Here is a 72,089-nt window from a genome sequence, read left to right as displayed (position 1 = left end):
ACACTGTTGGATCCTCAAAGGCTTGTTTACTGCGATGGCAGTTGGGTATGCACTGGAAATATGCTATTGGTAAGAACTGCAATGCTTCAAAGTTTTCTGTTTTGTCTGTGTAGGCCAAGTAATTTTCTGTTATTTTCTGTTTCTTTATTGCCACTGGAATAAAAGGAATGTGAAAGAATTTATTCTGGCTGTCCCTTTTAATTCATCTCTACGTATTCATTTCTCAGAGTTTTCAGCTACTTCTTTCAGAAACTGTTTTTGTGTTTACATTTCTCTCCACTATTCTCTCCACTATTCTCTCCATTATTATCATTATAACATGATTATTTCATACTGGATTCAAGTATGCCTTAATCATTGCATAAAGGGTTACATAACATTTTTTTAATTTGTCTTTGTTTGAAGATCAACTTTTCTAGAAAATGCCCTTAGTGTTCAACTTTGGTTTAAAAATTAAAGGACCACAGTACTACGCATTAAAATGTTTTGGTAATCATTCTGTTGCAGTTTCTGAAACAAAGGTCTTAAAAAATCATTTTTCTGATCTATCTTGCAACCTCTTCCTTTTAGCTACTCAGGCAGATCTAAATATACTAACAATAAGAAAAAAGAAATACTAGTATAATTATCTTAATAAGATAAAAATAGTCAAAAATTTCATAAATGCAGGTACTGACAGACAACACTTTTGGAAACAAAAAAATAAGAAGCTGGTTTTGTTGCAATGCAACAGAATCTGAAATATCTTTTGCAATAACATATTTATAATGAAAATGCAAACAATAAATACTAGAGAAGGAGGAAAAGTCAATAACAGACAGTTATTATTAATTCAAATCATTCAACACATGCCTAATCTGATACATAATACTGCTTTCAAAGATATCGAGCACTAGCAACTCCATTTAAATTGTAGTTGTTCATTGAAATGGAAGGTCAAGTTTAGTTGATACAGATTGATTTAAATATTTAATGCAAATATACAGCTTCTAAAATTTTAGAATTTTAGAATAGAATGTCACTTTGTTATAAAAACACTAAGTAGAACAAGAAGAAAATAGAGTAAGACATATGTGTGTGAACCTGGTATATAATTAGACTGGTTTTTGGCCTAAAACCTGTTTCTTCAACAGTGAACAATCTTCTCCCACTCTTTTATGATTAAAGTTAGGAATTTTTAGAAGAGGGCTTGAAAATTTCAGGGGACACAAAAATCTCGTGTAAAAATATCATGTTCTTACAGACCATGCTATGAATGTGACGTTTTCTTTTATTTTCTGTGTGAAAAGAGTAGGTTTCAGGATGCCACATGGCTGCAGGAAGTATCTGGATATTAAGTACATGGTATTTATGGAGTTTCTTCTGTGTGAATCTCTCTTGATGATAAAACATTCTACAGTCAACAAAAAATTAACTTTGTCCATAAGGTGGGGAAGGAATCAAAGTTACTAATTAAAATAAAGACCCAGTCATGTTACCAAAACTGTTATGTATTTCGTAATCAGAAAGCAGATGATAGATTCTGTTAAGAATCTAATTCTTGTCCCAGAGGAGATGCTCTGATGGACAGTAGTAAGGAACAAGGAAACAACAGCACTTTAGGGAACATCACAGAAATGCCTGTTAATCTTCCCAAAGGAATTAGATAGCATGCTTCCCAAAAGTGAAGAGGCCAACAGCCCAGCTGAAGTGCCACTACACCAGTGCACACAGATAGCTAATGAACAGGTGGTGGGGAACCATGGTGAAATTAGAAGAACCATGGTGAAATTAGAAAACTCTGATTTATTTCCTATCACAGGAACATGGTGTAATGAATTACATGATGGGAGCACTGCAATTTAGTGCCACAAGATTTTCAGAAGAGATAGGCTGGGAAGGAGGGGTGGAGGTGTTGATGTCTATGTTAAGGAAAGGATAGATTGTGAAGAGCTGCCTCTGAGTAACAGCCATGAATGGATGGAGAGACTGGGTAAAAATCAAGCAGATTACCTATAAAGGACAAATTCATACCTTAGTTACAAGCTGTCTTGCAACTAAACAGACGGTAAATGATGGCAAGGGTAAAGGGGCAGCAGGTTAGTGTCACTCTGTGGAGCCCAAGATGAACTCAAAATTGATTTTCTCTTCCTTTTAAAATGGTGTCGTAACAAAGAAACTATATGGAGATAATGTGAGACAAGTAGACATATAGACATATGCGCCATATTATCTTGTTTCTGAGAAAAAGTATAAGCACTAATACCAGTTTGTAATATTATTAGTAATTTGTTGGTTATCCTGGGTTTGCTTCAGTTTCATTTCTAATGAGCTATCCATGTAGGACATTTATTTATAAAAGAATTCAGAAGACCAAATTTCATTTTTTTAGAAACAGAAGAGTTTTTCCATAATTTATAGCTAAATACTTATATAAATGGTTCTGAGTTTTCTGACACTTAATGAGTTTCCAGTCAAAAATGTTAACAATATTGTTATTCTTAGTTCAGGAAAGCTGGAAAAGTGGAGGTTGAGGGTTGATTATTATTTTTTTTTTAATGCTTGAATGATGACATTCTTAATAGAAGAAAAAAAAAAAAACAAATAGAAGAAAACAGAAAAAGACAAATCACATAGTTCTGGGAAAACATAACTTTCCAAAAAAAGTTTAGTCACATGTTTATAGAATAATTTACCTAAAACATAAACTAAATTGTTAAAAGAAAAAGCAGATGTGTATTTGAAAGAGTGTTTTCTGCATAGATTAGGAGAGAAACTTTTCTACACACAGAGTTGAATTGCTTCTCTGAACAACTTGTAATAAATTCTGCAATATAAACTGTGAATAGTGTAGTAATTTCAAATCTTTTTTCATTCTAGTGTTACTAGATAATGGCATTTGACAATCTTCAAAATACGACTTCATTTTGAAAATAATGTGAGCTTCTGATGCAACACACTTTTGGAGGCTGGTCACATCATAAGTGATAGAAACTGTAACACAATAGGGAAGCTGCCCAGCAGCTGTCCATAACTACAATGATGATTTATTCAAGAAATGATAAAAATTAACGGTCTGCAGCCTGTTGTTCTTTTTCACTTGTATGTTATTCAATTTCCTGTTTATTTGAACAAACTTGATTTGAGAGGCTTTAATTTAGCTCAGAATTGAGAAACAAAATTAAGAGGCAGCAAATTTAAAAACTTGATGTTTTTAACCAAGTGTTAAAAAAAAGGTAATTTATGGCCTCTGACAAGTAAATTACTTGAGTCTCTTGTAATCCTCACCATTTGCCTGTGTTATTAATTTTGAAGTAAGTTTCTCTTACTGTGTGCAATAGAATACTACAACATGGTGGGCATCACATTTTTTTAATCCAGAAAATAGTTTAAAAAAAAAAGAAAAAAACAAAGACATAAAATAGAAAGAAGAATTAAATATGAGACATAAAATCACCTAGCACCCTCAATCTATCTACATTCTGATAAACAGAGTAGATTAAAATTTGGCTGAAGATTGGCTGTAAAGGCCACATCATTTAATAGATGTCTTAATTATAATTTTCTTTTTTAAAGGAAAACAGAGAAAAACAAAGTAGTTGTAACCATAATGTGTGGCAAACGTTTGCCAGAACTGAATGATATCAGTATACAAAGAGAAAGGACAAGTAGAGTGGGAAATCAAGTTTGTAAAAAACCTAAAACCCCCAAAACATTCTGTAGGTCATCTAGGTTGTAATGACCCTGCCTGAGCAGAAGAGAGTACTTTAAATGATTATCTGTAACTGTCCAACTCTGTATTTCTTATTTATGAGCAACTGTCCTGGTTTCACCTGGGCTAGAGTCAGTTTTCTTCTTAGTAGTTGGTACAGTGCTGTGTTTTGGATTTAGTATGAGAATAATGTTGATAACACAATGATTCAGTTGTTTTTAAGCAGTGTTTACCCTAAATCAAGGACGTTTCAGTGTCTCATGCTCTGCTGGTCTGGAGATGCACAGGAAGCTGGGTGGTAGCATAGTTGGAACAGCTGAACCAAACAAGCCAAAGGGATGTTCTGCACCATGGACTTGGTACCCAGTATATAAAACGGGGGTAGTTGGCTGGGAGGAGCCAATCACTGCTTGAGGATGGGTTAGGCATCTGCCAGTGAGTGGTGAGCAATAACTTTGGGCATCATTAGTTTCTCTTGGGTTTTGTCCCTTGCTCTGTCTCTTTCAGAATTTTTAATATTTATTATTCTTAGTTGTAGTATTCTTGTATTTTATTTTCTTTGAATTACTAAACTGTTCTCATCTCAACCCATGAGCTTTACTTTCTTTTCCAATTCTTTGCCTCATCCCACTTGGGGTATGGAGGGCAGTGAGTGGGCAGTTGCATGGTACTGAGTTGCTGACTAGGATTAAACTACAACTGGAACAAAATATTGAGAAATATTAAAACTGTAATGGCACAAGAAAATACCAGTATTACCATTGATGTATTTGGTAGACTGACAGTATTATTATAGTTGGTTGAGATATGAGCTTAAAGAAGGTATTAAAAGAGATTTAATAACCCATGATATATTTTATTTTAAAACAAACTTTTAAATGAGTTCAAATAACTAAGAAGTGTTTCAATAGAAAGAAACAGAATACAAGTATATATATTCTTAAAGGTTATCAGCTATTTTAAAGAGAAATTGAAAGATTATTATTACCCCTTTATTACAAAGAGAGATGAAGGTTATACAAGTGAAAGCTAAAATAATTTTCCTCTCTATTTCAGTATTACTTTGAAAATCTATCTGAATTCAGAAATATGCATATTCTTTGCCTAAATGACATAACTGATACATTTTGGAAATAATAACGAGGTTAGGATAAAAAAAGTAGAACGGGAGAAACCCCAGAAATTTATTGTCTGGCCATCAAATGCTCTCTTTATATTTTGTCAAAACAAACTTATGTGTCTATGATCATCAAACAGAACTGTTTGCTTTCTTTGGACCTGCAATGCAGTGCTTTGGTACAGTAGTCTCTTTGGTGTCAGAAATGTGACTTTGAAAATCCTGCCTCCACAGCTCGTACTTTTCCAGGCAGTTTATCATTTCCCACAGTTAATCAATCTTCTAGAAATGATGTGGAGCTATGAACTCCACAGGAACTTTATAGGTATGATTCTCACATGTTGAACTTGTTTGCCATTGTTCCTCCTGCCCACTGTGCCTGCTGTGCTGAAGTTATTTCAGTCTTGTCCCTGGGAGTCAACAGATGATCAGAAACAACTGAGTAAACCGAAGAGCTCAAAAAATTTTATTTCTTGAAGTTTCAGGAATTCTTGGTAGTAGTTTGAAAAAGTACCAGGAGAAAAACATGCTTGCTCTTGATTTTATGGCAACTTCAACAATTGAACTCAATTCCTTATTTCCAGGCAACACTCTAATTTATTTTTTTAACTTACAATAAAATGGAGTCTTGGTGTTTTACATAAAATAACCTCCCTATTATATTTGGTTTTACCAGTTATCTTGGAGGCATGTCTATAGAATCCCAGAAAAAAAGGGGCTAATTTGTTTGTTTCAATAGCCAGATGGCTGTAAATCCAACCCAGAACAGTTATAACAGATAAGAATTGTTGTTAATAGAGCTGATGATTGTTGGAATTAATATGCCGTAAGAAAAAAACAGAGTTTTGATTGGAGGTGGGGGCCATGTGGACATACGGCAGAACTTTTCTGGGACAAGCATCCTTGTTATAGTCCACAGCGACACAGCAAAAAGAAGACAACACAAGAGCAGGAATGAGGCCAAGAAGCAGGCATGGACCGCAAAGAGAGATCAAGACTGCCAAAGGCTCCTGAAACCTTTTGACCTATTTCCAGAACGGCCTGCGCACAATAACTAATCTGCATAGAAAGTGAGGAACATATCTTCAGGGTGGAGAAACCTATTCATAAGAAAGTATCCATCCCCAAGTCCAGGTGGTGCTGGGGTGCTGGACATCCCATCAGCAGGATCAGTGCTGGAACCAGTACTGGTGATTCCTTCCTTCCCTCCTTCCCTCCTTCCCTCCTTCCTTCCTTCCTTCCTTCCTTCCTTCCTTCCTTCCTTCCTTCCTTCCTTCCTTCCTTCCTTCCTTCCTTCCTTCCTTCCTCCCTCCCTCCCTCCCTCCCTCCCTCCCTCCCTCCCTCCCTCCCCTCCCTCCCCTCACGCCCTCACGCCCTCACGCCCTCCCTCACTCGCTCCCTCACTCCCTCACTCACTCGCTCCCTCACTCCCTCACTCCCTCCCTTCCTCTGTTCACTCACTTGAAAATGACTCAATCCCTCTTTTCTTAGACAATCTTCACCTGAAGTTCATCTTCCTATGAACTGAAAGAATCCAGCACACAAAGTAAATTCATACTATCAACAGGAAAGAAACTATTCTGAGGACTGAACAGGAGGCTGCAATGTTAATGTCCAGTTGCACTGACTTCACTCATGATTCTTTCTTCATACTAAGAACTAGACTGGGCAGCACAGAAAGAACACAAATGTTTCTTTCAGATCAGTTGACAAAGCTTTAGTTATAAAGCAAGCAGGCCTGATATATATTTAATAAGCTGAATTTAATTCTTTCAATCAGGAGTCAGTGATATGGCTGGAGGTTTTAAATAAGCTTATGCTTCTTAAATAAAACTAAAGGATGCTAGATATTGGTTGCCCATAAGTATACCAAGTTTGAGTCATGCACAGGAGTATTTATTATCAATTATAGTGGATGAGAGTCAATGCAAGTTTGGCATATTTAGTCATCTAAATTTCGGATTTGAGCAATTCAGATCAGTTTCCTTGGTAAAAATTATTCTTGTTTGAGATTATATCTGACAGGATCTACAGAAGACTGATGCTGTCCTGGGTTGCCAGCTGAAGTCCAGTACTTTCAAATAGATGCCTACCTTTTATTAACAAGGTCTGAATCTAAATAGGAATCAGAGCCTTGAATAAGTGAGTTCACGTCAGTTGCTTAAATACAAACATAAATTGCCATTGTAACAGCAGCAGAGTATTCAACCCACCTAGATAGATATATGAAGATATATGTCAAATACGGTACAAGAAAGAGATGCACACCAGGGAGACACCTATAATTTTTGACCTGCAGTTATAGACCAGGTAAGAACAACTTGTGAACATTTAAATAATGTCACAAGTCTGTGTTTGATAAACTGAACTATCCCATGCAAAGCCATTGAGCCATTTTAAAATACACATTATCACTTCAAATTCCACACTTAATTAGCTACACTGAGAAATACTGTGTATGCCAACAGGATCAACTAGCTGAGGAAATGCTTTCAGAGCCTTCACCAGTTGGTTCTTCAAGGAGATGAGAAAGGCATTCCTACGCAAAGGGCAAATGACCTATTTTAACTAACAATTCCACTTCAAAGCCTCCTATGAGTGACATACAACATCACTTAAGGTGAGACTTGTAACAGCAGAATTTGTCCAGATGTATGTCTATTATAGATAAGCTAAGCAAGGTTTAAGTGAAATGTGATCAGCTGTTATAGGTGTTAATTGGGAGTCTGAATTCTCAAGTTGTTTTTCAGGCCATTATGGTGTTCCTTAGTGCTGCAATATTGCTTGTTGATGTTAAATTTGAATTATCCTTTCCACTGCTTTCTTCTCCCCATACTTCTATGTAGTCATTCTACACAGTCCTTCTTAATAAGATCTTAGGTGTTATACAGAACTCATTTCTACCGGGTCTGGAGCTGTATCACACACACCAAATGCAGGTGACGCTGAATTCTGTCTTAATTACAGTGGCTTTCAATTGTACTTTAATCTAGTTAATATTCTCCCTGTTTTAATACGATGAGTGACAAAAAAATGTAACAACAGAGAAGACAATCAGCATTCAGAAGAACTAGTTGCTAATTCAGGAAAGTGAATGGGACTTAATAGAATTATGGCAAAGGATTTATGTCCCTGATATTAATACAGCATGATCTTAAGAACTGTGAATAAAAGCAAATCCCAGGATATCAGGGGTGAAAACATATAATTCTTAGGTTTCTCTTCTAAGTTATTTAAAAATTCTACTTTCTTTTGTAGTGTTACATGTAAATTGCTCAAGAAGAACAACTGATATTCAGTCTTTCAAAAGATGCTTAGGAACTGTAAAGAACATTTATTTTCAACTATGATCTCTCTATTGGCTCTGTAGTTTTCATTCAGAGCTATTCTCTTTTTAATCTCTGATAAGATGATATCAGCAAGACTGGGCCCATAGAGATGGTGAGTTTCACAATCTGTTAGTCCATAACAGCTAGTATTGGGGCACTTGGTTTTACGTCCAGGCACTGGTGCAAAATAACAGAAGTAAGCACAAATTCTTCACAGTCTTTTCTTTTGAACTGTGTAGGAAGCCTGCTCAATAACCTACACTGTACAAACCACAACTCAGTCTTCTATTCTAATTAAAAAACACAGGAAAATCAGGTAGACAAAAGCAGGGATTAGACCGAAACATATGCTAATATTCAAGTCTCTTTTTAAAACCTCTTGCCAGCTTTCTTCTCCCTACTCATTTTCTAATTAGGCATCTGTCACAAAGCATAACATTTGTAAATTTCCATGGTGCCAGGAAAGCTGCAGTGAAGAAGACACAGAAAAACATATTGTCAAACTATGCAAAAAGTCAATAATCTCAGAAAATATCTTGGGAGAAAGCAAATTCAAAGAGACACAAGTTAATATTATCTCTCTCTGTGACCTGGACACTGTAGGAGCAGTAGAACAAAGAAGTCTGGGAAACAATGAACACAGGACCTCATTTTAGTAGAAACCCTTTATGATTAAACTTTAAAAATACTAATTCTAAAGAGTCTTGACTATTTACAAGAGTGGTAGTTTAAGTAACAGAAATTTTTGATAACAGTACATGCTATATCACCTAATAAGAATCCCACAAGTACTCTTACTTCATTCTAAAATATTATTTTGTACCTAACTGTCTTGGTTTGAAAGACAGGTGTCTGCCAAGGAAGGCAGGAGCCTCCCTTGAAATGAAAAATGCCACCCTCTTCCCTCCGAATTATTATAACTTTGAAATTAAGGGGCTTTCAGGCAAAGATATGAGGAATAGGAATAACAGTTCTTTACTAATATATATATATATATAATAACAAGGTAAACAACAATAACTATGACAGTAACAGCAAACAGAACCACAAACCCGGTGCCAGCCTTCTTGGCTGTCAGGCCCTTTCCCCTCGGGTGCAGTTCCGCTCGCAGCCGGCAGGGGCGCTGGCGGCTCCCGGTGAGCAGGGCAGGTGCGATGGTTCCCCCGAGGCTGCAGGGGGCGCTGCGGAGTGAGCTTGGGGAGCATGCGGCAATGGTGGCTTGGCCAAGCCAGGGAGGGATGGGAGAAAAGCTTCACAAACCCCCCTGGGCAGCTGATCCCAGTGCCTGGCCGGACCCTCAGGAAGAGCAATCTGGAACAGCAGGGACAAGCACAAATCCTGGGTGGCAGACAAGATGTATTGAACTCCGGAGCAGCAGTGGGAACCCCGGGACATCTCGGCAGGCAGTGTAGCGAAGGCTCAAAGCAACAACAGGGGCAGAGTGGCCATGGCCCGGCTTCCAGCGGGGCAGGGAAAGGCAGGCTTGGGAATCCCAGGGTTTTTCCCTGAGGCACCGGAGCAGACAGTGAACAGGTCCCTCTTTCAGGAAGGTGGGGTGTTAGGGTCCCAGTGCAACAGCTGCTCCAGTGAGCAAGCTCCACTCATGGCAGAAGGAAGGCAGCTGAAAGCAGAAGCCTGCAGCCCTGACGAGTTCCCTCCACAACGATGGCAGCCTCTCCTCCCTCCGAATGCCAAGAACACAAGGCAGCCCGGGGTGTACCCAACCCCAGGTGAAAGAGAGTAGCCAGTTGGACCCCTCCCTCTGTTGCCAGGTCTTTTTTTTTTCTTAAGCACCCAGTAATTTGTTGCCCTGGAAACATATATGGGAAAAATTATTTAAGAAAAAAAGAAAACAGGAGAACTCCTAAAACCCCAACACTAGCCTATTACCGCAGGCCTGGTTCCTACGGTATATCACTGTGTCCCGCAACCATAGGGAGGACGAGGAGAGAAGATCCAGCAGGCAGGAATTGTGCAGCAAGATTGATCTATTCAATTATTTTACAAACTCTTTTATAGACTTTTTTCTTTATAGTCTAATTGGACAAAGGTCAGCCACCCCTTGGGGGTGATTGGTTAAAATCCTAAAACATTCATTGTCAAAATATTTTTCTACTGTACCATAAACAAGACTTTTCAAGGTTGCAGGTGGATTGGTTGTTTACATAACTGCTACCTCTTCTGTGAGAGAGAAAAGTCTCTCACGGACTTAGAAAGTAGCAAGAAAATCCTTGCTAGCAGCATTTTTGTATCTACACTAGCCTAATGATTATTTTTCCTTTTTGGATGTTTCATGTTTTTATTTGGTCCTTATGTGCTAAATTCCGGAAGTCAAATGTGGATAACTTGTTTCTTTGATGTTTTTACCCAGCTATGGAGAACAAGCTGACATTTCCAGTACCCAACAATCTGTATTTTCTAATCTAATACATACAGTCAGAATACTGTGTCTGTGTGACTCAGTAAAGAGATCAGCATTTCATTTTTTAACAAGTGTTGACTTATATTGATTCAATTGATTGATCTGTACCCCTGCAATGAAAGTAGTATGAATGTCCTGCTACTTTGTTATAGTCATTAAAGTTTTAATTTTGACAGTGAAGAGTAATGAGATAGTTCAACTCTATGTGTTGTCTAATGCACTTTGGAAACTTCAAACTGCAGGGTTGAGGAGCAGAATCACGAGTGTGGGAGACAGAGGAGTAGAAACTCCTGCAATTAAAGGACGCTTTGATTTACAACCCTGGAAGAGACTGGGTCTGGCTTAATTGACAGAGATTTGTGGACTTTAAGCAAAAGGATTACAAACTTGTGTTCCTATCATTATAAGTAAAATTGTACACTGGGTGTTTTGGTGAAGGGTTTTAAAATATAATAGTGTGGTTTTATATAGTTTAAGTTAAGAATGTAGATGGTATAAGAGAGACATCTGTGTGTACGTGACATGAGAAGTTATTGGTCAAGACATAGCTGCATTGCATATGAAGTGCCACAGGTGATAGGTCATTAATCTAAAACAAAGTGTCATTTTAAGTATCTAGTGGATTAGAAAATTATAAATTATGATGTAACCCTAAATCTTGTGACTAGTCACCATTACTCGGAGGTGTTGTAAAATCGCACGCCTCAACTGATGCGTTTGTTATTTTAAACAATAAATTCGTGTAGTTGCATAGTCCCATCCCTTAAAGTTATTTTCCTCCGACACGTGAAAGCGTGAGAAACGGACACACGAGAAGAGAGACAAAGATTGGGGGTGTTTCTATTATTTATGAGGTTTCTTGCCATCTGAATTTTAGAGGCTTTTGGGGATTTTTATTATTCATGAGTTTATATCCCAATCAAGTACATGCTTCATATTTTAATATACTCTTTTATCTGTGTTTCATAGTATGTTTGAACTATGTTAGTTTGCAAAGATATAGACTGTTCATTTCATCTAATCTATTTGGAATAAGTCAATTTTAATTTGTATTAAACACATCTTTGATAATGAGATTTTCTTCGACATGTCTTTCCTTTTCCCTATAGTCCTGTAGAGCCTGACAAGGATAATTTTGGCAATTATGATTTAATTAAATATTCCCTGAAGAGTTGCTATATAAAGCAAAGTCATATAAACAACTGACAGCCATTTGAAATCAATACTTTTAGAAGACATAATTCCCACCACTCTCATCAACGTCTTGAAAGAAGGCTTTGATTTAGCATGGATTAAATGTGGGATGGAAAGCTAACCTTCATTGTTGTTTTCACAGTCTCCAGAAATGTCATTTATAAAACATACCAGAAGGTTACTTGTATCAATAAATATAAGCGTAAAGAAAGTTGATTTTACAACTGTATTTGTATTCAGCCCTACATTCTTATAGGATAGGAACTATAATATCTGCTTGTTGCTCATACTTACTTACTGAAAATATTCTTAGTTGAAAATTGTCACTTTTTTTTCACTGAAAATACATTTTTGGAGGATGAAAGTGAAGGTAGAAAAGAATGAGTATGAAGTATCAGTCTTGTGTAAGAGCGCAATAATCTAAAAGTTAAAAACACACCTCCAAATTAAAAAAAAATAATAAAATTAACACTAATGCTTTTTTTTTTGATATGCTGTATTCTAAGGAGTAGTCCCAAATGATGACTAGTCTTCACTTTTTCTTTAATTCCAGTGAATGTTGTCCTTTTACCTCTTCCTATATCCCTATCCATTTTGCAACTTCAGTTTCCTTGTACTGATACATTTACTTTTCAAAAAATAGACAAAAATAGTCTGAAATTCCAAAATTCAGAATACTTTATACATTTGTTTTTAGTATATAAATGTAAACAATATCAGCAAAAATAAATGGGGAAAAAAACCTAACTGAAAAGAAAAAGGAAATTTATTGTCTTAAATCATGGGTGTATTTTGATATTACGTTAGGACTTTATGCTAAGGAAAATTCTGCTTTGATTTAATATCAGCCTTTAATATTTCCCATTGTTAACCTTTTTCCATCTTTTAAAATTAGTGGTCCTAATTTTAGAGACACTAAACTAGAAGGATCACTAAGATTAAAGGAAATTCTCAAGAAGACAAAAGAATGTCTTTGTGGTTAAGTCTAGAAACACTTGCCTATTAGGCAATTGTCTAATTCCTTCTTAACACTCTTGTGTTGGAGTACTGGCAGATTCCTTGATGCATATTAGTCTGTACTCCTTCCCAAACTTTTGGTTTTCATTTTGCTGAAGCCTTGATACAGAATTTCCTAACGATGACTTAAAGAGATTAGTTGCTTAAAACAATATGTTTTTCTATCTGCTTCAAATTTTCTGTCTTCCAATGTGACTGAACAACCACAAGTTCTTGTCTTATGAACCATTTTGAATAATGCTACTTCACCTCTTCATGTACACCATACACTAAACATGCCTGTTTTCTCTTATTTACCTGCTGCTCTAGCCTTTCCAGGATCGCTGCAATTTTAGCTATCAATTCAAACAGAAGATTGCAACCTCATGTTTGCTGGGGATCTGTATATGGCGTCCTTATTTAGAGCAGGTGAAAAATGTAAGTGAATTCATACATTAACTAAAAAAGGGCAGGAAATATTCAATATCCACACTGCCATATCAACACCCACAGTGCTGTATGAACAGATAAAAGTCTCAGCTGTAAGCAGAAAACTTTAACTCATTATCTTCATTTCAAGAAGATGAATAAAACTTAGTATCAACTGCTTCATTTTGAAAAAGATGCACTGAACTCAAATGAGAAGGAAATGGAAGAGAAACAGTATTAGCAATATTTCCTCACATAGAATCTGCAAATTGCATTCACCATCACTGCTCATTCTAACAAAAAAAGGGGAAGGGACAATACCCAAAGCCCTGCAAACCATTGCATGTCATGTTAACACCAAAATATGAACTAGAGATATTTGACAGCTTCTTACATTCTTACCTATGAAATGTTACTACCTTAACTCCTGTGCCATGGGTGTAGGGGTGATGTGTACGCTGCTGAACCAGTACATGAGAAAGAAGCAAGGACTTGCAAAGGTAACCAGCCAAATGGAATACTAGTGAAACCTATGTACCTGAATGTGCATTGCATCTTGTATATCTAATGCTAAACAAGAGAAGTGAGAAGCTGGGATTATAGAGAATAAGGTCTAGGATTGTGGATGGCTCTCAATATCAGGAAATTACTTGACAGCATGGAAAAGACACCAAGATTATTAACATTACTATTGTTATTTCCATCATTATGTGGTGGTGATGGGAGCTAACTACAGGTAAATATGAAGTTTTCAATGCCAAAAGGAGAGCAATTTTATTCATGAATTCAGTAAAGAATTAAATATTTTAGTATAAGCATTTGAATAATAGAAGTGTGATCCATCTGTCAAGATGCTGAGCTTCCAGAGGGGAATGTAAGATACATCTATGCAGACATCTTTAACTGAGATGGTTACTGAGTTTCCTGCCAGTCAGAGAGAAATGGGTACATGAGGGAAATAATTCAAGTCAGCTTAATAAAAATGTTTAAACCAGGTCAGAGTAACTGTCACCTGAACATAGTCTCATTTTACAAAAGCCTTTCTTGCATGATTATTTTAAATAAAGTTCTGTTGCCTAGAGAGGAGAGAGAGGAGAAAACTGATTTGATTTTTGTGACCCCTCAGTTCCACAACTGCAAATGATCACTGGGAATTGTCTGCAACCTATGGTAATTTATCATGAGTTACTCAAGGGATAAGAGACATTCTTACCATGCTGGTGTATTTTTGTATCTAAAAGAGACAAAGATTCAGAATAAACTCTAGCTGGGTCAGGTGAAAAATTTAGGAATCTTTGACAATAACACTGTATTACAATAATATTAACATATGTTTACAGTGTGTGGCTTTCACACAGGTCCATTAGGTCAGGATTTGACATTTATAGAATTCTTTGAACCGTATTTATATGTTACAATTTTTCTTGAATCAGTTCCTTTACTCTGGCATCCATTGCTCATCAGGTTTTTGGTGCATTTTTTTTGAGGTTTTGCTTAGAAACTTAAGTCTAGGAATGCTTTAAGAACAACTGCAAGCCTCTATCAGTATTTAAATGCTGTTAGCTTCAGCAGTTGAAAATAGTCCCCTTGAACATGTGGATGATGACACACACAAGACAATCCTATCTGCAGGAGCTGAATTTTTATTCTGCTTGCCAAAGGCGAGTCTGCACTGGCAGTTTTTCTACTCAAGTGCAGGTGTTTTCCTCTCTGCCCACGGCTGTTGTGCATGACAGATGGACCAATAATATAAAAAAGCAAATTCTGAACTTAGCATTTAAGAGCATTTGAAGATAACTTTTGAACAGGAAAAACTGTTTATATTATTTTGATTATCTGCAACTGCATTATTCTTCTGTTTAAGGATTTTAAATAAGGAATAATCTTATGTTACCATATAGACTAAAAAGAGGGACTCTCCAGACACTGAGTAGCTGTTGTGCAAGATCACTTTGCTCAAATTAAGAAGTATACCATCTGGCAGGTGTCTTGTACCTGTCATTGGGGATGACGATCAAAATAAAGACTCTTTTTGAGCAAGAATATAATATACATATCTATAAGTCTTACCTGTTTGGGATTTAGAGGTGTCATTTATCATGCTCTCTTGTATCTTCCTGTTTTCATCAGCCCAAATTCTGAGATCTCATCCCAAAGAAAATATACAAAACCTGTTTTATTTAATGCAGGTGAAACAAGTTGTGACTAATCTGGTAACGCTTCTGTGGGTCAGAGCCTTGTTATGTACTTTTTACACATTTTTAATGACTTATATTTGTTTCTCGCCCATCCCAATGCCACTGTAGAAACTCACTATTCCATCTTTGTAATCAGCTCTCAGACACAGTTGGAGATATTATAAATAAAAGTCTCACTGGAATTTTTCAGTTATGGACTGACTCCATGAGGTAAAAACCCCCAGAATTAACAATTTTGAATTAAAGAACCAAAACTTTATACGTAATTTTCCAATTACTATTTGATCTTTAATCAACTATCAAGTGAGCATAAACCTGGTATTAACTAACTTCTCTCTGAAAATATTTGTTGATTGCAATCTTCAGTAGAATATTTTCATTCCAGCGAAATCTCGTGTTAGCCCACACTCCCATTTCTTTAGCATTCATTGATTGAAATTTTCTATTATCTAAGTTGTCCATGCCTTCGAAATACACAAGCTTCTTTGGTGTATGTCATCAGAGATGTCAAGCAGTACAGGTATAAAATGACAGTACTTTGATTTTATTTTCCTAAACTACTTTCCTTCCCTCCTTCATAAATCAGCTTAATTCCTTACTCCCTTCTCTCCCCACACACAGGATTTCAAAGAGAAAGCTCTTCTCCCTTGCCTTACTTCCTTCTGCTATGTTTTGTTTGGTTGTGAATTTGTTTTTTCTTGTTACATAACAAATTCTATTAGTTGCCATGAAAAAAAATTACACATATTGATATCAAGGGCTCTAAATTTTTATATCTCTCACACATTTTCCATGTGTACTGGGCTGAACCAATATTGCTGTTTCTTGTTTTAACCTAATAAGTTTGCCATGTCTATGTCTTGTAGACCCACCTGTTTTGTTTTATTCTGCTGGTAACTTTTTAAGTGCAAACATAGATTCCACATATTCAGCTTGTCCCACCAGTGTCCTGCATCAAAAGCTGTAAGAGACACTGGAGGTTTGTAAGAAAACATTTGAATACCGACTCCCTGGGTCATCCTATACAATCTTCCCCCCAACCCCAACCTACCCTGTTACAAAACTCGTTCTTTGAGAAATAGAAGGAACATATTTCAGCATGAGTAACTTAATTTGAGTACCTGTATATCCATGTTGAAGAATTTTTTTATATAAGCCTCCAAGTTAAAGTAAAATAGACCACCGCATTCTTTTAAAGCTTTCAAATTATGATTGTAACATGCTAATAAAATGTAAAGATAAAAGTGCAACCAGAAAATATGTACCTTTTTCAATATATTTGAAGGTATTCTATGATAAGTTCCTTAAACAATCACGTTGATCTAGCAAAGTTATTTTCTCAGCTATCTCTGAAATCTGATAGCAAATTAACCCAATTGCATTGAGCATTATCCAGCCTCATCTGAAGCACATACTTTACATGAACTATAGAGGCTCCTCCTTCAGTCTGGTATTATCACCTAATGAAGCTGTTCTTAATGAAAGAATTTCTTTTTGGCCCTTAGATTTGAAGATCTGACCATACAAACCCTGCTACTTCTTTCTAATAAATTGTTATTGCCAGTTTGTATATGCTTTGCTGCATATATTATACAGAGGATAGTTCTAGTAACTGTTTTGAAAATTAGGATGGCAAATGAGATAAGACTATATTATGAATAGCAGCAAGAAATAAAAGAAGATGAAAAAAACTCTATCCCTTTCTATCGGGTTGTGCTTGGATATAAATGTACAGTGTATGAGTTTACTAGTTTAGTCATGAATGTGACAATCAGATTAATAAATTTTCCTTGGTTGAAAGTGAAAATAAACAGCAAAAATGTCAGTAAAAAAACCCCAAAACCAAAAATGATGTTTAGACAATGATTTATGATGTGAAACTGTTGAATTTATGAGATACTGTGGTCCCCCCTAAAATGGTTCTCATCTCACACCCATACATGAGACACCAGACTGCTCACACATATGTTTCACCATTAGTAAACAGTGCAGTTTCTAACTTTGTTCATACATAAAGTGTGATTTAAAAAGCACTTAAGACCATTGTCAACAATATTAGTGGTCTTTAGAGAAAATTTTGTGATTAAATAAATGTCTTTCCTCATCTCTTCTTTGAATATATAACAAAAATTACATTCCTGTAAATATCTTAAGACAATATTTAACTTGTCATACTCTCAGAGCATGCAATTTTTTTTCCGTCATGTGTTTTCAGGAAAGTTCTATCAGACAGAACATCAATTATATTTTCAGCACAGTTTTCTGCTAAGGGAGTTCTATGACTTTCTTTTACATGTTTTAGAGTTTTTAAACTATGATTACAAAAGACAATATTATGGGTATTTTTACTTGAGTGTAAGAAAATTTTTAAAATAGTATAACATAGAAGTAACACTTTGGATAATTATATATGTTTTAGAGTGAAAACTAGTCCATTTGTTTAAAACAAGTATCATACATACAATTATGAGGTACTTGAATACCTTGGTTCACTATGGCAAAATAAATGAGAAAAAAAGGAAAATATTTTGGAATAAAAAGTGGAACTCCAACCAAAAACTTTTAAATACCTTCAAAATTTTAAGTTTTTATTTTTCATATTTTGAATGTTGTGTCATTTCAATCAAGGAAGATTCAGGATTTCAGGTTAAAGATGGAAATTTGAAGTGGAAAGCAATTTCAATGACTGAAGCTAAAATTCATGTAGAACACACCTGTGATAACAGTTCTGCTTACAGATTTTGAAGATGAAACTATTTAATCTTACTGAAAAGTTAATGCTAATTATGAAATTATTAGATCACTTGTGATTTAGATTTGCAGGACATGTAAAATACAGGTTTTTTACAGTGGATGTGACAAATCAAGGTAAAGTTATTTTGAAACTTTTGACCAAAAAATATTAAGATCTAAATGTAAGGAATTGACAGTGAGAATTATCTGTGCCTTACTCTCCAAGACAACTGATAATGCTTCTAATAGGCTTAACTTTAGTTTTGTTTGACTTTTTTCCTGGTTTGCTTTGGTTTTCTTTTTCTGGTTTTTGGGGGTTTTTGGTTTTGTTTCTTTTTTTTTGGTTGCTATGGTGATGTCCATTTTTTGTTTTGGTTGGTTGACTTTCTTTAGTTTACGTTTGTTTAACACTTCTCCATATCCCACCTTAATGGGGCTTAATCTTGGCTTAATGAATCTCAGGTCAGTCAAATTTGGTCTGAATTTGCATGAATGTTTGCAAGAGAGAAGAAGAAATATGATATTTGGCAAATTTAGATCCACTGCCCACTTAGGTGGTGATGTGCTTGCAATAGGCTCTGTCTGCTCCTGTGCCAGCTACAAGTCACTGGTGAAAAATACAAGTAATTCAAATCATCAAATTAACAGTCATGCTGATGAACTGACATGTTAAGTATGTTAAAATCAAGGCTGTATTTCCACTGTTATAATTTTTATTCTTCTTTTAGATAACCATAAATACTTACTGATAAGATTTTTAGAAATCTCTTTTCTAAATATTGATGTAGTAAACTCTGGTAATTTTTAGTGGACAGAACACTGTAAGGTCCTTCAAAAGGAGAAACAAAAATGCCTAAAGTAATATTTTTGTGGCATTTTATTTTCTGAAGTAATACCATGCTTAGGTGTGTATAACTCCTATGTAAAATAAAGTAACATTCAAATCATTATAGTTTAACAATATATATTTAACCAAAAGTTTGACGTATTCTCTTGGCCTATAAGCAGTTAAAGAATGTCAGCTGAATAAAGTTTCTATAAAAGAAGATATCAGCCATAAAACTGTATGTTGTGTTATTTGCAGGATAAATTTGAGTCTGTTGTTTTTACACCATAAATCTCTCTCAGCTTTTCCTTTAGTTAGTATGGTTAGTTACAGTCTACGTGAAGTTTCTCATTTTCAAACAGTCCTGTCTTTACATGTTCTAAAAACCTAGATAATATTTAATTGGGCCCTTTTTTCCTCTTTGAAAAGATTTTGCAGAGTATACTTGCAATTACATTTATCTGAAAAGACTCACTTCTGCCTTCAGCTTTCCGTTGAAGCAATATTATTCTTCCCTAGTGGTTTATAAGTAGAGTTGTTTTCATAGGATCTTGGATGTTACTCTTAATGCTACTTCAAACTTTTGGGGATCTATTTATGAGAATTGCTGAATAATAAGCTCACTAGATAGTTCTAACAGATTCTGACAGTTTCTGGAATGAAATTCAAATGTAGATGAGAAAATACCTCTTTGAAATCTTAAAGTTGTCAACAAACTTTGCTAAGTTGTACAGTTGCAAAGCACTGTAAACACACGGAACACAATGGTATAATGGCTGTTTCTATGAGAATCTATCCAGAAAGAAAATGCAATCTCTTTAAAGATACTGAAGAGTATGTCTAAATAACCATAATACACTGTATTACTTTAATGACTTCTATATTCACATGGCTTTGGATCCAATATCTTGTGGTTGTTAAAAATCTGTTCTAACATTCTTCTCTGCAAACACAGATTGAAAATGTGATTGAAAATACACTGTCTATATAGTCTATAAAAGTTTAGATTGTTATCCATATAACCTTTCCTTACATATTTAATCCACTTGACAGCTCTAGTCACAGGACTATGACTCTTTTACTGTATGCTTCACAGCTTTTTACTTCACATTGCACATTAACTGGAAAATTTGATTGATCCAACTGGCAGTTCTGGGTACTCCAGGGCAACATAAAAGCCCACAAGGTTATTCTTTTAAAATACCTAATATATTGGAATGAAAACTGGCTGAACATCCAGACCCAAAGACATGATAATTGGTGTCACAAAGGCTAGTTGGAGACAAGTCAGTAACAATGTACCTCATAGGACAATATCACATTCCATTCTGTTTTAATTTCATTTGAATTTTCATTAATGATCAGGATGATGAGACTGAGTGTGGCTTCTGCAGGTTTGAAGATGACACTAAATGGGAAGAGTGGCTGGTATGTCAGAGGGTCCTGCTGCCATTCAAAGGGACCTTGACAGGCTGGAGAAATGGGCTGACGGCAATGTCAGGAAGTCCAGCAAAGTCCTACAGCTGGGGAGGAACAATCCCATGCACCAGAATATGCTGAGGGTTAACTGGCTAGAAAACTCCTTGTCAGAAAGAGCCCTGGGCCTCCTGGTGGATCCAAGTCAATCATGAGTCAGCAATGTGCCCTTGTCACAGATAAGATATTAAGATCCAATTAGTGAGAGATGGCTCTGCATGAATTAGCATGCAAACAAGACCATATGCTGAAGTCAATAACACAGATACAATAAATGTGAGGAAGAGAGGCAAAGAGAGAAAAAGACATAGAAAAGGATGGGGGGAGAGATTGAGAGATCAGGCAGAAGATAGTCACCATCCATGGATCAGCAGTGTGCAGTCGATCCTCCTTCACCCTGATGTTCTTGGTAATGGGGATCCCAAGGTATTTCAAAACTTCACTATTTATACATTTTTGCAGAGGAATTTATGCTCATTGGCTATAGAATTCTCTTATTCTTTTGGTTAAGTGATTCCCTTGCTTCTAATGAAAATTAGTCACATTCTCAGTCTTTATCTTCTTTTGAGCTGTTGGTGGCTGTGGTCTTCTCCTGCCAGAATTACCTTTTGCCCAGTCCAAGCAAATTTCAGCACAATTGCTGAGCTGGTTTTCCTTCTGGCCCATAAATTCTGCCATTATTAGCAATACATTCTTCTTCCCCAGTTTTGTTTACCTCTCCCTAGGCCTGAGATAATATTTGGACAATAGTACCACTTTTATCTCAAGTTCCCATCACTGGTGGCTTAACTTACAGTCCAAGCTCCAGGTATCCACGGAGGCATATTCAGGGGGTAGGGGGGTTTTGGTGGTCACAGATACCATCTGTCCCATAACTGACAATGATTTTTGTTTGACCAGTGGTATGTGTACAACCAGTTGCTTCTTTACACAGTTTGCCATTGTGTGAATTTTGTGTGGATGCATTACCCAGGATGTGCTAACCAGATCTTGCCTGCCCAGGCCTGGAGTTAGTGCCACATTGTCACTCCATTCTATGCTTATCTCATGGCAAAGTCCTTCTGTGGTAACAGTGTTTGAGACAGGCAAATGTGCTCTTTAAGTCCTTACAGAAGGCTGATGTTACACTGGGCTGCATTAGGAGGAGTGTGGCAGGATGGGGGAGGTGATCCTTCCCCAGCACTGGTGAGGCCACACCTGGGGTTGAAATAGCAAATAATAATAATAATAAATCATGAGCCTTGTCAGTTTATGAGTAACTAATGGTTCTCTTGATCCTGAATTTACAATACAGTGCCCTGATCAGAAAATATTTTTAAAAAAATTTTCACATATAATTTATTTTGGTGATCAAGACAATGAATACCGCTTCATAAGAAAAAAGATTTGTATGTGCATCCTTTGAAATCATGTACATCAAAGGAGATTGCAAAATTTATATGACCTTTAGAACATATCTGCATATATAACATGAAGCTAATTTTTTAAGAAAGCATATGCTCATTTTCTTGCTTCTCTCATATCTGAAGACATTTCATAAAAAATCAGAGGTAGAAAATTTATTACAAAGCTGGTCTTTTTCTCCTCTTTGTGTTCACCTCTACTAGTGTAGATATCAACTATATTATTATGCTGGCAGGATAAAAATAAATGTATGGCATCGTCTTTTTCTGCTTCTCACCTCTGACAGAGGCATATGAAGAATACAAGTTATACTTAAAGATCAAATTCCTCTTCCTCTTGGAAGATTGGTCAGCATTGCTAACAATGATAGCGTTTCTGTGCATAGATACATTTTGCTTTTCTTTAAAACTGATGTGTCAGGACTGAAAAAAAAGCCAAGTATCCCAGGAGAAATGTCAGTAACACTTTATTTTCTCTTTCTGTCTTAATTGGTTAAATTATATTCTGACTTTTAATTATTTACTGTTCAAGAATTAAAAGCTTCTTTGACACTAATTTTATAGTGAAATCTTTACACAGTAAAATTCTTTGCAGAGTAAATAAAATTTCAGTTCCTCTCCATGTACTTACTCTTTTCATAAACAGGAGAAAAGAAAACCACATTAAATTCCTTTTTCATGATGCTCAAAAGCAGATACTGATCTTAACCAACAAATGCCCCATTTCAAACATAAGCAATCATCAAGGAAAAAAAATATATAGCTCTTTTCCAGAAATGTATACAGTATTTATCCTTACCAATCCTTAGTAATTTAATATTTTTATTTTCACTGAGAAAATATTCTTGATTTCCATTACTCGTGGACATCCTAGCTCGTGATGTCCCCAGACATGGGTACTGTATTTTACTTTCTTCCTGTGGTTCTTTAAGAACATTTACTTCATCACCCTTTGCCTGTTGCAGCTCCTGAATGCATCCTGTTCTTTTCCATCCTGTTTCCTCACAGATGTTTTCTTAATATCTCAATTTTTTTAAGGCTTCTCATGTTCTCAACTGTCCTTTGTCTTTGTCTTCTATACTCTTACTTGGCTTCCTTTTCTGCATTCCGTAACTCTAAAAAAGTTGCAGGTATCTTCAATTTATCATGGTCTTCCAAATTTCTTTTGCTGTGCATATTTATTTAATATTATTTTCTCTTTTCACAGGACCACTGCTACAACTTCTGCTGTTATAAATGTCTGTTAGGAGTATGCCAAAAGGAAAAGAATTTGGACAACATAAATAACCAAGTAGATGCATTTCATGTTGTCGTGGGAAGTTCTCTGTCAGTTAGTTTATGTTTGGTTTTTTTTTTTTTTTCCCATGGCAAACTATGTCTCATAGTTGCACATATTGGTATATTTCTAATATAACAAAATTCATATGCGTAATTACCTGATTATAGAGCAGCCAACTAGGGCTCAGCTTCCATCTAAACATATAGTGAAAAAAGTAAATATTTTTTCTAGAAAAGTTCAGTTTCTTTTACTTCAACTGTAAGTTTAGGTGTGGAATTTGCTATTTAAATAAGCAAAAGTTGCAAAAAAAAAGTGTCATATCAACTGAAACATAAACCAACACAAACAACACATGTATATTATTCATCATAAAGTTACTTGTGTGAAAAATTTACCAATGTTACCATTCGGAAATCAAACCAAACTGATGTATAAACAATAACGTCTTTGAACTATGTGTGCTGAGAATACATCTGAGGATACACAGTAACCTGAACAACTCAAGCATGCTAAAATCGTACTTGTTCTGCTGATCTAGAATTAGGGAGTATCAATAACTATATAGACCCATGTGAAAATTTTGGGAAAATAAAAAATAAGTACTATTTCATAGTCCAATTAATAAAATATTGGATTTTAATCCTGCAGATTAGTCAAAAAGAACCAGATAGAAATTGAAACAGCAATTGAACAAAAATGACATATGAATAACAATTCTAAAAAATTAAGAAGTGCTTGAATATATCACTGAAGACTAAGAAAAAGTTACTCATATAATATTTTATGTACTACTATAGCACAGTAACATTATTAGGTACCCAATCCTCTGTGTTTCAAATGTGGAAAAAAATTCCAAGTTATATAAGAAATCACATATACTGTAGGTTTTCAGCAGAGGGAAGAATGAATATATTCAAAATATGAATACACTTTGAAGCATCATGACAGTGAAACAGAAATGCATCTATTGAGATTAAAACTTCAATTCTTTTGATGAACTACCCTTGCATTTAGTTTAAGGGGGAATAAGAAATGATGAAAAAGAGAGCTAGAACTTCTATGTAATCACAGTTCTTTGTGGTAAAAATGGAGTATGACGTTGCTGATCAAAGGGTGGAAAGAAACAAGCCCAAAAGGCTACTGCTTCTCAAGAAAATGCACTGATGCTTGAGGATTATAAAGCTGCCCAGCTCCCAAAGACAGGCAATTGGGGAAGACAATAGCAGAAATGTGATCTGGCAGCATATTTCAGACTGAAAAGGCCACATGTAAGCTGATGAATATCCCATTGTGGCATCTCTAAGATGAGGATTATTATATGACTAAATAACTGATCACTTGTTCACATTCTCTTTATAGTGAAAGAATCCATATGAAGTGACAGAATTCCATCACAAGAGACTAGGAGAAACCCATCAAAGACCTATCATAGTGGTGGTTAGACCATTTATGTATGAGCTGTAATGTCTAATGAGTATATTACATCTAAAATTTTCAGAGTGGGTACTTCTTTAATGCATGTTAAGTGTCTGATTAATAGGTTCTTATGTGAAGATAATGCCTGGATCCGTAAAATGATCAGCAAAGAGAAGGAGACAAACCAAAGTGGAATGAATCAGTATTGGAAGAAGGATAACACTGCTTTCAGGAAAACCTTAGACAACTAAAATCTAGTAGAACTGACACAGAAGATATGACTGAGGCTTCCTTTGAGAGTTTTTATTACCACTTCTATGTTTGTCTCAGTCTTCCTAAATAATAACTAGATGGATATGCTCCTTAGTGATTTTAGCCTTATGGCTTTAATTAATACACAGATCCTTCACAAAAACGATACACAGAAATATTCTAGGAGGTGTTCCTTCAGCACCTCTACCTTTAGCAGACTGTGCCCTTACTCACTAAACCTCCAAGAGTTCTTCAGGTGTATGATCCCAAGCACCTCTGTGGTAAATTGTGTTCAAAAATTATTTCTGTAATGTCATAGAACAATTTTGATGCTGTCCTTTACCCACCTTACACATATACTTCCAATATTTCTCAAGGCATTATGGCTATAAAGTGTGTACTTCAGACTGGCTAGTCTAGACAAGGAGACACCTGAGCACTCAGGCATGATAATGCCCATTTAGTGTAGCTTGTTCTCTTCATCCTTGGTTTGGAGATGCCAGAAGGGGTAAGTTGAGTTGAGCACCATGTATTTTTATAGAAACATTATACAAGGCTTAAAATTCTGCTTGTCAGTTAGTTAGAAATCTACGTGTGAACCAACATGCAAAAGTATGAAAGTTAATGGAACAGAAAATGGAGCTGCATGACATTAATGCAGAAAATGTCTATATTTAACATTCTGTTCTCATCCACTTCAGTACCACAGGATTTTACCTCTAACTTTGAATTACAAATCTCAAATGTAAAATTGCACAATATCAATTGAACTACAAAGGAATGACCCTTTAAAAGCCATTATATTTGCATTTCTAGTAATTTTTCAGGACAGATTCAGTCAATTGCTTTGTTTACATTTTTCATACTGTGGTTAGAGGCACAAACACAAAACAAATATATTAAATTTTACTTTGTTATACCTCTTTTCAAAATGGCAACATTATAGCATATAGGCTAAGGTGAATGTGTGCTGGAAAGCGTAAAGGATCCATTTTCCTTAACATTGCATGAGGACTTAACGAGGCAATATTGACCACCTCAACTGTCTAAATCAATGCTGACTGATTAAAAATCTGCTTAGAACTACCACCAATAAGTCCAGATACCATCCAAAATTTTTTTAAATTCAAAAGTTTTTAAAGGAGGGAGCTATTCTTTCCTCTCTTTGGCTGTTCTTTTTAAATTGATTAGTCTTCAGGGCAGATGTAGGTACAGAAATTTAAGGAGCTACCACAAGATAAAATAAGTGGAAAACTGCCAAGGAAAAAGCTCAAAGAGAAAATGACAAAATAAAATGTGAAGATGAACCTGTTAGTGAGAGACACAGGAAAGTGCATGCTGAACTGATAAGAGAAACTTTGTATTGTGTGATCAACTCCCAGTTATAAAACTTGGGGGTTTTTAATGGGCTTTTCACTTTTCCAAAAGTCTTTACTGGATTCTTTTTCTGAATGGTTCTCTAAACTGCAATGATAAAATTTTATGTTTTTGAGGACCATACTGAGAAGGTATGATCATTGCTCATTTTAAAAGGTAACTACAGGAGTGTTTCTAGTGCCTAAGAGACTACAGAGCAAAACAAAAAAAATATATTGCAAAGAGAATATTAAATATTGCACTTCTTAGTTTTGTATCCTTTTTTTTTGCTTGCAGTATAAATGATAGCAGTCATATTCTGAGATAAATGAAATATTATCTTAAGAAAATAAAGACTTTTAGGCTACCAACTAATGAGCTTTTTTATACCACAGCAAGAGGGAAATGAGAGAAAATGATAGTTCTACCCTATGGAGGTAGTCCCTGGTGCAGACAGAAAATGAGATAAAATCAGTCATCACTACAGCAATTGTCTCATTTGAAAAGGATCGGTCAAAAAGCAGCAGGCTGTCATTCGGGCAAGATCTTTGTCATTATAACTTGCATTTGTATATATTTACATTGCAGTTGTTTGAATTTAAGCCTGTTTCATTAGAGACTTCTTACATATGCCAGCTCTAATGAGAAGCTTCAGTGGGTAATTACTTAATTTCTGTAGTGAGAAACAACATAAATGGTTGAAAACTGGCCAAAGGGGCATTCCGTGATGGTCAGAGAGGGTATCTTCAGCTCCTAGACAGCATACTGTGTTTCATCAAAAAGAATGTGACCAGAAAATCAATGAGGGTGATTTCTTACATTTACGCAGCACTTGCAAATCTCTATCTGAAGAATCAGACACCATTTTGGGCCACCTTGTACAAGGCAAGCTCTGACAATCTGAAGAAAGTCTGATGAAGAGCTTAGGTGGTAAGGGGGTCTGGAGTATGTGCCATGAAGGAACTGATTCAACCTTGAAATTAAACATGCCTTAAGAAGGAGGTCAGACCAGATGAGTTTTGGAGGTCTCTTTCTGGAGCAATTTTATTGTGATCCTATGATTTGCAGAATGAAAATCAAATTTCAGATCTTCGTAGGCCCTGCAGAGAAAAAAAAAGTACCTTGAAGGGAGTACATGCAGGCAAACCCATTCAATAACCTGTCTATAGGGTGATCCTCCTTTATTATAGGCAGGCATTACCAGTTTAGGAAGACTGCAAGTACAGCATTTTGTGTAGTTCATGTGTATGAAATACTTGTACAAATCACTTAGAGATACCGAGGCAGACTCAGTTCTCCTATGCTCCCAGCATTGAAAAGCGCTCACATATTTCTCATCTGACTTTCATTGTGGCTCTTATTTCCTTTTTTTCACTCTTTTTCTTATCCAGCTTAGCCATGCTGGCAACTTTGACAGTCTGAGTGCTCCCAGTCCAAAGCTAACAAGTGGAGCTTATCAGAAGTTACCCTTTTTTTCGTGCCTCTGATCACAGAACCTGAACTTTGGTCCCTTTATCTTTTATCAAAACAAACTTTCAAATCCTTTGAAGTACAGCAGCCTCAAGAGTGCTGGTATCAGCCTTTCCCAATCACACATGGCTACAACCATTTTCTCACTGCTCCTTTGTGCATGGTGTGGGAAAGCACTGCTTGAATGAGACAAATAGAAAAATGTTACAATACCCCTTTAGAGCAAAACCATAAAAAAGGAATAGTCTTCTGAGACTCATGCACTTGAAAGGATGTCCTTGAATGATTTAAGAATGGTCTGACATTATGGATACAGCACAATTCAAAGATGAATTGAAGTTAGGTATTTAATGCAAGCTGTATCAGAACTGTGAATAGACTTTTTGGCTGAAATCTTGTCTCATTTGGAGTGTTCTTGCTGTTTAAAATTGCATATAAGGCATAACATTTTCTTCTATTTAGTATTTCATCTTTCAGAATGTGTTTTCAGGCAGTATCTGTACTTCCAAGGTGAGGGTGAACTGCTGAGGACTGCTGACTATTTTCACAGTGTCCAGCATCTTAGAGAATTGGCCAGTGCACTCCTGGAAATGTTCTTTATTTTGATGAAGGGAAAAATTATAATCATGCATGCAGAAGATGAAGTTGAACCAATCATGTCTGTTAATATGTAGTGCACAAAAAAATCAAAGCAGAAGCATATTATGGGCATCTAAAATAGCAAATATCACTCAAGAAGCCATAGATAACACAGACTGATAAAGGTACTGAGGGAAAAAATAAAAAGAATAACACTGATTGGCAATCTGTGACATGCCAAGTGAACAACAGGAGTGTGGGAAACAGTGCATGCCTTTTAGAGAAAATTTACTATGCAGAGGTAGACCTTCCAGCTGAGCAGGAATGGAAGCATGAATGTGAGAGATTGATGCAGAGAGCATTACTGACGGTTGCTATCAAGTCTGAAAAATAATGGTGAAAAGAAAGTAAGGAAAAGAACATTTATACACAATCTCAGAGGCCTTAGGACAATAAAATCATTGTTTAAACTATATTACCAGATATTTTCCTAGTTTGGCACCGTATTTATCTGTTAAATCAGTATTTTTGTGGACTAAATAGCATTTTAGTGGAAATAATACTAACAGACATGAAGGTAAATTGTAAATTGTTTTGTGGAGGAAGTCTGTAAATACTGTTCGTAACGCATGACTCATAACAGGGTGAAATGTAATGAATTATTTTGTGCAATCATTTAAGAGATATGAATGAGTTTTAATCAAGATTAAAACATATTCTCTTACTCCTGTTCTTAAGAAAATACCTTAGCTTTTCATTTATTGCTCATTTTTAGAATTCTTACTTTGTTACTTGATATGCAGCTTTTCATGGACACTAAATTAAAGTCACAAATATTTATAGTCTTTATCTGATCACACACTTGGGATTAAATTTAATGGGTCAACATGCATAAACCACAAACATATGTATCTACACAGATAAATTAAAGAAAAATTTCACTATAGATATATAAGAGTATGCTGAAGATTTTCAGAACACATTAAGGAATGAAAAGAAAAATGGAACTTTTGCTTCTGCTTTGTGCTATACTGAGATAATCATGCCTCTGTTTAACTTTATTAAACACTTATTAATCCAATTTCACCAGGGTGTCATGAAGACCTTTCAATACAAGGGACTATGTCAATCCAATTTTGTTATTACAAAAATTCAAAGCACATCCTAGAAGGATGGATGAAGTACTTTTTCTCTGTTCCAATAGTAGAACTACAAGCACTGCAACTAGAAGGATGATTATAGAATATTTCACTAGTGAGAAGCGTGCACAGGCTTTTCAGGCTTAACAAATATGTTCACTACAAAGTATTGTCCCTTGATTCCTGTCACAGAATGCCATGAATCCAAGTCTTGTCTGACTTTAAGAGACATCACGGAATGATTTGGTGTCTCCCCTCTTCTCAGGAAAAATTTCTTTCCTAGGTACTCTTAGACCCAATGGTAGTAGAATTTAACTTTTTGGTTACACTAAAAGAAATTTGAATGCCTCCAGTAAAATCTTGAAAACCTATCTTAACAGTTACAGCTATTTAGGGTTATCTGGTTTCGTTTGGTTGTTTTTTTGTTTCCTGACAAAATATTGATAGCTTCTGTTTTAGTGAGAGCTATGTATAAATTATAGGTAAAGCATTTTGAAAGCCTACTATTAAATTCTTATTTTAACAAAATATGAATGTGAAACATCTGTGAGTTTATATCCTGAAATGAATAGCTATTCAACCATAGTCAGTAACATTTGGTGATCTACCTAACTAGCTACGGAGTCAAACAATTCATATAGCAAAGTAATGAGACAACAGCAGCAATCACACTTTTTGCATTTGGGAGACAAACACATGTCCATTTACTGTCAATACTTCAAACCTGGAAAAAGCTGAGACATGACATTTCTTGTAAGAGATTTCTAGTCTAAACTTTAATACAGTCAAATTCATCCTATGTAGACAGTGGGACTGAGTGCACCCTCAACAAGCTTGCAGATGACATCATGCTTAGAAGAGCTCTTGACATGCTGGAGGGACAGGATGTCATCTAGAGGGACTTGGACAAGCTGTAGAAGTGGGCCCACATAAAACTCATGAGTTTCAACAAGGCCAAGTTCAAGGTGCTGCACCTGGATCAGGGCAATCCCTGGTATCAATCCAGGCTGGGGGATGAACAGATGGAGAGCATCCCCGCCGAGAAGGACTTGGGGTGCTGGTGGATGAAAAGCTGGACATGACCCAGCAATGGGCACTTGTAGGCAAAAGGCCAACTGTTTCCTAGGCTGCATCCAAAGCAGAGTGGCCAGCAGGTTGAGAGAAGTAATTCTACCCCTCAATATCACCTGGAATACTGAGACCCCACTTGGAATACTGCATCTAGCTCTGGAGTCACCAGTAAAGGAAAGACATGGACCTTTTGAGGTAGGTCCAGAGGAGAGCCAAAAAAATGATCATAGGGCTGGAACACCTCTTCAGTGTGAAAAGGCTGAAAGAGCTGGGGTTGTTCAGCCTGGAGAAGAAAAGGTTCCAGGAAGACCTCATTGAAGTTTTTCAGTACTTAAAGGGGACTTATAAACAAGGTGGAGGCAGACCTTTTAATAGGTCTTGTAGTGATGTGACAGTAGGTAACAGTTTTAAAATAAAAAAGGCTAGACTTAGACTCCATATTTTTTATGAAGAGAGTGGTAAAACACTGGAACAGGTTTCCCAAGGAGGTCCCACCCCTGCAAACATTCAAGGTCAGCATGGACAGGTCCCTGAGCAACTGGATCTAGATTATGCTGTCCCTGATCATGGCAGGGGGATTGGAAGAGATGACCTTTAAAGATCCCTTTCAACCTGAATCATTCTATAGTTCTATTATTCAGTTTCGAAAGGACTAGGCTGCTATAACTAGTTCTAACGCAAACAGCACCTGGGGACAACCAATAATTCCAGAAGAATATAAATCTCCAGGTATGAAATCAATTCAAGAGAAACAATAAACTCTGCTTGCCCAGTCTAGGACAATAAAGTCATGGTAACACTGTAACTTCTGCAGTATTCAAGGAGTGATGTTAATTAGACTCAAGAAAGGAATCTATGATTTCCTCACTGAGCACAGTACTTCCTGTACATTTTCAGGGTAATTTTCCCTGTGGCATTCTTCACAACTCCTTCTATTCTAGTTCTTGCCTTTATTCTCTTTGTCCTCATCTGTAAGGTCACTGAAGTACCAGAGTATTTTGTACATGTCCAGCTCTATTCAATAAATAATAGAAGTCAGAAAATGGACTTTCTTTTATATCCATTTGCTGAAGTCCATAAATATTAAGCTTTATCACAGGAAGTTGTAGACATTTTTAAGGTTAGAGAGAGAGAAAAAAAGGGTATCTGCAGCATGTCACAGAAACTCACATGTAATCAGAACTGAATACTGAATGAAATGAGTGAAATCTGTACACTGCCTATTGTCATTGCCTATAATAGAATATAATATACTCTTCAATTGTCTTATTGTTTTCAGAAATGAGGAGGAATGGCTTTAATATTTGATAATGTAATGCAGAAATTTGTAATGCTAGATGACTAGTTTGGACATCACAAAATGGCATATAAGACCACCACAGTTGCCTTGAGATATCATACAAAGACAGTAGTGGGGTTTTTCTTTTCCCATATATTCATTGTTTTTAGTGTAACGACAGTCTAAAAAATCTGAAAAAAAATCAGTGTTATCTTTCAGCAAGTGCTGCCATTTACTAAAAAGAAATTCATGTGGACTGTATTCAGTAGCCTACCCCCAGATGCTTATATCCCAGAAAACTCCCAGCCAGAACTGCTTTGTATGTCTGCTGGCTTTGTGACCAGAGGTCAAGTCTGAAAGCTGAACCTGAAGGATTTCAAAGAAATCTGCTCCAGGGAACTTAAGACCTTAATATTTTGGTCTCATTCACAAATTGGCATTTAAATGTGGGTCAGTAGTTCATGTCTGAGTCAAGCATGTGCACCATGGAGAACAGGTTCACTGCCACCAGTCATGCTGTTTTGCTTGCATCCTTCGTTGTCCATTTTAAGTAGAAATGAATACTACAAATCTTATTGCTGCCTTGAGTATCAAAAATTCTAATAAAAAATAGTGTTAGAATGTTTATCTCTGTTAACAGTTTAAGTACATGATTACCTAATCTCTGAAAGACTTCTGAATAGATTCATCCAGCACAAGTTTAAGTGGTATATCTGTTCTAAAAGAATAGTAACCTTTCATGACCAGTGATTACTGGTCATTATAGGGACATCATAGGGATACCACCTGGAGTCCTGGGTAAAATCAGATAAAGGATGACGATGAAAACAGAGAACAGGCATTAAATGCATGTTGAACATACTTATGTAGCTATTTTCAAATGCAATGTAGATTTGAAGACATAGCAAGGTGCAGAGTATGTCGGTCAAAGTATGAGTCTGCATTTTGCCAAAAGAAGTCCCCACTTTGTACGTGTCTTGGCAAAGTGAAGTGCAGATTTTAAGGAACACTTAAAACTTATCTTAGAATAAAGTGTGTAAAAATTAATTTTTAATTCTGTGCCTATCTGTAAATAATGTTGTTTCAATACTTATACATGTATTCCACAGTCTATTTTCCCAACATGCACCATGAACACTTTGTAAATGTAAATTAATAACTTGTCATCTTCCAGTATGACCAGTTTGGAATTTCCTACTAGGACCAAGTAGAAACCCCACAGCAAAGTTTAGCAAAGTTCACTGCAGCAAAGGGAGGGTTTAAGATTTATACTGACACTTTAAGGACATTAAAAGGAAGAGGAGATACACTAATGAAGATGCTTAAGGCAATAGAGAAGAGTGCTGCAAAGCCAAGAATCAGGTTGATATATCCTGCACCTAAACAATTATTTCATCCACTGTTTCACCCAAAGAATACGGTTTAAAAATCCTCAGAATTTTAGACTTCACTTCTATTATTTCTAAAATTATCAGGAAAAAGATTTAGTGAGAAATATTCAATTGAAGATCACGATAAGCAGTAACGATTTCTGGTATTTAACAGAGTTTTAAATACCTTTTGTACTAATAAATTTGTTCAAAACAAACAGAAGACAGAAGCCATTTAGGGAAGTTCCTTTCTTACAGAATCACCATGCCTGCAAATTTATTTTATACTTAATTAAATGATTGCACATTACAGCTAAAATGAAAAGTAATTGCCAGTTGATTAATATTAAATAAATGGCCTGAGGGAATTCACCTTTTTTTAGACTATGGTATTATTAAAAGAAAAATATTTTTCAAGAAATGCTTGATTTACTGGGCATAGAAAACATGAAAATACCTCATGTAATTAGATGATCAAAGACAAAGCAAGTCAAGTGGGATATGCAGTGATATCAGTCCAGTGACATAAACTCCTGTTGCTAGGAGCTTTGATATCAGTCAGAAATACACTGAGAAAATTAATTAGAGAAAAATCATTACTGAAGACATAATGTCACTGATCTTCATTACCCATCATCTAAAAAAGGGCTCATATAATTTGATAAATTTTATTATTATTGTGGAAACATAGATTAATGTTTGCATAATAATGGTATATTTCACCAGTTGCTGTCAGCATACTTAAAAAAATTAGTTACAACCTGGAAATATAGTAAATTATGGAAATCTCTATCTAAATTAAGCTAATTTGTACAGACAAAGTATTCAGGTTTTCCACCCTAGTTTGTTTCTTTTCAATGTGAATGCTGCATAAATATTTATCTCATTTGGGTGTGCTTCTTGTTAGTTTAATTTGCCTATGTTGACACACTTACAGTTACTTTATAATTCCATCTCTGTTATCTCTTTTGCTGTCTTGCAGCAAGATTTTTTAACTGTTCAAAGTAACAAAGAGAATAAAATTTACTTCCTGTTTCTTCAGAAAATTTGACCCCTATTGACAGAGGAGAGAGTGTACTCTAACTCAGAAAGTTACTGCTAAGAGTTAATGGGTTTGCAGCACACTCAACCTGCTTTAGTATAATAAGCTAAATTGTGAGTGATAATTGTGCACCCACGCAATCTGTATGAAAGCTCGTCACAGCAATGCTTTCTGTACTGGAACAAAAACAAAGGCACTAAAAGTATGATTCCCAGAAGGGACCAGGAATAATGAGATCACAAGTGCCACCACAATTTTTCCAAAGCATGCAGCAAGACATAGTAAGAACAGTATACAGATTTTATTGGAGATTTTTTTTCCATGTATATACCGCATTCTCCTTTTTGAACAAAAGAGCCATTATTATCTCTCAAAAACTATATTCAGGGCTATTATTGAAAACATTGTCAGTACATATCCAAGCTATTCTGCACTGTCTCCAAGAAATACTATATTATACTATATAATCCTAGAAAAGGAAATTATAAGTCCTCTAGTTAATTCCCTGGAAGTCCTGTAATCCAAACTCCTAGTCAAAACAGGGCTAACTGGAAAATTAGAGTAGATTGTTAAAGATCTTTTTCAGATGAATTTTGAAAACCCCCAAGGATGGAAAATCTGAAAATGCTTTGAGCAAGCTTTTCCATGGTTTAATAACTCTGATCATTAAATTTTCCTTACATTCAGTAGGAATTTCCAACAGCTTGTGTTTATTGCCTCTGGTAATTTTCCTGGTGACCCCCCAAGATGAACCAGGCACCATCTTCTCCAAGCATCCTCCTCCTTAAGTCACGGAAGTCTGCAATTAGATCTATCAACAAGTAGCAAGTGGAAGCAGGATGCAAGGACAATGCAAGGGGAGGCACAGACAGCTGTGTCACAGGCAGTGCCCAGTCTCACAGGACCCCAGAAAGGCAAGCAGAGCAGATCTGGTGATGGTAACCAGGTTCAAAAAAGAATAGAGGTAGCCAAACAAGTCCATCTTGAAAAAGCAGTCCTGAAGTCAACCCAGGAAGTTAAGTTTGCAAGTCAAGGTCAGGATAGATCTGGAAATAATTAGCCAGGATTAGAAACCATACAGAAATTGCCAGACAAGTCCATTGTGATGAAACAAGTCTGAGGTCAAACCTGGAAGGCCAATATGTGGCTTACTGTTAGTGACTGAATGAAGGATCTGTAAGGCTGATGCATATAGCTTGGGCCAGAACCATACACAAAACCTCAGGTTAAAAACAACTTTCACATGAAAAGAGGGAGAAGCCTCTGATGAGGCTTCTTAGAGGTATTTGAGGCTTAGAAATATTTGAGGCAGCTAGTTCTCTGATGCTTCTTCCAGACTTTCCTTGAGCTTCAGGGCATCTGAAGCTTCTCAAATAGCCCTGAGTATCAGGGAGATGGCTTTTGAGTTTAGGCAGCCAAATGCTGACCTTCACAACTGTCAGTGAAAACTGATTTCCTGGGCTTTCTACTGATAAGGTCTATACAGCATTTCACAACACTACATGAATTTACCAGCTCGGAATTCCATTCTCTAGTGCATTTCTAAACTTTTTGTTCATTACACAATGAAATCATTTTGAGAGAATGTTTTTGGAGTTTTTTCCCCATGAGGATGTGATGTAAACACCATTTAAAAAGGGGCTGATCTTACCCAAAACATAGATAACTTTGAGTTATTCTTCTGGTTGTATGTACAAATATATCTATTGCCTCCAAGTGCACTCATGAGTTGGTGATTTCATGTGTATTTCCTTCTTTCTTCCTAGGAGACCAGTATTGAGTGTGAGGCATGAGCCTACCTGTTCTTATCCTGGGGTAACTATTGAATTTAGTACTATATTTGATAAAGAAATATTTATGAGAACACATTGAAGTATACACACTCCCCACAAGGTGAAACTTAACATCATTAAGAAAGCAGATGCTGAATATCTGAATGTAAATTCTGGTTTTCATGCTTTACCTCTCCCCACATAGCTGAAGGTTCCTGTGTAACATCTGCCCATCTAGTACAACTCATGAGCTTATTTTGCTTCACAGGATTAGTAAGATTTTATGTGGCTAAGCTAAATGTTAGACCAGTAGGAATGTTTATCCTATTAGTCAGAACTGGCATCTCCCAGAGATTTAGATGTTTCATGTGAGCTAGATGTATTGCAAAACATTCTGAAGAGGAGAAGAGTGGTATCCAACTTACATACAATTTTGCCCTTGCAAAAGAGGGCCAAAATCTAAATGTCACTGTTTCCTCAAAAAGGTAAGCATACTCTTCCCAGTTAAAGAACTTCAGGCAGGGAGTACACCTGAATGCTTTGACTTGGTCATGTTGGTTGTTTAAAACAACAACAACAACAAAAAACAAACAGCATCCAATTGTAAGAACTTCTATTTTTAAGAGTTTTTCTTTAATAATAGAAAAGCTGTCCATTAACGTTTCCCTACAATAAACAAGTTCTGGAGAAAACTCTTATCTGGCCTTTTCAAAGCTGCTGAAATATTGGAAATCATGGTAAGAGCAATGTAATATAATGCTATTAAAAAAAATAATTCTTCTGTTTTGAGGGATTTTGTTGCCTATTACAGTATTCTCCAATCTTAATCTAGAAGAAAATGTTGTTTAAGTAAAAAGGAAGATCTCTGTAACATGGGACTGGTAATGAAATATGCCAGGTGCTTTCCTTTTTCCTACTCTTAGATATCTTCTCAGTGGCCCTTGGCTGTTATTTTAAATATATACTTACACAAACAGATGAGCAATCTGTGTTAAGATAAGTATTAAGAAATAGCATTAATTGTTTTTTGGTCTATTTTATAAATGTATATATAGTCATTGAAATGGACTAAACCATCACAACCTAAATTAGATATCAGGATGTATTAGTAGAATTTTCTGTGTATGGAAAATAAGACAGAAGTTTTGCATCATCTACTTTTCTCTGCTAGTAGCATGTTTGATGATGACCACAAGAGTGACCAGATGTCTCAATGCTAAATGGAACACATACACATATATATGTTACTAAACTTACATAACAGGAAAAAGGAAGAGATCCATGCTTAAAAGCACCAGGCAAATAAATTTTTAAGACACTTTCTTACAAGTATTAGATAAGTACAGTGCAGATTACAAAATTATATACCTGTGCGTGCACTTTTCATAAACATGTGTTTCTACATCTCCTTATAGATATATGCATTTTTGAAGATTTGTGTACGTGCAATAAATTTCTTAGTTAATGAGCAGCAAGCACTAATATTGACTCTTTTTTTCCCAAGGAAGTATTGTTTAACATTTTAATATTACATCCAAAAAACAAGCTTATAGCTGGGATACAGTGGTATTTCCATCATTATAACAGAACTTTCTTATGATGTGAATCACCAGTTTATGAGAAATTAATTTTAAACTAATCATCCGCTCTACAGTCTTCCTCTATGCATTAAAAATAATTTTTGCCACTACTGGATTAGTGTTACTTTCTATATTATTTCTGTAATACCCACAGGCTATCAGAATTACAGTGACTCAGCTGACAGAAGTTGAAGTTTCTCCCCAGTAGCTTTTACTATATATATCTGATCACGTTACAATACATTTAATCTCAAACCTTTTCTCTGAGATTTATAAGGGCCAGTATGCTGAATCTACAGGAGGCTTTTAAGGTACACCCATATGCAATTATATGGTCCATGTGTAATTAAGTGTATCTAACAAATTGATTAAAATTTAATCAAACTTTAGGATTCTAAGTAAACACTGACTTAAAAAAGGATTTCTACAATATTCTATTTACTGTATTGTCTGGGAACATGGGAAGTTCTCATTCTTATCACAGCTAAAAGGAGTGTTTTCATAGATATATAGTGGCTGATTGAGTAAGCAAAACACAAATTTATCCTGGATACTATTTCTACCTCTTTCTCTCAATTCTTTACATGACGAGGTTTCTTAAGACAGGCTTCTGAGGTCCATTGATGGAGCCTTAAAATAGGAGTCTCTTCACAGTTCATTTCTGAGCTATGTATGTTGCATTGAGGGGAGATATTCTTATGTCCAGACTGACATGGACATCTTTACTTATGAAAGCAGATGCTTACACACATGCACAAGCACACAAATCAATATAGAAACTTTAGTAATTCAGGAATAAACTTGATATTTTACATTTAAGCAACATGACCAGGGTCTTCTGAAGAAACTAAAAAGGAAGTGGAATGAAAACATATATATAATGTCTCCTTCTTTCATATTATAAAAAAATAAACTGCTGAGTAAATACATTAATGGAACAGGTAAGATTCCCTTTCCCCTAATGTCTCAAAAAGTAGTCAGTAATAAATTACATGTTTAAAATATGCATGCATGAGAGAAGAGAATATTATTTCTATTTTGTTTTTAGATTTCAGTGAGTTCTCAATCAGAGATTCTTTTCAGCCATACTAATAGCCTCTGCACTACATTTTACAGTAAATTTCTTCAATTAGTCTTTAATTAATTAGAAAACATACATTAGGGTTGACAAGCAGGAATAAGTTCTGTGAAAAACACTCCTTAATGAAACCATGTCCTTATAATAAGCAATGGTCAGTTTTTCACTTTTCTAGGCCCTGTTATAAAAAGTCAAATATATGAAAAAATGGTTGATGTTCTTAATTTTTATACTTAAATATTTACTCAGATACTTTAAGACACATTCAGCCTCATAGTAAGTATAATGCTCAGATAATAACTAAAGGTTAAATTCTAATTCTCTAAGATTTCTACTCTATTGGAAATGCTCACATAAGCAAAACAAATGTTGATTCCTTCATTCAAAACTCATCTTTCTTCTCTTACCTATTGTGTGGGAAATAAAAGATAGTCTTGATATTCTATTTTAATGTATAATTTTACATCCTCATAAAGGTAGCAAAAAGAATGCAAAAAGAAAGGTCAGTATTTTAGATGAGGTTTTTCAGTCTAATATTTTCAGATATATTCTGGTAAGAAGACTAAACAGTAGGAAGCAGCAATACAATTGCCACAGAAACATTAGAGATATTGTTTTCCAAATCCATTTGCAAATGAAAGGTTTTTTTTCCTCAAACAACAATGCACAAAATATATATTATTGATTTGACTGATTAATATTTTAAAACACTGTGGAAGTTTTTCTGAAAGGTGGATCCAAAATGGAGGTAAGGAAATTTTTAGCTTAAAAGGCATTTGTTGTGCTAGAGAGAGCTAAGAGGACAAAAGACCCCCCATATATCTAGTAGGGAGAATGAGGAACAAACTGCATTACAAAGGTGACATAATAAGCTTTATGAGAGAGAGGGTTGGAGAGATAATCAGACAAGACGGTGGTTAAGATGAGGACAGAAACATTAAATGCAAAGAAAATCATCAGAGGGAATAAAAAAGTGATTTCACATCAGAACAAAAGTACTGAAGACTGCAAATTTGTTCCCATTTCTTTGTCAGTTTAATTCTTTGCAAATCTTTTTCTCTTAAGTTTGAAAATACTGCTGTCAGATCAGTGAAGCCTTTTACAGATAGCCAAGCATGATTTTTCTTCCTTGTAAATTTACAGACAGCTTTATGCTTATTGATTATGATGCCACAAGGTGAATATAATTAATAACTCAATGCAGAGATTGGTTTCAGGTTTGAATGGCTTCTTTCTTCTCTCTGGGTTGAATCCCTGCTGATAGTTCAAAACAACTGTTCACATGACAAAAATTTCCTTTCTTTTTTTTTTTTTCCTGTGAAATAAGCTAAGGTAGTTCAATGTGCAGTGACATTCCTATATCATCTCCTCAGAGGTCATGAACTCCTTCTTCTCCCAAACCCACCTGTTATAATGCGTAATAGGCTGGTGAAATGAGAATATTTTGCCTGTTAGGTTTGTTACAGAATCCATTAACTTCATCTCATACACTTCCAGCTTAAATAGATATAATGTAGGATGGCATGTCAGTCCAGTCTAACTTCTTTCTGCAGTCAGAGATACTCAGAGTCACCACACTGACTTCTGGTTTAATCCTTCAAGAAAAAAAAAATAGGCAGAAAGTAAGGAAGGCATGAAAGGAATTTACCAACCACCTAGATGAGTGCAAGAGGTAATTTCATGCTGCATATTCTTTTTTTCTCAGTGTGAGGATGAAAATGAATTACAATATCAGAATGTGGGCTTGGGGAATTTTAGTGATAAAAATACTCTACAGCCTGTCTTGTATTGTGTTAAATGTCTATGGTTAATTGACTGTTTATTTCTACAAGTGAAAAAGGAAAAATATTTAGTGTCAAAGGAAAGATACAGCTTTCTTGAAGAATAATAGAAATAGTGTCTTTGTACATGTTTTTGAAGAAAGAATCATATCTGGAAGCTTCAGTAAAAAGAAGAGGTACAACAAATATAAACCATCTGATATAAACCATATGAAATATTTGCAGAAAGCAACCTGCTTATGAAAGCCACTTAAACAAGAAATCAAAAAGCCTGTATTTTTTTAAGCTTACTATTTTTAGGAAAACAAATGAACAAACCGAACCAAAACAAAAAAACAACCAAAAAAGTCCTCTCTGTCATTTATGATGAATAGGTATCTAAGAACCAAGTGACAATCTAATATCATGTTTTATAGATGGGAATAAGGGTACTGAATTAAAATAAACCACATCATAGCAAGATGGATAGAAGAAAAATAACTAAAGGTATTAAACTGTTACAACTTTATAAAAGAAACTGTGTGTGGCAGGGCATATCACCCCTCTCCCCACAACGGGTGGCCGGTGCAGATAGGAGAGATAACCCAGGCGGACAAGACCCAGCAGGTATCATCTCCTGGCACCAAAAGATGTGCCAGCTTAACAGATGTGGGAAGAGATAAAAAAACATAGGAGACCAAAACGCTTGTTTTACACTATGAAAGTACTACAGTTTAACACAGAGGCAGAATCTCTTACACACTCCTTGGGAATGTGCTAGACGATTTCTTCCCAAAGCTTGGACCCAACTTCATGATTACTTTCCTGGAAATTGAGGGAAAAGATTTCAATGTGTACACCTTCAGCAATTTGGTGGTAAGAAACATTGGATCCTAAGTTATAGTATTTCTTAGCTAGCTGTAAATTAATGGTACCTTTAACCCTGTGTGTATAATAATAGTATTCCCTTTTGTCTTATTCCTGTGTAGTAATAGGTCTGTTTTAAGTCTTATATATGTTAGTTTCGTGTCTATTAAATAAATAATTCATTCTATAATAGACTGAATCAGCCATTGTTAGAGAACTTATGAATGAGAGTGGGTCTTGGGGTGCTGGCCACCTCAATAAAGCTACTGCCTGCTGCCAGAGGCCTGGGAAAAAGGCAGGGACTTATTTAAACCCACATCATCCATTCATAACTCTGTGTTTAACAGTACAACCAACCAAATGATCCATGGTGTGCTAGCATGAAAGCAAATTCAGAAGATCAGTTCTGTATGTAAGTAATACAGATCAGTGGTTGACATGATATTGAGGGTACCTTCTGTAAGTGTAACTGTATTCACTGACAAAAGTATGATTTGGTCTGTTCAGGTATGAAATGAAAAGAATGTCTGTACTCTTCCCTAGTTTTTAGAAAAAGCCTGAAGAACCAAAACAAGCACAAGATGACCTTGATGCAATGCTTATACTCTTAAATTCAATAGAGGATCAGATTTAAATCCGTAGAGTGAAGGGCTTATGTTCCATTACTATCATAATCAAGAACACAGTAATGCAAATTCTAAATGCTTTTATTAACACGGAGCTTATTTTGCTCATGTGCTGCTTCTGTCAACTGCTTTTTCTCAATCTGCATAGCTGAAGTCCTGAGAGCACAAAGCACTCTAAAAAATCCTTCTTAGTAAAAAAGCCTGTTTAATATAATTTCTTTTCTGTAAACTCTGAAATATTGTAAGAGCCCTAAAAATGTCTTATTTTGAAAAATATTTGAAGTAATCAGGGAAAAAAAAAATCACAAATACATTATTCTTTGAGAGGTGTAACATGGTTTCTTCCCCTTGTTGAATCCAAAATTTTTCTACATTTCACTGTCTGTCTTTGTGAGTCACTGTGTTTTGGTGAATAAATCATCCCCTGACACTTTTTGTGGTATGCTTGCCCAGTAAGATTTTGTTCAGGTCCATTCATGCAGAGAAATCTATTTCCCTCTGAAGATGAGATGCTGGCTAAAAGTCATCAAACATGAAAGCCTCAGACTGCATCTGCATGGTTACTTTGGTGATTCTTTGAAGAGTTACTTATGCCTTTGTTGGGTGAGAAAGTTTGAGCCATGTCAGTGCCCTCAGACATGCTGACCTAGCTACTTTACTACTGCTGTGCTGCTATCACAAGTGAATTGAGAGTCACAGAGTAAAGACAGCCAGGGAAATGCTTTGGATGTTGAAATGAAAACAAATATTAATTTTGAAGCTCAAATATACCTGGCTTCTACTCAAAATTCTTTCCTTTGAGAAAGTTCCAAGTCATGGAAAGAAGGGTAAAGCCTTAAGTTACCACAGATGGGCTGTGCAATGCAGTGGTTGTGCTTGCTTAGACAAGTTCTCCCTGTATTGTCTTGGAGCAACATTACATGGTTGGGATTAGATTAAAAACTTGTTGCCAGTCAGCTAGGACCTACAGGTAGCTGAGCAAGATATGTCCATCACTGTAATGTGGATGCGAGATACAGTAATCAATGAGATATAGTAAAATAGTCTGCACTACTAAACCCAAATATTTGTCATCAGCTAGGAAGACTCTGCCTGTACACAGCCGAAAGGCTTCACAGACTGGGGAAGAAATATCTTCTTCCTTCAATCCTCAGTAGTTCTTAAACATTCCTAAGGGTCCTCAGTCTTTGGCTACTCCTTGGAAACCAGGGGATGATAAAAACCCAAGAGCATTTGTTTAATATTTCCTCTGAAAGGTTTTTTCTTTTATTTAGATTGTGACCTTGCTGTACTTATCAATGGCTTTGTCACATACTTGGTTGCTTTGGCAATTGATGGGAACAGAAAAACATTTCTTTTGTGCTTGGTTTGGGTTTGACTTTTTTTTTAGCTTAGTGTCTTGAAGAGTCTAGCTGTACTAAAATAAATGTTTACAAATTACTTTCTGTTTCATATCAGTCCGAACTTCAACACTGTCGATGACAGCCTATCTCCTACGCAAACATCCTTGTTGTGAACTGAAGTGTCTAATGGAGCCCTGGTGCATTTTAGTTTTAAATATGGTGAAATTTGATACACATTTGGTCTGTGTACAAAAGTATTCAGCAGTTAAGAAGTCGAGGTAGGTGGCATTGGTCAGTCTTCCCTTGTTTACCAGTGCCATCACTCCATCATAGAGGGCTATTGGACTGGTCACGTACAATTTGCCATTTGTGAAGCTGTGCTGGATGTTTCAGTTCACCTCCTTGTCTTGTATGTACCTTAGCATTGCCAGGATTTGTTTCAATGAGCAGCTTCAATCATGAAACAAGTCATTAAGCAGTTGTCTGCTGGGCAGGTGGCACAGAACAAGGAAAAAAGATGCACACATTTTTACATTCTCTGTGATTTAGCCAACTTTGATTTATTAGGTTAATATACTAACCAGGGAAGTCCACAATATTAGTTAAAAATGGTCAGAGGTAAAGTAGCCATTCTCGAAACAAGTGTACCATGGTTATAATAATGTTGGCAGGCTTAAATTTAAAACAGAGAAATAGTGAAACTATTTGGCAGTTGTCTAAAAAGAAAAGTCACTAAATTGTTTTCTAAAGAAAATGGTAGATTTTAGAATCATCAAGTAGAGATGTGTAGTATAAAGTGGTCTTTTTTAACTGCAACCTAAGCATGGTAGCTCACAAGGATAGCACTACTTCGTGCAAATGTAGATTAAATCTAGACAGTTCTATTTCCCTAAAGTCTTAATTAATAATGTTGAATATTTTCATAAGAAAAAAGGAAAAGTTCAAAAGTGGTGTCTGAAGCAGAATTTTTGTGATGGTCCTGAAGTGGTGAAGGCTCAGCTAAGAAACATCACAGTACCCCTTACTAAAGAAAGTGACAAGCAGATAAGATAATTAGCACCTACAGTAATATTGCAACACTTTTTATTATCCTAAAGAACATTATGACTGCTGTTCTTGACTTTGGTAACTCTTTTGTTGGTGGAGTTTATCAGCAATTGAAACCCATTCTATTCTCCCTGTGTACATTCCTCCAGTTTAGAGGTAGAAGAAAATTGCAGTATCGAAATGTAGGTAAGTAGAAAGGAATTAAACCACTAGAACTGTCAACCTAGCACTTCTCACAGATAATACTCATGAAAAAAATAAAATTTCAGGAAAGGTACACTTTGTTTATATTTTCAAAATCATTTACATCTATCTTCAAATACAGTAAAAGAAAATACAGTTCTTTATATGACTGAAGAATAAGACCGTTTGTTGCAAGGACACTAAAAAATAGTTTTTTCTATTTTGAACACAATTAAACATCAGATCCATCAAGTGATCACTTTTTTTTCCAATCTGTATTTTGCAGCACATGTCAGACTAGCTTGGTAAACTGCAGGGTAATAGCCTCTTCAGTATTGTTCCTGCTGTCAGATTGAGTGACTTGGCTGGAGGGTTGATGCTTTTAGCTTATGTAGTTGATGAGAACGCAAAAGTATTAGTATTGACTTTCCTCCAGAAGCAATCAAAATTGTCTACATTTACCTTCCAAATTCAAAGCTGTCTTCTCTAGACTGATATAAATTGATCAGTGTATATCAGTATGTAGCAACTGTTAACAAAACATCCATTTTAAAGACTGTGTTTTAAAATGTCAAAATCTATGAGAATTATTTACTTGGCACAACACTTCACTCCTGAAGTAGACCTTGAACAGAGTTTTCAACACTGTTGAAAATTCAAGTCAGTTGCAAGATCCTGGCTTAGGAATTTCCATTTGTAAATGTAGTTTATGTCATCAGCTGGATGTTAGCATCCTTCAGCTGAGACTCTACAAACAAGTGTTAATCACATGTTTGACAAAGTTTCTGGGAATTGCAGTGCAACTTCTAGAACCTGGATTTAGGCCCATTTTTACAAGCCATGGCCATTATATTTTCCCCTTTTCTTTAAAGAGTTTTGATGAACACTCACTTCTGTGAAAACACCTCCAAATTTTTTATAGTGAAAAGGCACCTAGTACTTGTCAGAAGAATTATCCCAATTCAAAACACAAGAGCTCATTGGACTGAAAGTGAATAAACAAAGGGAAAAAGAACCTTCAAAACTACCTTACTGAAAGTCAGTTGAATTGCTCAGTTAATATTTTTGTATTGTAAATGGGAATAAAGGAGACATGACAAGGTAAAACTGTTCAACTGGAGTAAAGAAAAAGTTGATATGACCTTGACTCATTTTTCAGAAAGTCAAATTTTAAGAAAAGTTGAATATTGATTTAAAGATTTTGTGGAGTTATTTTAACAGGTCTGTATTCCTTTAAGTCATGTTACCTGCAGGATGTTTTTTTGTGTTTTTTACTGAAACAATCACAATAAAATTAATTCAATTATGAAATTATGGAACAAGCATCCTGAAACTTTTTTATATCAATCATTAGAATAACCACAGTTTGTTGAGACATTGTAAAATTTATTACTGTGTTTTGTACTTTTTCTTAAATGTTCCTTTTCATAAATTTGATTGTACTTTAATTCAAAATCTTTAAACATGCTAGTAGAGAAATTTCTTAGAAAAAGTAACAGAGAAGTCACCTTAAATGTATAGTTAGTCACACTTGTTTTCTGGTGATGAAGTTGCTCAACATTTTATTGAAAGAAATGCAGACGAAATATAAAATTATTTTTCTTCCGCACTGCAACACATTAATGGTTAAGGTTTAAGGTCTGAAACATCAGGAAAGACAGGTCCAACTTGTTCACAAGTTCTTGTCTATAAGAAAGCTGACTACAGTAAAGCCTACACACAGAGCTATATTGTACTCCATGACTCCAAGAAAAAAAAAAAGTAAATGTTTTGCAGCTGTCTTTGCAGCTGATTTTTCACTGGCTTGATGTTGACACTAGTAGGGATGTGATAATTTTTGTTTTTATTTTTAAATATATAGCTGAAAAAGAAAAAAAAGCAAATATTCATATTGTTTAAACAGTACCTCTCATGGTCTTGGTTCTTCTCTTCCTATTCTTTCACACTGAACTTGGACACAGGCAGAAGTTAGCAGAGGCTGGAGACCATTCTGCTCAGTGAATTTAGATGTGGCTGTGATCTTTCAGAATGTTTGAGAATCTGAAAAAATGGATGTGAACTACATTATGCAAGCTGGTCATCAGACATTCGGTGAACATCTGTTTTACAGATTTACAGATGCAAATTCTAGTTCTTTGTATTTCAAGAATGGTAGCTCTTAATCATCCTCTATTTGTCAACTTCTGTCAAGAGGAATCAACACTAGCTGTTCTGAGCCAGAGGTAAAACCACCCCTGCCTGCCGCTCCTGCCATCACTGATGTGGTTTGATTCTGGGGTGGAATCAGCTTGGTATTTCTACTGCTAATCTGTCAGGGCCTACCTGCCAGGTCTGCACACTACAATGAAACTACACAATGTTAAATTTAAAATTTTTGCAAATGGTTGTAAAGGAATTTGTTATATCCTCTGGTTTTGTCCTTTTTTCAGCCTACATTAAGGAAGATGAGTTTTATTCATCTAACTGTGCCAGCACTGCATTTGGCATTTTGATTTTTAACAGTTGCTTAATCCCTCTTTAGGCAGCAAAATCTTCTGATCCTTCCTTTCTGTTGAGAGCCTGCCCATTGTCTACTCCCACTGCAAACAACTGGAGTTTTTCCATTAACTAAAACCATAGTTGTTTTGTGCCCAAAAATAGACTAATTCTTGCAGAAGATTTTTTAGCAGCTTAGTTCATCAGAATCTGTTAGTCAACTTTATGTTTTTGCATTAAGTACAAATTAACTTTTAAGTAATAATAAATGTATGATTTTTATCTGCTTAATTTTATTTCAAGTTATAACACTTTAAAAAAAAATTATATATAAAACATTTCTCCAAAAATGCAAACTGTTCTGGTGAGGTAAACTCTTCAGTCAGACGAATTTCATCTTTTTTATTTTTTTCCACTAATGGAAATGGTTCATCCTAGGGGATGATGATATCTCAGCACATGTATAAACCCCATGGTACCTTGACCTATTTGCAAAATTGAAAAGTCTGGAAAAAGTTTGACTAAACATTTGTGGGAACTGACCTTCTCAGGTGCTGCATGTTTATTTTTACGATGGCAGGTGTAATTATTCCTGAGATACAGCCACCAGAAAATTACCATTTTGCTCTGTGTTCGAGAATAAGCCTTTCTGCATTGCAGCTCCTATCATAGTGTGCTAAGCATAATGCCAACGTTTTACCTGAACCTGTATTTGCTTTCAGCTAGGGTTAAGAATACCCATTAACTCTGTCCTCATAAATGGTTCCTACTTATTATTTCCGAAATATAGTGTGGCACAGTAAAAGGAAAAGTCATAGAGCATGAATATACAGATGGAGTAGATAAAATGTAGAGAGAATTTGTTCAGTATTCTAAATACATATTTAGAATAAATTCTTCACTGACTTGCTCTGATTTCAGCATGACTGCTCTGAATATAAGCCAAAGCAGAATTTAGCTATTGAGTTTAGTCATTAGTCACTTGATAACAGTAGTCAAAAGGCCTAATTAGAGTTTCACAGAGAAGGTGATGGGGGTGTAAAATGGTGAAAGAGCAGCACTCTTTGAATTTCACATTAAAGCTTGTTTTTTACATTCCCTGATTGTAATACACTAGCTTGAAGCACGGTTGTGAAATATTCTTCATAAACTATATTTCAATTTCCTGTAGTCTTTTACTGTAGGTCTCAACCAGAGATCATTATTTTAAGCATTTTTAAGGTTTACGCTTGCAGTTTTGATTTTCTTTGCTGGCTTGAATATGTTGCAGTACAGAAGATTATGAAACCAATGTATGGATAATGTACATACACACACATAGTTCTTGCATAACATTGATAACATTTGTGAAAGAAACAACAGTAAAAGCCAATCTATTTCTCAATCCTAAAGAAAAAAACAGACAAGTAAATTCTTCATTAACAAAACTGATATTAAAGTTCTATGTCTATTTTCTTTTATCTAGTACACGACACATTCCCTCCATCCCCTTTCTTACCTCTCCCTGTTTACATTTTGTAGAAAATTCTAGTCCTTTTCAGAAATTTCCCATCCAACTATTATATTTACTAAGCTAATTAAATACAAGAAGAATGTCACTGGGTGGCAATACAACACTTTTGCGAACTTTCTAGGAAAGGATGCATGCAGTAACAATCAAATTGTCAGCACTCAATGATGCATTGGAAGTGTCCAAGAAGAACCTGCACAGCTATAACATAGCTTATAAAGCTTTACCCACTAGCTGCTCAGACTGTTACCTTTGTAAAGCAGATGACCAGCTCTGGGTGGATTTTTTCTTCAAGTCTTCAATGGATCTCATAGCAGTCAACCATGTTAGAGCTTAGATGATGCTGACCAAGCACAGAGAGCCTCGTGCATCAGCACGAGATTTATATATACATAGCAGTTATTTGAAATTTGGACAAAGCTTATCCTTAAAATATTTGCTACTTGCTTTGTTTCTCAAAAACTTTAAAATTCTACATTAAAATATTTGCATTACTCTTCTGTATTTGTTGCAAGAGGAAGAAAATCTGAAAGCACTGCTCAAAGAGGACCTGGACTACATATGTTCAGTATTTATATATAGATAAACCCTAATTGATTAGATTACTACTGTAATTAGATTACTACACAGAGAAGCATGGACGGGTTTTGCTGTGCAACTGTTGCCAGATTTACATTCTTCTCAATCAATTGGGACAGAAACTAAAGGAAAATAGTCACAAAGGTAACAATAACAATTTGGCATTATATAATGGGAAAGTAAGAGAGACCAGCTTGAAGATACCTAATTTATAAGTAAACTGGCAGTTTATGCTCACAATCTAATTTAAAGCAAAACAAAACAAAAGGAAAACAAAACAAAAAGAGAAGAACCAAGCTAAAAAACCAACCCCAAAACTTAGACTGTAGCCCTGTGTGGAGAAACACATTCATCTGATATGTGACATCTTACTGAAGTCTAAACCCAAGATGAAACCACTACATGTAAAAGCCAGACCCCAGACCATCCAGGAAGGGGACACAGCAAGTAATTGAAGTAATTACTCTGCTTCGTCCATGGGACTTGTCACAAATGAACAGGAGAGGCTTGGCACTTGACTTTAATGAATGTGAAATGTGTGAGTAAAATATCATGATGAGACTCACAAAGATTAACAGAGACAAGCATGAAGTTCTGAACCCACAGAGGAATAGCCGAATGCACAAGCACATGCTGGAGCCAGCCAGTTGGAAAGCTCAGAAAAGGCCCTGGTGTTCTTGATGGGCAACAAGCCGAACATAAGTGAGGTACACTTGTGATAAAGAAGGCCAACAGCATCCTGCGGTCACTCAGCAACAATGTAGACAGCAGGTGCAGGGAGTGATTCTTCCTCTCACTACTGGTGACACCCCATCAGAGTTCTGTGTCCAGTTCTGGAGTCCCCAGTAGAAAAGACATGGACAGATTGGAACAAGGCCAACAAAAATCATAAAGGTGATTGAGCAACTGGAACATCTTTCATAACAAAAGCAACAGAAGAGTCATCACTGCTTAGTCCAAAGAGGAGAAAGTTGAGGAAGAACCTCACAAATGTATAAAAAGATCAACTATTGGGAAGGCAAAATCAGAAGCCAAACTCCTCTCAGTGGTAATCAATGAGAGAAGGAGGGGCAATTGACACAAATAAAAATACAGAAATTTCCATTTAAGCATAGCAACTTTTTTTTTTAATTGTGAGAGCACAAGGCGAGCTGTGGAATGATTATCCTTGGACATATTCAGAAACTAACTCAACACAACCCTGAGCAATATATGACAACTGAGCCTGCTCTGAGCAGTGGGGCTGGACTCAGTGATCTCCAGAGAATCCTTACATCTTCAAAGATTTTGTGATTCCATGACGAGAAATAAAAATATATTTTTATCTCAAATAGGAACTGCTATTCACTCACATTTCCTGCTTAGGAAATAAATTTAGGTTGTACATCACAGTGTGGTGTGGTGTGGCCCTTCCACAAAATCCTCAATGACAGTATTCCATAAATAATATTTCCAGAAATTTTCTTTTAGAAATGTTTCTTTTCTATATAAGAGTTTGGTTTTCTTAAACTGTTTCCTTAATTCTCTTAGTTTTGAAACCATGCCTGGAGGAATGTGAAGTTTAATGATTCTTCCAAAATTGCGTGGCAGATTGTATTGCTTATGAAATTCAATTACTCATAAATAAAATAAGCTTCTGATTCGTAACCAATTTATACCTCTGTCGAGTACAGGACTTTACAAATTTGTTTTGTTTACAGACATAGTAGCAGAGTGCCTCCAAACCACAAACATATGAAGACTCAGTTTAGCTGTACTGGCAGTTCTTGTGCATTGTACCAGTTTTGTAAATGTATTGACAATAGCATAAAAAATGCTAGCCTATTTATAACAAGGCTTCTATGTGGATTGAGTTGATTTATACAAAATCAGGGCTTTGTTTTCCAATAAAAATTAGACATATAATGTTTTGTTTCAGCATTGGAATTGAGGGAAAATCTACAAAAATATATAGCAAATACTCTGTCTTCCAAAAGTTGGTATGCCTTTTTATCTGTACCCTACGAAATGACCATTGGCTGTAAGTCTTGTATACAGGTCCTCAAGTGAGGACTAACCCACATTACTATTGACAGGTTGTCCATGCAACACTGACATTCCCCAAAAGAAGAAAAAAGGAATTTGAATATGCTCAAAATTGGAGATCCAGAAACAAAATTATAGAGACAAAAGGAAAGACTAAAACCAACATCTCAAACCCCTTTCAAACTCAGTCTTACATTCTCTGATTACGTTATTGTTCTTATCACACTTATCATACAGACTTTTAATCTACTTCCACTGACGAACCAAATGGTGGTATTGTTAATAGAGGGAACAGGTTTGTCTGCTTTCTCAATTGTCTGAGTACATCATAGCAAGTGTTGTTCTCTTTATTCTCACTTTAAAAATATTTCTACTCCTGTTGATCTTCTTAGCAAATCTCAGATGTGGGTACACGGTCCTAGAAATTTCCAAAATTATTTTTCAGTGGATTCTCAGAAACTCAGCATGAAAAATCTTCTAAACCCCATTATGGTTCCATTCTGTGGTCATTTATTCCTTCTGGGTTTTTTTTTATTACTATTTTACTTGAATTATTCACACATATTTTGACATTTCGGTCTTTACTATAAGTCACAGAGGATCAGTCATGTTTTGCAGAGCCATGTCTCACTTAATGGTGATATCTTTACTAGTCATTGAATCTATACCTCTTCCTTTTATCTTAGATAGAATTAAGTTGCTATAGTCATTATAATTCAGATTTATGTTTACTTTATGTAATTTTTGTAATAAATGAAAGAAAAGCTTACAAGAAAACTAAGAGCTAAACTCATTACTATTACACATATAGCAATTTTTTTTTACATTGGACCATTCCCAACAAAAAAACCAAACCAATAAAACATAAATTTATATTTGTTGATAAACATGTGAATGTAGTTACAAGACTTTATCTACTTGCTTTGATTTGCAGTAAGGTTTTCCTTTGAAAGCTGTATTTTGCTTCAGAGCTGTGTAAAAGGAAAAAAAATAAAATAAGTGCACTTTTTAAACTATCATGGAAAATATTATTTTATAAGTTATGGGATGTAAAAGGAACCATGTAAATATTTTCTATAGAACCGAATTTCATACTATTAACATTTTGTTTCAAATGTTAAGAAAGCTGGAATTTACTGGTTTTATCCACTTACTTTGCAATTTTCTCCTTCTTTTATAAGTATTATTTTCATAATAGCTGTTTTGCTTCTCCCTGCACATGAAACTCCCCTCATTACTGAACTCTGATGAATACTTACTATCTTCCTCATCTCATGTTTTGAACAGAATGTGTCAGAACATCATTTCCCTCCCCATTTTAAAGAACCTGGGCTGACAAAACAGTATTCACACTAAAAAGACCCCCAAAACTCTTCAAATAGGGTAGGAAGAAAGTGAGTATTCAGAAGGACTTTGAATCTAAAAGTATGTTCACATGCTCACCCTGTATAGAAGACAGGAATATTGTGGGGGACTAGTTCAAGAATTTGAAGATAAGAAAGAAATCTCTAATATGTTGGGGTTTAATTAGGAGGGTGTTTTGTCTCTAATTTTTTATTAAGTGCAAATTACAGTTATTTCCATTCTAAAATGATCTTGTTTCAGAATGCAAAACATTCTTATGCTGCAGTACTGAGCAGAGATGATATTATTAACATGGTCAGCAGAAGAAAACCTTTCTCAGTGATTAAAAATCAGCTATTCCTAAGGCACTGAACTTGTCTGAAAAATAGTAATTAATATCTGCATTGAGTTTCTCCCTATTGGATTGTGTTTTTCACTAGTTTTACCAAATGTTGTATTAATTTTGCTTAAAGTTAAAAGAAAAATAAATAGAATAACAATGTGCTTATTAATTTTAGCTTTTATTTCCTTAGTTTATATACACATTCTGATGAGATATACCAATATGTTAATAGACAGCAAGAAGCATTCAGAAATATATTTTCTTAGTGAAAAATTTTCATGTATGAAGAAAATTGTATTTTTAACATTTAAAAAATAGCCTTTTTTGCTTTAATTCTGTTAGAATTAGCACTTGGAATACAAGTGATAACGATACAAAAATAACCTTCTAAGAGAAAGACATGCCAGCTTGTTAAAAAATTCTTCATTTTTTAATGGAGCTAATGTCTATAACTGAAAAGTCAGTGAAGCAGAAGCATTTCCTCAGAAGTGGTTTTAAGTAACTTTTCTGTCTTCTGGACAGCAGTCATGTGAATGAGCACTGAATATACATGACCAGCATCACATCACAGTACATAAACAGAGGTATGAGCAGCATCTGAAAAAATCAAAATCTGTTGGAAAAATATATTGAAAAAATGCAAATGTATTGATTCTCATAAAACACAAGATAAAAGTAGTTCTATTTTGAGCAATTTCATTACAGTTTTCATTATATTTTTATATAGTAAATCAAATGTACAAAATTTCTCTTAAGAGAATATATGCAGAAATCAAGGTAGAATAGTATTTTTACAAAAAAAATTGGTAAAATAAAACTCCTTAACACCAATGTAGCATTAAGAAGGAAGCATTTTCTATTCATCCAGATCAACAATTAAATGGTTTTTTATTTGAGCTTGGCAAGCTTTGCTGTTGGTACATACTAAGCTTTTTATACCTCTCTGTTGTTTCTGTATATGCGATAAAGATAGAATATTAAGATTGTGTGTTTCATAGCAACTCTGATAAGCAACTTCCTTTCTTCTTTTCTACTGAGACCTTCAAACCACCTCACAGCTTTCTATTGGATTGAAACAGAATGAAAAATGTTTTCAGAAACATAGAAAGATCATGCACGTTTGCCCTCTAGAAATGGGGAACTTGGTACACAGTCTCCTCAGGGAAACAGTCTTGTTTAGTCAATGTCATTTTTAGTGAATCAGAGACAATTTAGAAAACAAACAAACTGTTTAAAACATTATCACTCAACTTGAGACAAAGCAATTATTGGAGCTTTACTGAGCTTGCATTTGGAAAAAATTTTCCCTTTGTCTTTTGCTGAAATTTATGTCAATTTATATGTTCTTAATCAAGATAAACTGTTATTTCATATGTTTTGAGATATGACAGCTGACTGGACGATACTGTATTTTGGACCATTGTTTCAACAAACTAGTGGTAGTACCCACACCCAGACTGATGGAGTTGATATTGCTTCCCTATTGAAACATAAAAATCCCCCAGTAGATCTTAGTAAATTAGTTGGATATAAGACAACTTGAAAGAAGTGATTAGGGGCAGAAAATAAAGGCTTATCTGTTGAGGAAGAATAATTTTAAAATGCAGAAGATACAGAAACTTGATAAGAATCCAGGATTCCTTAGGGTTTATCTGACTGTATTCCTGAATTTTGTTTATCATTAATTTTCCTGGAAAAACACTTGTCTAACAATTTACTTTTTCATCCAATGTCAATCCAAACTAGCTGTGCTCAAGTGTCACTCAAGCACTGAAGCAGATAAAAGAGGTTACGTGAAAAAACATTCCTTCCCCATACAAAAGGGTTCCTTTCTTTCATCTGACTAGTCTTGAAATATTTTCATTCCCACCTTATTTGATGATGCTCTACTTTTGTTTGACTTCAGCTGTGTAAGGCCCAGAAGTACAGACTTAAGTTTTAGGTTTCAAAGTTTTGCTGTAAATTTATTTTACATCTTTTCTCTCTCCTATCCAAAACCAGTTATCTTTTCTGCGTGGGTGGTGTTGGTGTGGGAATAGGAGAATTAGGAGGACACTTTGAAAGTTTGTGCCTTACACTTATGTTGTATGCAAGTGATGCCAGGTTTCTGAGGACTGGCACAAATGCTCTGGATGCCTAGGGCACATTGTCATGTGACAGTGGGAGGTTGACACTGGGACCACAAGAAAAACAGCTCAAATATTATCATTGAAGTCATTATGATTTTTAAGAAGAGTTGAAGAGGAAAAAAGTGGGTGCCCTGAACTTATAAGAAATGTCAGACAGCTAGAGATTTTGAGAAGATGATACATAAACATAGCTCTGAGACAAATGGTGATCTAGTTCAAAGCGGAGCCTGTAGTGTTTTCCTGCCTTAAAAGCTTAGACTTTATGTTGCCAAATATATTAAAACCAACATTAATTTCTTTCATATGGATAAAAAAACATATCAATGTCACAACTGACAGTGGCAGTTTCAAAAAGTTTATCTTCAAGTCTCCTACTCTTGCCTTTTCATAGATTAGGAATTTACCTACCAGTGATTTAAGACTGACTGCACTCTCTCTGTCACTGTCTATTATTCTGTACTGTCCAAGGTATATTTTAACAGAGTTCAGAATACCACTCTCAGTTTGTGTATATATGTTTTTGTCCCTTCCTAAATATTTTTTTACAATTCCTTCTTAAAAAATATTTTCTTCTCATTTGCTTTGCTTTATTTTTTCATCTAGGCCATGTTTATGATTATATTATTTCACAGTAAAATTTGAAATCATGCATTTCCAGGGAAAATAAACATGTTTACTGTTGTCAAAGTGAGAAAGCAGAGAAGCAAAATGAGACACTGAGCAATCATCTTCTTAAATGTTTTGCCTAAGAAGAATTTGCTGTCCTATTTTTTTTTGTAGGGCACAGAGATTGGATCATCCTGAGCACAAACTGTTGAGAAAAGATTTTCAAAAATGGGATGCTCAGTGTTGAACTCAAAAATATTTTCCAAAGAGTTGGAAGTGTCCATATTTTTAAAATTTAGAAATACTTTTTCTTTTTTCAAAGTATTCAATAAAAAAACCTTTTTTATTAATTTTTAAAAACAGCACCAAGCCTGACAAGAGTTCAGAAATGTTTGGACAATCCTCTCAGGTACATGATGTGACTCTTGGGGATGGTGCTGTGCAGAGACAGGAGTTGAACTTGATGATCCTTGAAGGTCCCTTCCATCTCAGCCTATTCTGTGATTCTGTAAGTCTGTGTAAACAAAAAATGTATAAAATATTCTTATTAAATATTCTCACTGCCCATAAAATACAGTTTTCCTTGGGTATTTTTCTTTAAAAAATTCAATTGTTTGTTTCTCACTGCACTTTTGAATGACTTACATTTAATAAGTCCATTTTTTGATTAACATGAAACATAATTTAATAAGCCAAAGGAGAAGTCCTGAAATGTGCATTAACAGAATGGAACTGAAAACACCAGCATTAAAAGTTTAAATTATACACACTTTTATAAGGAGTTCAGAAGAATTCATACTTGAAAATCAAAGACAAACAGGCCTCTGATGACCTTTATGATGACCTCAGAGAGCTGACATCAAGCTCAGTGGTCCAGTTTATGTATCTGAAGAACAGGATGCCATCCAGAGGGCCCTGGACAAGCTCGATAAGTGGGCCCACGTAAATTTCATGAGGTTCAACAGAGACAAGTGTTGGTACTGCATCTATGACAGTCAGGGTAAACCCTGGTATCCAGGCTGGGGAATGAACAGATGGAGAGCAGCCCTGCTGAGAAGGACTTGGGAGTGCTGTGGGTGAGAGGATGGACATGACTCGGCCACCCGCACTTGCAGCCCAGAAACCCAAACACACCTGGGCTCCACCAAAAGCAGCATGGCCAGCAGGCCAAGAGAGAAGATTCTGCTCCTCTACTCTGCTTCCGTGGTACTTCACCTGGTGTACTGCATCCAGCTCTGGGTACCCTAGCACAGGAAGGACATCAATTTGTTGTAGAGAGTCCAGAAGGTCCACAAAAATGAGTAGAGGGCTGAAGTACCTCTCCTGTGAGGAAAGGCTGAGACAATTGGGATTGTTCAGCCTGGAGAAGAGAAGGCTCTGAGGTGACCTAATTTTGACCTTCCAGTACCTGAAAGGAACCTACAAGAAAGATGAAGAGAGATTTTTTTAAAGGGAGTGTAATGACAGGACAAGGGGGAATAGCTTCAAACTAAAAGAGAGTAAGTTTAGATTAGATATTAGGTAAAAATTCTTTACTGTGAGGGTAGTGATGACACACTGGACCAGGTTGCCCAGAGAAGTGGGTGTCCAATCCCTGGAAGTGTTCAAGACCAGGTTGGTCGAGGTGCTGAACAACCTGGTCTAGTGAAATGTGCCCCTGCCCATGGCAGGTGTGTTGGAACTTTATGATATTTAAGTCCCTTCTAACCCAAATCATTCTATGATTCTGTTTAGGATGGGAAGAATCACCTGAATCATTCAGTCAACTTACTGTGACTATCTCTAGCAGAGCATCTCACTCCCCCACAAGAGCTTATCTCTGGTTTGTTAACTGGTCAGATAACTCAGGACAAGCTGTGTTGTAGTGAGTTTTTCTGGTGCCAGGGGGTTAACACTGGTCTGGCATCTCCCAAGTGCCCATAAATATCTTACTGTCAAAGTGAGGTCTGGAAAGACAAGCTGGATTTTTGTCTGACTGACATCCATTCACTTTACAACTATAAAAGCCACACTAAACTTTCACAAAGCAGAAATCTTGTTTACATTTTCCTGGAACTGTGTGTAGTTTCTTGCACAATTAGGAACACCTGCTTCATGGTTACTCCCCAGGGGTTAAGTGAAGGAATCTGTGAACTTTATTGTCATTTTGGTGGTAAGTTACATTTGACTCCTAATCAATTCTATTTCTTTTGCTAGCTTTAATATAGATACCTTGATAAAGTGCACTCTTTTATATTATGCTGTAATCCTTAGTAGTTCTTTAGTTTTATACTGTGTAGTAAGTAATTCTGATTAAGATCTTTCATCTGTTATCTCTTGTTTGTTTAATAAATAATTAATTTTTATAAACAGATCTGTTTTGACATCATTATAACTCGCAGACCAGGCTGGTTCCTTAAAATTAAACTTTTGCCAAAATTTGAGGCTGAGGCTGGGCTTTTCTGAAGCTCCCACTCACCCTGTGACACTATCAATCCTGCTACCTGTAAGTAGAGTAGCTAGAACAAGAAATCACACTGTAGAGGTGAATATATCATTATCAAGAAAGTTCACTGCTGCATGCAGAAAACTAGTTAGGATTAGGATACTTCGTATGTTGTTTTTTGGTGGTTTTTTTGAATATAATGTATAGGTGATCTACTATCATCTAGCAGAAAAATTTAATAGATAGTATCTATTGATACAATGGGTCACATTATTTATGGATAAACCATTCATGAAGAGTAGCTGTTAACAATGTTGGTGGATGCAGGGGAAAGAATTGGGTATTTCTTATTTTTAGAGGAAGCTTTTTAATCCAACTATTACTGTCACAACACCTGGAAACATTGTAAAGGTAAGACACCTTAAGTGCACATTTTAGAATCTTCTTTTTATCCCACTCTAAATTTCTCATCTTGTACAATTTTCAAACTTTACCTAGGAATCGATGAAAAGAACATAATCTTTTTTTAAAAAAAGTGGGAAAAATAGCAAAGGACTTAGAACTCTGAGACAACCTCATCCTTTTTTAATTTCTGCTTGACTTAACCTAACACTATTAGAATGGACATGTGAGATTAACATGCTAGAAAAAGGGCTAGATACTAGGGTGTTTTCTATAAAAAAAATTAATAGTATTACAAATGAGACTTTAATAATCAGGTAAGTAAAACTACAAGTGTTTGCGTCATTTTAAGTAACCTAGTATTATTAGTTGCTATATTTCATTTTACAGGTGAAAAACAATATTCCAAGTACCAGATAGTCTCTCTTTATAAGGATCTGCCAGTATGGACATGTTAGAAAATTACTGACTCTACACAAAGAACTGATGATCCAGAGTTCCATATCTTTGCTACATACTGACAAAGGACCCACATTCGCTTGGGTCCTGCCAAGAAATTGGAGGTTTTTGGACTAAGGCATTTCTTCCCAGAGGTCCGGGACAGGCTCTACAATGGAGCTAAAGCAACAGAGATTTAAAATGTTTACAAATTCTGCTACTGTCAATGTGTCTAAGAAGGTCTATGAAAAATGCATTCAAGTCCAGCAGTAAGTAATATACTTCCATACAGCTACATTGCTAAACACAGAGCCAAATAGTGATGCAGGATAATGAAAACAACACTGTAATTTGGGGACAAATACCTGGATGAGAGTTGTTTTGAATAGAAAAGTGTGTTGAAAAACAAGAATAGAAGGTTCCATTTTAAACTTTTTAGTCTCATGCTTCTGAAGATGGAAAGAGTTGAGTGGTCCCATTCAGCTAATATATGGTTAATTTTGGTTCATAATTGTCCCCATAACCTTTAAAAATCATTATGAAGTCTGAATACTAGAAGATATAGTGAATATTTTTATTTCTTGGGAATGCACAAAGAATATTTTTGATAGAAAAGCTCTAACAGTCTGAAATTCTTTTTGACAGTGGAAGCTGTCACTGCCACAGCAATGTAATTACAGTAATTTACAACATTGCATTTTGAGAACTTCTCATCTATTTTACTGTAACTCCCACCCAGCTGCTCAGTCACTCACCCCCCTTAGTGAGGCAGAGAACATGAAAGCCCACTGAGATAAAGACAGTGAAGTTGCTTGCAGAATTGACTTTGGTTAAATTAATTTATTTATTGTCTATTCAGGAAAGGTTCAGATGGGCAAACACTGAAACACGCTTCCTAGAGAGATGTTAAATGCCCCAAACCTGTCAGTGTTTAAGAGGCATTTGGACAATATCCTTGACAGCATGCTTTAACTTTTGGACAACCCTGAAACAGTCAGGGATGATGTGGTCAGAGAATAGTTGTACATCACTTCCAACTGAAATGATTCTATTCTATTCTATTCTATTCTATTCCATTCTATAGATTAATGTACTGAGAAAAAAGATATAAAATAAAAAAAAATCTTTCCTCCACCCTACCCCCAGGCTCAGCTTCACTCCTTTGATACCCATTACTCTCCCTACTCTCTCCTAAGGGGCACAGATGGTATGGAAAGGTTATGGTGAGTACTCTGTGGTTATTCTCTCTCATTTCCTTCTCACACTTTTCCTCTACTTTGGCACGGGCTCTTCCATGGGCCACTGGGGAAACTATCAGCTTTGGTGCCCTGAAGCATCTCTTTCTCCTCCTTGGTGTTCCTTCTGCCATTTCTTACTCTTTTTCCTCTCTACTCTGATGTATTTGATGTTTCTTGAAAATGTTAACACAGAGGTGCTGAGAGCTCGGCTGGTGAGATCAGCTGTGTCCTGCGCTGGGTCTTTGTCTGGCACTGGGTAACCCCTGACTTCTTCTTAAAACAGCCATCCCTGCTACCAAAACCTTGCCATGGACAGCCAATGCTCATCTAAATTTTCTTCCATAAAATGAGAACAATATACAGTTACAACATTTAATTACATCTCAGATCCCATGTTTCAGTTCAGATTCAGAATGTAAATTGTATATCTAGGAAACATACAAGATAAAAAATGTAATACCTGAAGATAGAATGAAATAATTTAATGGAGAGTAGAATTGTAACTATACATCTTATAATCTCCTTTCAACAGCAACAAATACACCTGTAAGTTTCCCATGACTTCTATAATTTCTGTCTTTCCTATATAGACAAAACATGTCATGTACCATTGCCATTTTATTTTACTTTGGCAATGTCTAGAGATATTCTTGAGGATAATCCTCCATTTTAGATAATTTCATAATGCTTGTTGTCCCATGTGGAAATAAGGTCACCTATTCCTGTCAGGAACTGGAGGAGGAGAGTGTGGTGTGGCTAGAAGAGACCCCTTATTGTCAGGGCAGAGGATAATAGTGGTCTGGTATGATTTTCCTATTACTCAAGAATTATTATTTCTAATTGGTTAGAGCATAGTCAACTTGAATACATCCATCTGGTATTAGAACATATAAGAAATTTAATTTGGTTTTATTTTAGTTCTTAAATTCTTCTGCAAATATTAAGATGTGGACAGTGTCTGTAGGGCCTTGATTATAACACTGCCATCATATTATTTTGATAAATATGTAATGCAACATTAGCTGAAACCAAACATGAAAAGTACACTTCATTCAGAGTATCTGCTAGAACAAATAGTGAAACAAAACACCTGAAAAATTTATTCAGACATTCATTGAATTATTAGGAGGTACAGGTTTTCAGAATTAAGAGCAAGCAGAAGAGTACTTATTTTCTTCTTTGGTATATTTCAAGACCTGTATGATTTCATATTACTTCTTCAGTGGGATATATATTCACACATATTGCTAGGAAATTCTGCTATAATATAGTGAGATGACGATTTTTAAAAAATGTTAATATATGTTGATCAGATGGCTTACTTATTCTGAGACAGCAGCTGTAAACAAGATTTTCAAAATAAGGACTAAAAAAGTTTATATTAATTAATATTAGTTTTAAACTATTGTCAGAAAATAACATTGTAGAATGCAATCACCATATGAGTTGCACTACATCCACAGTGAGAACCCAAATTTACTTTGAAAATAATACTGTTTTGGATTCAGAAAATAATTAATGTAAAATTGAACTAATAGATATAAATGAGACTCTCTCTATCTGATATATGAAAATCTGAGAGTACTAGTTACGAACTGTAGCAAAACAATATTTTTATTCGCATCCTTTTGTCTACTGGCATAATTCAGCTTATAAAGCCAGAAAAAAACGCATCCTGTTATCATAATTTTGTCTGTGAACAGTGCATTTTCTATTAAGTTATACCGTGATTTTTATTGGCTGAATAACATAAAAAGAACTTCAATACTAAAAGATGACTAAAAAATTCCTAAAAGATACTAAAGCACCACACGTATTTAAATGTATTATGCAAATTGGGCCATACTTTTCAGGATGTTATTTAGATTTTCAGAGTGGACCTTGATTCAGAAGCTGGTATGGTTAGTGTGTCTCACCTACTGTAGTTCTTTAGTGTTTATTTTCTAAAATAAATTTCCACTAAGGCCACTTACTTATACTGATGCCTGAGGTGGCCACCTAAAACACAGAGACTAGACAAGAATAAGAGAATAAAAATAGGTATTTATTTGAAGGGCCTTCAAAGGTACACCCTGGGCAGTCAAAAGCCTACACCCAAAATGGACCCTGGGTCACGGGTTCTTCACACTTTTACAAGTGTGGTCCATTTGCATATCAGGGTTAATTCTCCAATTATAACCTCAGTTCATTACGTAATTACCCCAAGTTTGCCCTCCCTTTAGAGGCTTTAGTTTACACATTTTGGGGCCTGGTGTCCTTGAGGTGGAAACCTAGAGAGGCTTGTTATGTCTAACCAGCATGAGAGAACGGCAGCTAACAGGCCACCTGAAACTTCAGTTACACACTAGACAGTACAGGATTTAAAAAATATAAAAGTTAAAACCTAAGGCATCAATACAAACTACTAGGTTATTATGTTATTTCTCCATTTTCTCATTTTTCCTAGCTGTAACCATTGCTTGATGCTATGTTTTAAGTCATTATGTTCCCTGAGTTCTCAGAGAATCTTCTAGTAAAATTTAAGACCAGTAAATAACAGGCAAAAGTCTGGTTTCAAATACTTCAATGAATCTTCATTGTTATGACCACAGTCTTGATAGACTTATCTCCTTATGCTACCAGCCTCTATTTCTGTTGAATGGAGTATCAGGGAAGTGGTGAAAATACAAGTTACGTTACAATTTAAAGCTGCATGAAGATACAGATTGCACTTAGAGGTGGGGAGGCCATGAAGACACTTTTGTGTCCTTTAGAATGAATAAAGCTCAGGTAAATTCCTATTGCCTTCAGTGTTGCATAGAATTCACCATACATTTATAGTTTAATATAAAGTGTTAGAATTAAATTCAACATAAGTAGCCAATGAAAATTTCTGAAGCAGCATAGTGCTCTGCATTAATATTTTCATGGTTTTCTCCTTCTTAAGTGGAAAGAGAGATTGCAAGCTGGAGAAGGAAAGAAATTGCTTTTGTTGAGCATGAAAAAAGTTCTCAGTCAAAATCTTATTTCACAGCCCTTGACTTTGATATTATCAGATCTGAGAAGGATCAGAAGAAGCTACTTTTGATGTATGTAGGAATAAATCTTGACAACTTTCTTGTTTGTTACTTGTTTGAATTTTTGTGGATTATAAAACCCCCCAAAACCAGAATAATTGTAAAGTGGCTTGTGAGCCATATTTTCAAGACTGTAATTCATAAGCACATTTACTTGTGTATTGACAAGACCATTCTAGATGAGAGTTCCTGGAGGCCAGTAAACTTGTGTCAGTGAGACAAAATACAGTGTTGATGAACATAATACTGCCAGATTAAAAGGTACAAATATTTTTTTTCTTGATAAAGGGATTTAATATTGTTGCTGACAAAAGCATATGCTTGTAATATCAATAGTACTTTATTTACCTTCCTGGGAGTTACTCCTGCGCTAAATGAGCAGACAGTAAGGAGGACTGAAAACTGGCTCAATGATTTTCAGAGCAGTACAGAGGCTACTGATGAATGGCAAGAAGACTGGTTAGAGACAAGTCACTAGTGGTGTGTACACCACAGGTCAATACTGATCTACTGTTTAACACCTTTATTAATGAGAGGCAGAGTATATCCTCAGACAGTTTGCTTACAACACAAAACTGGCAGGAGTGGCCGATACACCAGAGGGTCATGCTGCCATCCAGAGGGACTCTGACAGGGTGGAAAATGAGCCAGCAGGAACTTCATGATATTCTAAAGGTAAAGTGCAAAATCCTACACCTGGGACATAACAACTTCACGCAACAATATATACCAAGGGCCACACAGCTGGAACGGAGCTTCTCAGAAAAGGCCCTGGGAGACCAAGTTCATCATGATCTGAAGTGTGCAAAGAAGATAGTTAGGCCCTTTTCAGAGGTGTCCAGTGACAGGAGAGTCAGTGGGCACAAACTGAAACACAGGATATTTCTTCTGAACAACACAGAACATTTGTTTACTGTAAGTGTGATGCAGCACTGGAACAGATTGTCCAGAGATACTTTGCCCTGCTGGTCCCTGGAGACCAAAATCCATCTGAACCGTGTCCTGGGCAATCGTCTCCAGGTGGCCCTTCTTGAGCAGGGAGGGTTGTTGGACCAAATGAACTGCAGTGATCTATTCCAACCTCAATCTTTCTATGATTCTGTGTTTCTAAATTTATATTTATGTAGGCAAGACAAGAATATATAAATGTTCGTATTAATTTATTGTTGTAACAGCTACATCTAAAAACCCCCATAAAATAGCACAATGCATGAAATCCTCATGGGTGAAATTTTTCCTCGAATCACTTAAGAACATTCCTTTAGAGAACAAAGATTTACAATGGGAAGATGAAAAATTCTGAGGTACATTACTATTTGTTGACCATGTTTGGTGCTTCAGAGAAGGATTCTTTCTCATTGCTTTAAGTAAATACTACAACTTTTCTCTTTCACCTGTCTCAGCCAGATGCTCTTGTCACCTACTGGAAAATCTCCAGTACATTTACTGGTACTGTACTCTCACAGTATGGTACATTTTCTTCTGTTTTCTTCTTGATTATATGGAGTAATACAAATTGAAAGCAGAATTTCAGTCTGCAAATTAATGCATTATCTGGGCTTCACAACAGAACATCAATGATTAAACCTTGATAGAATGCTCTTGTCTATAAGTGTCCTTAACTGAAACTTTAAATTAACAGACATAGTGCAAATCAGGTGCTAGATAGCATGGATGCAGTATTCGCTCATTCAGTATACTCAAAAGACAATTCAGAGTCAATAAAAAATAAAATTTTACTAATGGATGCAGACAGATATATCCACATATGATGAGTTACTGCTTTGTCCCTTGACAGAGTCTAGAGCTATACATGAAAATAAAGAAAAAGAAAAAACAAAGCTTAAAGAAAGGAAATCCATCTTAGCTTCTAAGTGACTCTAATTTAATAAGGATTAAACTTTCTCGTGCAAGTGAACTTGTTATTGACTAGTGTCAGTAGCATGTATAGTGGTTAAAATGGAAAGTGTTCATGTTAGCATATATATGTATCAAGCTTCTTGATATTTTTTGGCTATTTTGCTTTACTGAAATACAGACAGGTTAGTTACAGCTCTTTCCTACATTTTATTCCCTAAGCTTGCAAATTCTCTATCACTTTCACTCTCTGTATTAATTCTTGGTTCATTGAAAGAGCAATATCCAAATGTAAATGCTAGAGGTCTCAGTGAAGGGAAAAAAGGTTCTGGTTTTGTTTTCTTTTCTTTCTTCTTGTTTTGTTTTCTTTTTCTTTTCTTCTCTATTTTCTTCTTTTTTTTTTTTTAATTGTCTTTATTTTTTCTTTTCCTTTTTCTTTTTTTCCTTATATTTTTCTGGTGCATTTTTCACTTTCCTGTTGTAAAATTTTCTCAAGGGTGTGGGTTCTTAGTCTCTGAGTTATGTCTCGTATCTTATAAATAAAAAATCCATTCATTCATTGTTTTGAAAATCAGTATTTTTCATCTCTTAGCACCATTTGATCAGAGCAATCATTCAGTTCACCCCTTCATGTTTCTCCATCTCACAATGGCATGTCTTAAGTGACAGACTGTCTTGTTCCTTTCTTCATCTGTTCTTCACGGCTTTGGTTTTTTCCCAAACAATTGTGGAGGTAAGGAGTTGATGAATCATAAATCTGATAATTTACCCATAATCCCACATTTTTTCTTAACTATTTCTCACCTAAAATATTTTCAGGAGTCTGTTCTGTGGGGGACTATCATGGAATCAGATTTTCTTATGCTATCCATTCTACTCTGTCAAATAACTGATGGATACTCATGATACTGAGTAAAGTTTGCACTTCGTAAGTACATAGTTTACTCATTAAAACTATTTGTCCAAATTTTGACTAGCTGTGAATTACCTTGAATAAAATCTTTTAATTTGCACTATCTTTAAGTTCACTGACTAGTTCACTGACTTCATTAAAAATGACAAAATAATTTTAACTGAAACCTAGTTTGTCTTCTTAGAAAATCAAATTATATGAAATTCCATAGTTTTGCAATTTCAGTACTTTCATGAAAAAGCTAGAGAAAGGTCTCTGAAACTTTCAGTAACATGCTTCTTGCCATAAAGTGGAGTAAAACATGTTCATATTTTATTGCAGTTCTTGAAACTTCACAGCCTGGCAAAAAAGCTGGATAATTTATTACTAAGGTGATTCAGCTTAGAAACAGAGTGTAGTACTGCAGTGTACCTAATTTGTGTGTGCTTTGTGGTATTCTGTCTTTTGCTATTCTTTATTACTATTTCTTCCCAGGTCATTTCTTCAGCTTTAACTTACAACCACAGCAAAACTAATAAAACCAGTATCTTGTATTAGATAACATTCAGGGTGTTTTGTTAATATACAGAATTCTTACAGCATGCCAGATATTACACTGAATTTCTGGTGTATGTGTGTATGTATGATCTCACAGGACACATCAAATGATTGAAAGATAGCTATCATGTCTAGGTTTCCCTTTCTGCCTATATAAATCCTTTTATTCTTCCAATTTTTTTTTCCTTTTAATTTTTTTATTTCCATTTCCTTGCAGCATGACTAAGACAGATTAACTTTTTCCCTCTTGGATATTCTATTTTACTGTTATCACTTTGCCAGAAAAGTCAATGTAGGTAAGACTGATATGACTCTTCCGCAATCAAGTCCTGAGTACAGGTCTTAAAATGACTCAGTCACTTCAAAATGCATCAGGCTGATGCTTCATAAAAGAGCTGCTATAAAAGGACTTAAGAAAAAAAAAAAGAAAACAAAAAGTCCTACAACAAAACAAAATCAGATCATCTAAAATTAATAAGCTGTATAAAAATATGAAAGAACAAACATCTAATTAGAGAATTTCAATTTACTTATACTTTTGACAAGCTATGGAAGTATGTCAGAGTTGTTTTTGAAGTATCCTATTTTTTTAAAATACACATAACTATAATTATTAACAAAAGTATATGTGAAATTTATAAATCTTTAAAATTCTGAAAATATTTTAGTCAAGTTTTCTTGCCTGACAATTGTGGTTTCTTTCTTCTAGTTTTCCATCCATTTGATTGTTTTAACAGCACAATTTATAACTTGAAAGGGAATGACAGCTTAAAAATTCATTCTTCCATTTAACAGAGTTCAGAAAGGGCTATTGAATTCCTTAGGAGACTCATAAATTCAAATTCTTCTTCATTAACTCTATGACTTATGTTCTGAATTCTTTCAAACTCACTGTGCATAAAAAGAACATGAATTACAACAACTTAGAATTATTTCAGTGTTACTGGTACTCTGATTACTTTGCTAGGTCTATAGTACTGATAAAAGGCTTCTTTCCTGGATCACCAGAATCTGCCCATGTCTGATGCCTTAGAGATCCAAGATCTGTATATTCTACCAATAAATTCATTACATATGCCCAAAACAGTTGCCAACAATTTATGCAAGTTTACACTTTTTTTTTCTGTTTCAGTATAGAGCATTAGCTGTCTGTTACCACCTGTAGTTTTATAGTATTCCCTTAAGCAGCTGCTAGTATTTCCTAGAGGTCTATTGAATTGTGCTATGCCTTGGACAGCTGAGAAGTACTTTACAGAAGAAAGATCATAGACTTCTTGAAAGCCTGAATATGGCCTTCTAAATAGAAACTATAATCAGAATAATGGGAAGGTTCTAATTGCTAATATTTAGCAGGTAATAATTTCTTAAATAATATGGAAGATTACATTGAAATTTCAAATGAAAAAAAATTCCGACTACAAAATGTTTATTTATTTGTTTATTCATTCTTGGTTTTGTTAAACAGTAGAAGTGATTTCCTACATAGAACATTCAATGGTAAATTTTACCTATGCCAAGACCCCTCGTAGTGCCCTCTATACACCCAGCTTTCTTGATCTCCTCTAAGATCTTTTCTTTTTGCCTCCCTAAGAAATTTCATATTTTCCTTAAGTTTTCAACTTTGTTGTTAGCTCTATTCAGCTGAAAAAATTTTCAAACTCTTTCCCTCAAATAGCTAATATATCCCTATAACATAAGATTACATAATTTTTTACTATGAATGGACTCCAAAGAAAATCATTCACAAAAGATAAGTAGAACTCATAATTATCTATTGTGCTGGATGTGAGTGTGTACTAAAGCAGGGTAAGCTGCAAGAAGTCTCTTCTTTCTGAGAAGAATGGAAACAAATTCATGACTAAGCTCAAGTAAGTTAGTTATAAATGTGGCTAAAGTATGTCAGTGAAATTTAATTTGTTCACATTGCTCTTAATCTTATTTTTTCCTTTCAAAATGAAGGATTTGAAACATTCATAAACTAACCTGCTCAAGGTTAATTATATATAAAGAATTACCTGGAAAACATAAAAAGGTAGAGCTGTTAGTTTTCTGTCTAAGAGACACTTCAAAATCAAAAGATCACAGCATTGTATAAAAAGACTTTGTTAAATGGCTAGATTTTTTGTTTTAATGCTGAAATTTCAACCATTTTTATGTATGCAGTGTGACAGTACTAAACTCTGGCCTCAATGAATTAATGTAGTTAATGTAAATATAAGATATTAAAAGTGATCATTAAAAGTAATAGGCATTTGGGATGTCCCTAAATATACCTAAGTAATTAATTATATCCCTTTATTCTTCATGATTACTTACATATATATTTACCTAGAAAGTACTCCTTAAATACTAAGAGACATTGCAATAAAAACCAGGATCCCAAACTCCAGAGTTTATAGTATGAGATTGATTGCCATGTCCAGATCTCTGGGCCCATATATGTGCAGTAACTGATTTTCCAGTATGGACTGATTTACAGGATCACAGCTGTACCCATCATTCATAAGTGAAGTATGGTGGAAAGTACCTGACAAGAAAATAACTGAGTAATATATATTCACAATCATAGTTTTGATTGTCAATTTTCCTTTATACTGACTTTCAAGAATATTTTATTATCATCTCAGAGAAAGAATTGATAACTTCATGCTAAAAAAAGTTTGCTTATAGTTCCCTGAGTGACTTGATGGCACACGTACTTTTGTTACCAGCTATATGTTCTGTCCAAAGAAGAGAGTATGTGCTGCCCATATTCGAAGAACTACACTGAATAACTTGTGAAATCAGACTTCAATATGCAGAACCTGAAGGAAGACACTGTAGATTGGGTAAAAGCCTGTCCTTTGAGGTGTTCAGAATAGCGTAGATAAAAGCCATGAGAGAAGTGCTCTTACTAACAAACAACAATATATAGTATATTCTTTCTATTATTGAATTAAAAATCTAAGTCCTAGGTTTGTCCAAGAATTTTTTGCAAAAGTTTATTTTCATGGTACTGAATATATAACAAACAAAATTAATTTGATCTTCAGCTGTACCTAAATCAAATGTGGTTAAAACTAACCCCTTCTGTATAACAAAAAACAACCTTAGAAAATTACAAATAGAGTTAGTGATATCCAAAGGTGATATTCAGGAAGGCTACTGATAAAGTCCAATAGATTAATGACCCTTATGTTAACAATACCATATCAATAATTGACACTATAAGAAAAAAATGAAGTTAGGACAATTTAGAATCCACAAACCTTATAGGAATCTTGGTACATAGATAATTTCCATAGATGCAAATGTTTGTGACCATCTACATATAATTATGTAGACCTGTGTAGTGCATTAGAAATATTTGCCTATTTATCTAATACAATTATCTCTTCCATTACTCAACATTTTTATTGTATATTCTTCCCTTGATGCTATTCTATAAGAACTAAAACTTTGCTATGATTTAAGTTTTGCTTGCCTTGAATTACATAATATTTTATTTCCACACAGGATACATTCTGTGTGTGTGTGTGTGCACATACGTTGATGTAGCCAAGGATTTGTCATATATGGTTTCTGACATCTCTGTTCAATTGTTTATAATAATCTCTTTTCAGAGATTTAGGGCTGGTCCTCAGGGAAATACGACTTGACGCTTTAGTGCAAAATGCCCATCAAGAGATGCTGCCAAGATTCATCTTTTTCCCCCGACATTTTACTTACGAATCTGTATGTAGAAAGTCTGAGAGCAATGCCTTCCATCAAATAAAACCAAAATTTGTCCTTTTGATTTTCTAATTAAGTTCTCTATTCATTTTACTGTGATATGCAGATACTGTACCTGATTTCTGACAGTACCCTGATTAAACATGGTCCATCAGCAATGTCTTTCTAAGTAACTATTGCAGTCATTCATCTATGCTTCATTAACTTTACTATGTATTTGAAATTTCAGGATGAAAAGAAACCAGGCTAATCATTTTGGTATAGTATATTTTGCCTTAGCTTTTCTCTGTGCATGGGTTAATGACTAAATCAAAGGAAATGGAATCAGAAATAGAAGTCTTCTGGGTCACTTCCTATTATTTCTTCTGTGATTTTCTGTGAACTTTCTGAGAAAACCATTTTTATCATACGTGAGTACATTTTTAAGGTCAGGTGATGAGAAAGATGTGGCCTCAGAAATAGGAACACATGTTTTAAAACCAATCCCTAACCAAGAGGGAAAATGAAGACAGTAATTAAGAAGACTAATTAACAAGACTTAGGAAGAAACACAAGTAAACTGAATATAAACAAATCAAAACAGAAGAAAAAAATACACAGAAGCTATTGAAGAGCAATAATGTAAAAATGGGAGATAAAATCTATAAGAAACCACAGCTGGAATGTTAAATTTATTTTAAAATCCAGAAGAAATAAGAAAAACATTAATCATATATGGTGTCCAGGCCAGATGACATATGGCAAGTGATAGAGAAGAACTAGATAATAGTAATAAATAAGAAGTAAAGAATTGGTCATTATTTGCTGTTGTTCCATGAACAAATGAGGTAGACCAATACATTGATATGACATGTGCCTTTTAATTGGTAAAAAATAATGAGAAAGTATAATGAAGCAACAATTCAGTACTCTTTGAAAGAAACATCCAATATGCAGTCATGAATTTTCAGGGGAAATATTGTGTTTATTATAATTTTTTTCAAAGTCAAAAAAAGATTCCCAGTGATTTCTCTGTCTTTTACCCAAGTAGACACAAATTGCAGATGTTTAGTCTTGCCCTTAGTAGTTGATTTTTGTCATAGGGAAGTGTATGCTTTTAAGAAATTTTACTGGTGTTTTTGTTTGGTTTTTAACCAAAAACATTCCAAAGTACTTTTCTCTTTATATCAGACCAGAAAATAGAAAAATATCTAACACCTCAGTGCCTTTTAAAACTTGGACTCTTTGTCTATGTAGCCACTCACTGCAATATCACAGAATTTCTGAATCATTCTGGCTGAAAGGAATCTCAAGAGATTTGTAGTCCAACCTCCTGCTCAAACAGGCTCAGCTGCAAGAGCAGACCAGCGTGCTCAGGCAGATCTTGGAAACTTTCAACAACAGATACACAGCTTCAGTAGGCAGCCTTTTTCAGCACTTCATGGTCTTTGTGGAGTAGAAGTTTTTCCTTGTAAGTCAGACTGCTTCCATTTCAATTTATGACCACAGTCATTCATTCTGTTCTTGGTACTCAATAAATAACTTGGCTCTGTCTTCTCATTAACTTCTTCATAGGTACTGGCAGGGCTATACTAGGTACCCCAAGTACATCTCTCCAGCCTTAATAAGCCCAGCTCCCCCAGCTGTTACTCTGAGGGTAGATTCTGTAGCCACAGACCACAGCCTTCTACTAAACCCATTAGCGTTTATCTAATTATTTCTTTGTACTGGAAGTGAAAACTGGATGCAGTTTCCCCTATGTGGTCTGTGTCTGAGATTAACAATAGTTTGAGTGTGTTTTCTGGCCTTAGAACAACTATTTCCACGAAAAACTCTGCATTGCATAGCTGCTAGTACAGAAGCAGATGCAATAAGTATCTGCTATGAACTTAATCTAATTCAAATCCATGTAAAATACTGCATTCTGTAATTGATACATTTCTCTAAGGACAAGAACCTTAGAGACAGCTTTTGCTTCAAGAAAGCCCTGTGAAGAAAAAACCCAACATTGCCTAGGGAAGGACACCTCTTATCTCTAAACAATAACAAATTGTGTGTTTACTGGAAAGACAGAAGCTCAGAGTTACAGAATATTATGTATTTTATGCTTTTTTATACACTGAATTTTACACCTCTAATCAGGGCCATTTACTTATACTAAGGAACTCTGTGGAAAGAGAAAAGGGTAACAACTATTTT

General features: G+C 35.3%; 1 long non-coding RNA gene across 1 annotated transcript; it reads right to left on the bottom strand.

Annotated features, from left to right (window-relative positions):
• Nucleotides 1–22,256: 22,256 nt before the first annotated feature.
• LOC109145329 lies at nucleotides 22,257–48,803 on the bottom strand. The gene is made up of 4 exons (XR_002046661.3): nucleotides 48,559–48,803; nucleotides 46,230–46,363; nucleotides 39,903–40,092; nucleotides 22,257–27,217 (listed from the first exon to the last, which is right to left on the bottom strand). It is a non-coding gene; the product is annotated as an uncharacterized LOC109145329 (long non-coding RNA).
• Nucleotides 48,804–72,089: the final 23,286 nt, after the last annotated feature.

The sequence above is a fragment of the Corvus cornix genome, chromosome 2 (genome assembly GCF_000738735.6).
Source record: "Corvus cornix cornix isolate S_Up_H32 chromosome 2, ASM73873v5, whole genome shotgun sequence".
In the NCBI taxonomy this organism is placed as follows: Eukaryota; Metazoa; Chordata; class Aves; order Passeriformes; family Corvidae; genus Corvus; species Corvus cornix.
This window is presented reverse-complemented; position numbering and strand designations above follow the sequence as displayed.